This window comes from Macrobrachium nipponense, chromosome 12 (assembly GCF_015104395.2).
Source record: "Macrobrachium nipponense isolate FS-2020 chromosome 12, ASM1510439v2, whole genome shotgun sequence".
Taxonomy (NCBI): domain Eukaryota; kingdom Metazoa; phylum Arthropoda; class Malacostraca; order Decapoda; family Palaemonidae; genus Macrobrachium; species Macrobrachium nipponense.
In genome coordinates, this window is record NC_087205.1 from 8,602,072 (window position 1) to 8,655,041 (window position 52,970).

At 36.7% G+C, this 52,970-nt stretch overlaps 1 protein-coding gene across 1 annotated transcript; it reads right to left on the minus strand.

The window, feature by feature from the left end:
- Positions 1 to 22,551: 22,551 nt before the first annotated feature.
- On the minus strand, positions 22,552 to 26,769 carry LOC135224934 (sulfotransferase 1C4-like). The gene is made up of 4 exons (XM_064264257.1): positions 26,595 to 26,769; positions 26,229 to 26,408; positions 23,400 to 23,680; positions 22,552 to 22,864 (listed from the first exon to the last, which is right to left on the minus strand). Exons 1-4 carry the CDS (start codon positions 26,664 to 26,666, stop codon positions 22,660 to 22,662), a joined length of 738 nt encoding a protein of 245 aa, XP_064120327.1. The 5' UTR covers positions 26,667 to 26,769; the 3' UTR covers positions 22,552 to 22,659.
- Positions 26,770 to 52,970: the final 26,201 nt, after the last annotated feature.

Here is a 52,970-nt window from a genome sequence, read left to right on the forward strand (position 1 = left end):
AATACCTCATCCCTTAGACCTACCATAAGCTTTCTAATAAGCAAAATATTCGCTAATGGACTCCTCATGCCCTTGTATATACACAAAAAACTCAGCCCCTATAGCATCGAAAGCCCCTTCTGGAGACAAGTTAGCCCACTGTAAATCACTATAACTGGCATCCAGCGTATGTTGCAACTCTGAGGTGCAATGAAGCCTAATGTGTTGAACTGCATTCACTGGTTGAAGAGCTGGTGATCTTTACGCCACTCCAACGGGAGTACTGTGGGCACCCCTAAAGGATCGTCGTGCCCTCCTTGCTGTGAAAGATGGTCTTTATGGATCCTAATCACGGCGCCATGTAGGAAACAGAAGGAAACCCGTGTATCACTCCAGTGCTTTATTACACGTCCAGTCTATACAGAGGTGTGACTGCAAGTGAGAGTTGCAGACACGCGGCCTACATTGGCGCCAATCGCGCTGCCTTCTTGGCAACAGATATTACATATGTTCAACCAACCTACAGTAAGCATTTCTACTATAGGCGGCCTGTTCGATGTGACGTCATGACGTCAACCCTGTGGGCCTATGGTGGCCAGATGTCCTGCTTTAAGCAGGACAGTCCTGTTTTTGAGTATTCTGTCCTCTGTCCTGCTTTGCCTTAAGGAGGACAATAATAATGTCCTGCTTTTTGTGTCTATCAAAAAAAAAATTATATATTATATTACTACTAAATATAGATATATATACATATACTAAAACAGTAAGAACTGATGGTCAAAATAATTTTATTTCATTTTTTATTTTTTATTTTTTTTTTTATTAGAGCTGAACCCGGCTGATTAGGGCTATAGTTTTATATAGTGGCTGTTGTTGTCACAGTTAGGAACATTAGGCAGGGGGTGGGAGCCGCAGTGTAGGCTACTGGTATTAAACATGTCATTGTCAAGATATAAGTGACGCTTACCGTCCCGCGGCACACGTTGCACCAGAGATGTCATTCTGCTGAATGTTGAAGTGAGATTTGGTTAACTACTTCTTGCTTTATTGAATACCCTAAAGAAAGACTACAGAATGGACCACGGAATTTGGATTTATTTCTAAAAGCAGAAAAGGTGATTAGTATGCACTTTGCACAGTATGCCATTGTGATATGGATATCGGTGGCAGGGGAAAAATTGCAATGGAACGACATGCTGACACTCGTAGTTCTGGCACATCATCAGTGTTATCATATTTCTGCCCATCTCGATCATCTCAAGATGATAAAATAATGGCTGCAGAATTGTGTAGTAAAGTGTATCATGCTGTGAAGCATCATCATCAATCATACAGAAGTGTTGATTGTGGAGTAAAAGTTGACAAAGAAATTTATAGTGACTCATTGATAGTGAAGGGAGTAACATGTGGGAAAACTAAAACAAAAGCTTTGTGTGAAAACATTCTAGCACCGTATTCTGTAGAAACACATTTGGCGTACATCAAAGAACATGGATTGCCCTTTTCAATAGCAACTGATGCTTCAAACAAAGGTGCAGCAACAAAGTGTTTTCCAATACTTTTGAGATACTTTCATTTTGAGAAGGGAGTGCAACATGTGTTACTTGACTTTTACAGTGATAACAATGAATCATCCGAGGCCATAACAAATCCGCTATTATCTAAACTAGAGACTTCAGGTTTGGATCTGAATAAAGTGTCTGCATACACTGCTGATAATGCAAGTGTAAACTATGAAAAACACAACAGTGTTTATCAGAAAATTAAAATGGCTCAAAAGAACGTTATTGCTGCAAACTGTCTGGCTCATAATTTGCACAATACAACAAAATTTGCTAAAGCTAAAATGGATATTGATGTTGAAAATATTGTGCTAAAAGTTTACAGCTATGTTAGCATTTCAGCTAAAAGAACAGCACAGCTGAAGGAATTCTGTGAATTTGTGGAAGATGAGGTTGCCAATTGCAATCTATTGCGGCATGTTGTGACTAGATGGCTTTCTCTCTTGCCAGTTATTGATAGAATACTTAGGTGTTGGGAAGTCCTAAAAAGTTACTTCCAGAGCAAAGGCGAAGAGGAGTGCCCTAAAGTACTATGGAAGTGCTTTGGAGATGAAGGAAATACGTGTGAATCCTCTGAGATCTGTTTCTTCTTCCTTAGTCACACTCTTAAATTGATCTCAGACACAACTAAAAGACTAGAAGCCAAGACATTCAGCATGACTTCAGTATTCAAGTTAATGTCTGAACTGAGTAGCAAACTTGATAGAAGAGCAAATGATCGTTTTTTGGCTTTGCAGTAAGCAACAAGCTCAGGCAACTTACACCAGATTTGTCGACGAAATGTAAAACAGACTTCATTGCTTTCTATGAAAGAGCTATAAAGTACTTAAGTGAAAGGTATGACTTCTCTGAAGACAACTTTCATAACAAAGTGTCAAAATTAAGTCTAACAAGAGCAATACCTTTTGAAGAATTCTGTGACGCAGTCAAGGCTTGTAACATTCAAGAAATAGACACGGATGAATTATTTGAAGAGTATGGGATTGTGGAGGCAATTATCAATACTCCTGAGATGAAAGATAGCCACAGTGAGGAACGTTATCTCAAGCTGTTCATTAAATGTGAGGTCCCTTTAACAAATCTGAAGAAGGTGAGTGCTTATATTTTCTCTTTTCCATGCAGCAATGCTCACACAGAACGGGTTTTCTCAATGATGACTTCAGCTTTTGGACAAATGAGAGAAATCGTCTGCAAGAGGACTCGGTCAAAGCAGAGCTTTAAATTTGTAACAACTTTACAGAAGAATGCCCTGCTATGTATACAAAAACTTTTTGGTAAATAGAAACCTCTTAAATATGGCAAGGAAAGGGGCAAAGCACAAACGTTAGATTGACTATTCTGTAACTCCTTTATTTAGTTTCTAAAATAATCTTGATTTTTTCACCCAAGTTATTTTTATTTTTATTATTATTATTATGTACTAAATTGTCCCATCATTAATAAAATTGAGCATTAATTAATTTCAGTTCTTTATTCTTATACTATTTGACAAATAAACGCTCATTTATACACACACACACACACACACACACATACATATATTATATATATATATATATATATATATATATATATATATATATATTACATCATTTTATATTTCATGTTCAATTTAGGTTAAAAATTGGTGTTGGCAAAAAGGAAAAAAAAAAATTATTGTCCTTTTTGGGAATTTTAAAGTGGCCACCCTAAACCCTGGTGGTCCGACTCTCAGAGCCTGGGCGAGTGACTGGCGACTCACTCCCGACTCTCGAATCTCGATCTTCCTTCCCTTACATCACTTGGACACGACGTGTTTTCATGGTTCCATTGTCTAATCTATGAACTGGAACATAAAACTTATATGGCATCATGAGGTAGCGAGCCATGCATACATCTAGTGTCATTTTTTTGGACGAACCTACTGTGGTAAGCAGATAAACTCAGCAATAAGTTCACCGCAGCAGGTACTACTTATTTGACTTTTCTCTCTGGATGACTTTTGACTGCAACATAAATACAGTCTGCATTTTAGGTAGAAGTTGTGAGCAACAAGGTCAGGTGCAATATAAAGAAAGTCTAAAAATTTAGTAGGAATTCATGTCAACCAATGCTTAACAGAGTCGAATAGGTTATAGGCTATCAAAGATCTCCCAGTGTAGCCTATACCAATCAACAACCCGTGTAGCCTATGCCAACCAATACCCAGTGTAGCCTGTGTCCAACAAAACCCAATGTAGCCTGTGTCCAACAAAACCCAGAGTAGCCTGTTTCCACACCTCCCAGAGTAGCCTATGTCAAACAACTCCCAGTTCAGGACTTATAAAGCTTTGGAAAAAAAATTTAAATGTCATAATAGGCAAGACTAATAATGGTAGCAGTAGTCAGGTAAGGCAAGCAGCATATAAAAAGTTACCAACAAGCAAAGAAAGGGCAAACACATCAAACAAGTAAACCTAAGAAGGGTAAACCTACGTACTGCAAGTGCATAGAAACCCCTGAAGAAATTTAAAGCATGCTGTAGCCTATATTTGGTAAAAAGCATTATTGCAATAATTGGGACAAGGGCTCTGTGTCAGGTAAGAAGGTTGCAAACATGATACCCAACTTTTTGATAGAACCTTCAGCCAAGGTACTCAAGAGTTACATCAGTTATAGGTTCATCACAAATTAAGTATAGTGTTGGGGGAATAGGCAAGTTTTCATTGACAATAGTCAAAGGCATGGGACAAACCTTTTGGGCCTAGATGGGTTAAGGTGAATAAAAGTAGACTGGCATAGTATTCTAAGGGTTACAGGATCAAAACAGGAGCCTACATTAGAAATTTCACTAACCTAACCTAACCTATCCTCATTGCATTACTAGGTTTCAGTGCTCATGTAAAAATATTAAAAAACCATCTTTCTTCTTCCACAGGTAAAACTTCAGTACAGATTAATGAAATACCGTACTTGTGCCACAATTTTTTCATGTCACTGAAGTACGTCACTTAGGAGATCTCAAGATTCCTACAGAGGTTCATGATAAAAATATCATTAAACAGATATTCAGTAACTCCAGAGAGCTAATACTGCTGAATGTATTTCTAACACTGTAATATATATTACATTGCTGTTATAAAACTAGTTATTTCATTTTTGACAATAATTTTAGCTCTAGTTAATAACTGAATAAATTTGATTAGTCATCAGGGCTGGTAATATTGTGTTTTTGTTATACCTATAGCTGTTCCTCTAAAATTTTCTGATGTACATTAAGAGTAAATGTAAAACATTACTACCCAATGACAAAATAGTGATATTGACGGTGGATGAAACGTACTTAATACCATAATTTCATTATAAAGGCAAAAATATTGTTAGTACACCCTTTAGCTATAGTGAAGCTGCAACAGGTGCATTTTATATTATGTTGAACAGGTAAAGTCTGAATTCAAGTAAGTTGCACAAATTCCCAATTAAAGCATAAAAGCTGATGTTCTGCACTGCACACTGAAGAAAGTAATTATATGCATAGACAAAAATATTTTTTACAGTGTTTTGCATTGTAACATCATAATGCTATCATTGAGAAAGCAATGTCCTATTTTCCCAGCATTCCACAGCTGTCTATCCTCACCCATTTCAGAGTAACAAATGCCCTTTTTCGTGTATGTTTCAGTAAAATTGTTAAAATATATCAGGAATAATTGGCTTGGCCAGAAATTTATAAATAATACAATGAAGTTGCCTCAGTTCTCCTTGATGTCAAATATTTGGAAAACGAAATTCATTATGCACCATTCAGCCCTTTGAAAAATTCATGATGTAGATGTTTAGTACTCTATGTCCTTGTGGACAGTACGTGGCTCTGTAGTTACGTGTTGATTTTAGCCCCGTTTGGTGTTGATTCTCAAATTGGGTATCAATAACATTCCATGGTCCTTTTGTAGGTACTTTATCATATAAACCATGAGTATAACTGAAAACAAAAGAAAAACACTTTTAGGCTAATGCCTTCGAAGCTATTGCCACATGTCCTACAAAACTGGTAGGATGCCATTGGCTATATCAAAGGTACAAATTAAAACATAATATCAAAAAGGTACAAAAATACATATCATAAGCAAATTAACGTTATCTTACCACAATTTTTGGGACTTAATCCATTAGACATACAACAATGAAGAAATCCATGACAAGCAAGTCACGTTTCATGTGCTTGAATCTGACGCAGCAGTTGTTGTGATTGTTTACTTCTACCCAGTAGAGCGAGAAGTAACTCGTCCACCTTGGTAGAATGTATTTTAGTATAACACTCTATGAACATTCAACTATCATTAAAAGCATTATCTCCCTACACCTTTGAGAAACAAAATGTTCATTTAGTTTTACAAATATCCACTGAATATCGATCGTTCAAGCTTTACTAACTATTGGGAAAAAATCACTCCCTTTTTATTCAGGATGCAAATGTCAAAATTTTACATTTGGTCGACAATAATAGATAAGTAATGAAGGCTTTAGTACAGAAAAAGATAGAAAAATTAACAATATGGGTTTCTACTGGCGTTTCATTGAATAATTGTTGTTCAAGAAAATTGGTATTACTGTAGCCAAAGAGAAAGTTAGAAAATTCAAATACCAAGTAATGACTGTATGTAAGAGAGAATGTGTGTTTTTTTGTTTTTTTTTTATTATGTAAACCTATGCACTGCTGTTTGTTCTTTGATAGACTATTGTAGCTAAGCAAATTATAACTTTTGTTTGGAATAATTATTATGTGGTGTACACTAATTAGTGTAGACGAGAAAATAAGTAAATTAATAACTGGCTGACCAAAAATGATAGATTTTGGCGAGGGTTTGTGTAATTTCTTTCGTCTGGCAGCGTAACAGCTCGTACCATCTTTGCTTACGTCACAAAAACATCAGGTCTTGTATCTCGGTGATCTTGCCCTAACCCGCCCCAGGAACTCTCATCACCCGCTAATCTCTGTCCGTAATTTGGTTCACACTAACTCTTAGGTGAAAGGAACTATATACCATAGTTTATTGCTAGATTCAAGGTATTTGATTGATTTGGTACAGGTGTGTGTATTCCAGTTCTTGCATGGTACATTTGATATGAATATGATGCATGGGGCATTGTGAATAACACAAATATTGTGTTAATTGTACTAGAAAATACGCCAATACAACGAACAGAATTGACTAGTAGTACACGGTTCGTTGTAACGAGTCATAAACAAAATGGGTTGCCATAAATGTAGCATTTTCTTTGATTCGTTTTCACAGATTTTCAAAGAAAATGAATAGTTTTTATTCCATGGTAAGCTATAACAAAAAGTTTGTTTTTATATATAATAAACTAGATTTTAAGAACTCGTTAATAGCAACTTGATAACAGAACAAAATTAATCAGATTACGACTTATTATAAGGTAACAAACAATACCGCCCCCTTTCCCCCCCCATCCCAACGCAAACCAGCCCGAAAAGAGCCTTTATTAGGCTCATAGATCTAGATAAATTAATCCTTTATAATAATAATAACCGCCCCCCCAACAACCGCCATCGCAAACAGTACGGCAAAATTATGACTGAAAGAGGTTTTTTATTTTTGTGTTTAAATTTTGGTTGCTAAACATTTCAGTCACTTCAGCATGAGTAGGTAGGTCTATGAAAATAACTACAAAAGGGGTTTTTATTCAATTTTTACTGTTACTCATTTCCAGCATGTGTGATATAAAACTTGGAGGAAAAGTTTTGGGGGGACAATTTTGTCTCCCCTAATATAAAAAGGCAGGGGACGCCCATCCCTAGGCAGCGGAATTATCTCACTGTCTGACTGCACAAAGATATAGAAAGACTTATTTGCAATGTAATGCCGATTTTAATTACTAACCACATCATAAAATCGAATTAACGCTGATTTTCTAATGTTTGTCAGATTATCGTGGGGAAGAGAGTCGGTCTAGTTTTATCTCTCTCGCCGTTTTCTGTTAAAACTTATAATGTCTTTACACAATCTTTTATCAGGTCATTCTTCGGATGTCGCTTCGGAGTCTTCTCGCTCATCCTGAAATTTGGGGATTTCAACCTCTCTCTCTCTCTCTCTCTTCGGGGTTAAAGGAAGTAATTTTGGAGGGGCTGCCTTCGTAGCACCTTCCACGGGTCCTGTAGTTCCCAAGCTGCTGGTGTTCATGCTTCAAGGCAGTATCCGCAACTCTGTATTTTCAACCTTACTTGTTTTGAGAAGTAATGTGTCCTCTAGTTTTTGCGGAGGATACGGCAGTTGGAGATTCAGCTGCGCCATTGTTGACTGAATCGATACCGGTTGTGTCATCATCCACATCCCTTTCTTAGCAGTTAGTTAATCTTCTTCTTTCGTTCCCATTTTATATCCTAGGTGTGTGAGACGTAACGTGCTTACCGTGGTAATTGCTGGGCGGGGCTACGGCCGTTGGCAGTTCGTCTGCATCATAGTTAGCACTTTTGTTGTGCCCTCGGCCCCCTTTTCTTAGGGTACTGGTAATTTCCTTCTGCGGTTCCACAGTTTGTAACCCGTCATTAAAGCACTGTTTACCGCACAGTTGGTTCTCCACCTGCACAACGTCGGCGGTGGTGCTCCGCTGGTTACTCATAGTGACTTCTCTCTCTCCTTCTGCTTTTTTCCAGTTGCTTTTCTGTTCCACCTTAAGGGGTTTCAATGTCTACAGGGAGTACTTCCTTCCCTCCCTTCCCTCACTTGCTCCGGACTCCAATCCAGGTTTAGTATTGGTAACGGGCGTTAGCTGGATCGCGTTATGCGACCTCTTCGCTCTTAGGGGGTGTTGCTCGCCTAATGTAGTCGGTCTGGTCTCATGTCATAGTCACTGTTGAGAGTCTTGCAGTCAAGTGAGACTGGTTCAAGGTTAGGTCATCGTCTTGGTTGGTACACGTTTGGCGCAACAGTGAAGGAGTGACTCATAGGGTTGGGCGTTCATCGCCAAGGTATGTTCGGCTCAGGTGTAACGTTATCGTCACTGTGTAGTGAGGGTATGTGTAGTCAAGTGACTAAGGGCCTAAGCACACTGGCGACTTTGTAGAGCCACAAGTGGCTGCGTTTTGTGGCAGGGATATTTTCTCCCATAGGTTCCCATTGTTTTCAAGCTTTGCCGATCACACTTGTGTCTGTGGCAAGCTGTCGCTCGTCCCCGCCACAAACAGCGCATTTTGTGGCGGCGTTTTGTGGCTGGCTGAGAGCACACTAGCGACTTCTGGCGACCACATGTGGCTGCTAATCAGTGATGCAGGAAACTTCATAGAGGTGAGGTGTGTGTTGTCCCGCTGTTCAAACAAGGTAAGTTATTAAGCTCAATAAATTGTACTTGGCATTCTTTTTTCAGTGTGAAAAGTCAATATTTATTTATAAACAGAAACCGTACCTAATACATAACCTTCCCGTTTTCAACGATAAGTTAATAAATGTAAGTTATAAAAAAGTACAATACAAATGAAATTCAATGAAATATTAACGGACGCAGTTTTTCGCATGTTTTTTAAACTTTTTTTGGTTATAATTTAATCAAATAAATTTAATCACTGCCTAGTAAGATATCATTGGCGTTATTCTGTCATTGTAATCGTATTTAAAATTTGTTTCCCACATTTGGGATTATTTGAAATACCATTTGTTATTGTTTGCAGAGTGTGACTTGACAAACTTGTAGTCCGGGCTGTATCTGCCATGGCTTCATTCGGCTTTGACACAGACCGATTCATTATTGAAATACAAGATACCTAGGCCAGCAATTTGGGACGTGCGCCTCAAGGAATTCAGCAACAAAATTTTGAAAGCAAAGGCATGGGAGGAATTGTGCTCTATATTCGTACTCAACTTCAATGAGTTGGATTGCCAAGGAAAAAACAAAGCAAGTAAGTATTACATTTCATATATTTATATTCACAATATTTGATATTGTAAGTCTAGTATTTCATACATAGCTGTATAATAATGTATATCTAATACATAAGGGACACAAGAAATAATTTAGAAAAGTTTGTAACACATTACATCCTTTACTATGTCACACATTGACTTGCCCTACACTCTGTTCCCAATCATTCTATCCTGCCACGACACTGATCCTATGCTGGAAAAGTAGTTCGAGAACTTTTCTCTTTTTGTTTTAGCAGATCGAGGGCATCCTGCTTGTATTGCACCATCACCATCAGTCAGACCTATAACATTCAGTGTGTTTTCAAACTGTACACCATCCCTTTCTCTTACAATGTTGTGTAAAGTGCAACATGCCCTGATAATGTTTTCGGCATTCTCAACATGTAAATCCAGTGGTCTATGAAATATGCGCCATTTATTTGTGAGAATGCCAAAAGCACTTTCGATGTATCGCCTCGCTCTTGATAAGCGATAATTAAAAATTTTTTGTTGGAGATTTTTCCCCCCATAAGGGCGTAGCATGTGAGTAGAGAGCCAAAAGCTTCGTCGCCAACGAAAACGAAGGGAAGTGGGTCCCCATTCGTTGACACTGTTTTATCGCTAGGAATGTTCAGTGTATTTTGCTGCATTTTTAGGTAGAGGTTACTGTTTTTGTAGATGGAGGAGTCTGATGCTTTACCATAAGAACGACATCTATAAAAGTAAACCTGTAGTTTGCGTCACATACAGCTAACAACACCATTGAAAAATACTTCTTGTAACAAAAGTAGTTAGAACCACTGCCCGTTGGTTTAATGAGCCTCACATACTTGCCATCCATGGCGCCTATGCAGTTCGGAAACTGTGCTTCACAACGAAAACTTTCAATTTTCAGCCATTCTTCCTTTGTTAATTCTGGGAAACATAGGTCGTGTAGATACTCCCATATCGCCTTGCACACTTTTTGCACGATCCCTCTAGCGGTGGAACTCCCACACCGGAAAGTGTAATGTAGTTCGAAAGAGGAACACCCTGTTGTTAAGAACCTGAAAAGAACATTTAAAAATCAATATATTATTGCTAAATTAAATGCATTTACTTACGTATGTGGCTATACTTATAGGGAGAGGATGTTACATATTATAACATGAAACTCATTTTACTCAGATTTTGACGCGACTTTAATTTAACCAGACAAATAATAATACATGAGAAAACGTTGTGCTATCATTGAAATTTTATTCATGTAGTTATTTTAGATGAAGCTAGTGTGTAGACTAATAACTCTATAACTAATCTTTACATCTTCTTACAGCTACAGATCTGCAACGGAAATGGAAGAGTTTGAGGGACTCCTATAGAAGAGAATTGACATTGTCGAAGAAAGAAAAATCGGGATCTGGCGCAGGAAGTGGGAGGAAGGAATATTTGTACTTCAAACAGCTGTCTTTTCTTCAAGAAATTTGCGCAACAAAACCACATGCAGCTGAAAGCGTCGAGGATACTACAGTGCAGGGAGATGAACGAGAAAACCCAGGAGAGCCTGCACCTTCCACTTCTAATGTAAAAAGGAAGAAATCAACTGTACATTCGGATGAAAAGATTATTCTGGAAGCTTCTAAGAAAGCAACCGCCCCTCACGATCATGATACAGATTTCCTTCTTGGTCTGGTGGCTGACTTCAAGAGTATTCCTGAGAGTGTCAAGTTCGATGCTAAGCTTGAAATCATGAATGTGATCAAGAGGTATAAACAACATCCAAATCATCTGTATTTTACATCATATCAACAAACAGTCCCAAGTCCATATTCACATGCGAGTCATACATCACACAATTTCGCTCCTAGCATCATGCATGCACAATCAACAGTACCTCAAAGCCAACCCGTACTACCCTGTACACCATCACCTGCACAACTATCTGAAACACAAGCGTTATCCCCATGGTCGGATGATTCAGTCATGAGTAATTTGTGAACAAAACACTGAAGTGACAACACAAATGTTATCATTGGAAGCATTCATAATCTTAGCGATATAGGAAAGGAAATATAGCTTTGTATTGCAGTACAGTTTCATTGAAATACAGTTTAATAAACTCACTAAAAATAATTGTATTATTTACATACCTTAATGTTATCGCAAGTCTCTCCTCAGCTGGAATGCTCTTCCTTAGATGTGTACTGTCTTTGCGAATGTGGGGGCCAATTATGGCCAAGAGTTCGTTGAAACTTTCCTGGGTCATCCTAAAGTAGTAAAAAAATTTATCATCATCTGCTCTTAAGTCACTCATTATCATGTAAAACTGTCCGTGGGTCAATCTCGAAGCAGTAATTGGGTGCATCCATAGCGCTCTCCGACGACGGCGGCGGCGACATCACAGAAGTATAAGCAGTGACAGTGCCTCTTCCTCAGAGTCCACGCTGAAACTGAGATGTAGTGATATCGGTGTGGCGACCACATGTGGCCGGGTATTCAAAACATACCCACATGTGGTCGCAACTTGTGGCTCTAAAAAGTGGCTAGTGTGCTCTGGCCCGACACTTTGTGCGGCCACATGTGGTGCCACAGAGTGGCTAGTGTACTCGGGGCTTAACTCTCACAGGTTTTGCAGAACTGGTGACAGTTGGCTCTTGTGAGGGGATGGACAGCAGTCGGACAGGGGTTGCGTCATCATGTCTGGGGGGAGTGCGGGTTGCGCAGTTGAGTACGACTTGCTCAGGAGTTTATCATCTTGTTGGTATATCGTTGCGCAATCGGATCGGTAGGCTCAGATATGATGGGATCTTGTATGTCGCTTGGTATCGAGCAGCCAGGCGTAGTAGGTTCCGCGTTCTTGGGTGCTGCTCTTGTGGGGGGTTCGGCCTTTCTCCTTTTTCCTGCTCCGGTGTGGCTGGACAGGTCTGACAGAGATACCCAGGCGCAGTAGGTTCCGGGTTCTTGGGTGCTTCTCTTGTGGGGGTTCGGCCTTTCTCCTTTTTCCTGTTCTGTTGTGGTCGTACAGGAATGACAGAGGATAGATACCTTGAAGAGAGACTCGTTTACTAGTTGTGGGTTTTTGGTTCCCTGGCGAAGGAAGCGAGTATAACGGATTGTGGGCTTTGTCCTTTCTCTCTTTCCGCATTCCAGGCTCCAGAGGAATCTCACAGTTAATTCAAGGAATGTTTGATACGTTGTATTCAACCAAACCAGCAGTCTCTCAAACATTAAGTAGGCTGATGTGGTTTCGGAGAGTCGGACAGTTTTGGGGGAAGGACTTTGGCTAGCATCACTTTCTGTATGAGGTAGCGGGTAACTCCTCTGCCGGAGTCCGACTTCCGGTTTACGAGACAGTTGAGGCTTTTCTCAATTGGGTTCCTTCATTGATTCGTGTGGTAGGAGTTACGGATCACGAGGCTCGTATTTGGAAGACACCTTTCACAGCTAGTGGGAGGCCTTGTCCCACTCTGTGTGGATGTGGTGAGAATTGATGGGTGTTTCTCTGAGCCTGACTGTTTGATAACCTCTTCACTTTGGTTTCGAGGGGGTTTGCATACCAGACTAACATTTCTGATGGTTATACTATGTTCTTGTCAGGGTGAGGAGGAACTTCTTGTTAAATCATTGCCTCAGCGCTATCCGGACATTCATAAGAAGGGGTTCTTAGTCAATCCAAGGGCGCAAAGTATCGCGGAGGGCTACCCTTTGGCTTCCGGAGGAATGTTTCGGTCTCGACGATCGTGTAGGTGGTTATTTGAGAGTTGGTGTGGTTTTTCACAACACCGTACCTTAGGGAATTTCAGTTTCTTCAGAGAGGTTACTCGCGTTGTCCTGTCGTTGGTAACTCAGTTTTATAGTTGGCTTGGTAGAGTTAATGTGTTGAAAGTTTAGGGAGGCAGTGATAGTCTAAATAAACTTTAGTGTGTTAGAAGTTTAGGGAGGCAGTGATAGTCTAATGAACTCTAGTGTTTCTGTTGGTCAAGCCTAGACTGAGTGTATTGTTCCTTAGGCCCTTGAGGTTAGGCAGATCCCAATGGTCGATGTTGGAATAACTACAACTCTTCAGCACAAGTCACCTACATCAGTGAGCAGTAGAGAACTGAAGGTCCTGCACACTCAACGTCTCCTCCATACATGAGAGGCTAGATAGCCACATGGGAGGTTCACCATTTCCCCTCCATACATGAGAGGTATAGAATACCACATGGGAGATTCTTCTGACTCAGGCGGTATACCTTGGACTCGACACCGATGGTATGGTACTTCCTCTGCAAGCATCCTCACCTACTGGGCTGGACAGCCAGGTGAGGAGATTTGTTTTTTACCTTGTCACATGGGATGTACTTCTGACTCAGACAGTACCTTAGACTCAACACTGATGTTGAAGTACTTTCTTTGCAAACATCCTCACCTAGTGAGCTGGGCAACCAGGTGAGGAGATTTGTTTTTACAAATATAGCTTATCACATAGGAGGTACTTCTGACTCAGACGGTACCTTAGACTCAACACTGATGTTGAAGTACTTTCTTTGCAAACACCCTCACCTCCGAGTTAGATAACTAGGTGAGGATACATGTTTTTATACATGGTAGGTTGTTTATGAGTTACCTGCGTATGTTCCGTGGACAGGTCGAGCTGAATTAGATTGGTCCCACCTCCGAGTAAATGTTGTTAATCGGGCTAATTCAGGTGTTCAGGGAGTGTATTGCAATATGAAGTTTTCATAATAAAACTAATATTGTAATACTTAAATGAACACCTGAATGATTCCCACCCTCCTCCCCACTTCAATTTGATAGTGAATGATTCAATTGAGGAGGAAGGCCACTGGTGGCCGGTATTTACGGCAGCGTTGCCAACGGTAACACAGGTAACTCATTTGACTAGATTTTACCTGCAGCGTTTGTCACACTGACAGTTAAAATTACCCACTTAGTGGGTAAATATGTGGGGATATAGTTCGGGCTGGTCAGTGACCAGGGCTAGTTCAGGTGTTCAGGTAAGTTTTACAATATTAGTTTTATTATGAAAACTTCATTTTTTGAATTATTTATACACTAAATCTGTTTATTTTATTTCATGACAGTTACTATTTTGACAGAAACCTAAAGCTTTGTTAAATTGTTACTTCTTAGAGTATAAGTTTTATGACAATAATTTTTCATTATATACATTAATTATAAGTTTCATGACAATTTTTATTTCTTACTATTAAAGGTCATAATTTTATTTCACATTACATGTTGTAAACTTATTTTATACAGAATAAGACCTTGCTTAATACTTTGTTGTTTATAAAAATATTTTTCCTTTGCAGTATTGTTTAGACAAAGACAGTCAGGTTACCAGCTGCTTTATGAGCAAGAGCTACTGTCAGCAGAGGCTAACTTAATCTATAAACAAGAACAAATGTAGCCTATTATTACACAAGACCAGCTTAAACTACAACAAAAAGACAGTACGGTATTTGCAATGTGATTGCCTGTGAGTTTGTGAATAGCACACTTTAAGTGAATCTAAGCTGGGTTCTAATATACGTGCATACTGTATTACCAGCTCTTATTATTTTACTTATATAAATTATATCAAGATCATTTGTATTGAGTCTTATTTTACCTATATAAATTATATCTATATCATTTGCATTGAAATCAAGTATGCAATGTATTTATTTCCCGCATAGTTGACATAAATTTCAACACTTGTTAGTCATGTTTCATTGTCAAGTTCCTTCATGAAGTTTGTGCTTCGATGTCGTAGCCATAAATGTAGGAGAATATCTCATAGAAAAGACATCTTCCTAGTTCAGAATTATGTACTATAGAGTGATGTTCGTTACCACACCCTCTGTCATCTGCTTAACTCTTGTCCTTTCATTTTTGGATCCATGTGGTTTGCTGCTTTTATGAGAAGGCATTTAGAGGTTATGAGTTATTTTTTCAATTCTTTTGTACTCTTATCCTTTCACAGCTTTATCTTCTAATTTTGGATCTTGGCCTTATTTTGGTGCCTTATTGCCTGGCCCTTCAGTGTCTTCAATTGGAAAATGATTTGATCTTATTGGGAAAACACTACACTTACAATCACTCTTGCTGTAGGGAGCACATACTGTATAATCTTTCTTATTACATATTGCATATGTCTTTTCCCCCAGTCCCCAGACATGATTAAAATTGCCACTCTGAAAAATTTCCTTCTCTGTAGCAAGAAATCTGGAGAAACATTCTTGCCTCTGAGTAGGATGTTTTACTGAACATGATTGCCATTATGAAAAAAGTTTATGAAGATAAGAGGTATTTTTTTAATGTAACCTGCTTCTTCAGATAATCATTTAGAATTGGTCACTTTTGTTTTCATAATCTCTTGAAGAGGAATCCCAATGAGCAGAGTAGGAGAGTGAAATCTCAACACCACTGATCTTACAAGACTGCTCCCAAAGTTGTAATTATGCTTGATCATTATGCTTACCGGTATATCCTCAGTTAGCACCACTAGCTCTTTTCCTGGAGCTCCATCAAATTCATGGTTTGTATATAAAAAAAATTTAGGAATTCCATATTTCTTGTAAGAAACAATAATTTCATTTAAAGGACTTTTGTAAATTGTATTACTTTAATTATTGTGGAGGTAAAGTATAAACTTTACCTCCACATCATTATTTTTGTCATGTATAGACTTCAGTTTTGCTACCTGGAATCTGGAGAGGCCTATGTTTTTCAGTAACAGGAGGTGTGTGTTGATTATGATATACAGGTATGTTGTCTCCCAAACAGTAGAAATATATGAGGACTTGGGAATTCTTAAGACCCAATGTTTCAGCGAAAGTTGTCAAAATACTGTAATTATATAATGCTTAATGATTGCTATCTTGCGGGCTGCTCTATGAGCAAGAGCCCGTGCTGGCATAAAGCCAGCTTAATCAACAATAACAGATTGCTATCTCTGTCTATTAATTAGGGCCTTAATTTTGAGAAGTGTCTCATTGCATAAAAGTCTCAAAGTCTTGAGAGGATTAAAAAAAATCGTAAAGTATTGTTTATTGGATAAATGAGAAGGCCAAACTATGTCCATTAGAACCTTCTCATTACAGACTTCATATGTTGAGTTATTCTCTGTAGTAGTCAATGGCAGATCTAGAAATCATTTATGGGGGGCACTTCGGATTTTTTATATATAACACACTCACATATGGTGCATATATATCAATATTTATACATAATTTACATCATATGCACATAAATATTGTATGTACTGAGAAAGAGAGAGAGAGATATTATAATTATGAAGATTGCTACATTGTTTCTAACAGCTGTACTTATGAAGAAGTAGCAGGTGCAATTGCTTTGGCAAATACAAGCTTTAAATACATGTGCATAAAGAACAAACAAATTACATAATTTTATTTTCAGTGTTTCTATCAATTTAACTTGTACGAGGTGAGTACATATTATCAAATTTTAATTATCCAAAGGAGGGGGTGTCACATGACCAGGTGCCCCCCTTACAACCACCATTGGTAGTAGTCTTAGCAGCACACGATTTACCTCGGTAGTTAATGTTATACTTCAATCACTAAGTGGTGCTGAAAGAATGTGCTGCAGTGGTAACCTGTGGGAAAATAGAATGAAGCACTGGAAATTACCACAGGACGTGACGCAGGTCTAAAGAAACATCCTGAAATAATTGAAAATGATCAAGTATTATTACAGAGGTGATGCTTTGTAAAAATCACAATTTTGTTCCTTACCTTATCATTTTTTTTTATTTATTGGATACATCTGTACTTCCAAGCACTACCAATATTAACCAAGTACAGTTAGTGTCACTTTCACACAAGTGGCTTAGCGAAATAATGCATGTTTTTTGTTGAAATACCAAGCCAGTGATTGCAGATTTAATGTATAGGTATTATTCTTCACACCATTATTCATACTACATGAATGAAGTGCGGGTTTACTTAAAATGAAGGTGAAACTCTTTGATTTATGCAAATTGTAACATCAGTTGCAACCACCTAAGAGACAAATGTGACAGTTAGTTATAAATTATAACATTATAAAGTGTAAATTATGAAATTTACATTTATTTCCAAGTGAGTTCATAATGCTGTTTCTATATACATATTTGAATACATAAGTCGTCCTAGCGCTGAAATTCCACCATCCTTCCATAATACATCAAGGTAAGTCAGTGCATTTATCTGTGCTATTACCATCATAATTATGATAGACTGTTGACTGTACTGAATAGTACAGTAGTATAGGGTAAACATAAGTACTGTACGTACAGTGTAAATTTCGACTTGAAGTGTGGAATGATAGGAATGGCAGCCATACCTATCGAAATACACTAGCGTTCATCACCAAGTATTGCATGGCATTTTAACTAAGTTGTGGTTTACAATTTTCAGGGAAAAAAATATTTTCACCAAGTTTTGATGCACTTCAAAATGATTCCAGTAGAGATTGTAGGAAACTCAAGTGCTTACTATAGAGCTAGTCCTTCCCACTTATGAAACCTTTTAAAAATAAAGAGGCAGACTTATGTAAGTCTAAAAATGATTAGACAGTAAATTCTCTTAATAACCAGCATTGTTATTAGAAAATATTGACTCTGTGCCCTCCATGTGTCCAGTAACATTTAAAGTTTTTGAATGTAGAAGTGTACTTGAAATGTTCTCAACATAAATATCACCTTGAAACATGTTAAGAATATAAGCTGCTTGTTTTCACAATTGTTAGTGGAAATTACCGTACATATACATAATGTATATCAAAAATGATGTTTGTACAGCCATGTTAAAAAAAAAAAAAAAATAGCGTTGAAACCATTTGGGATACAAGGGAAAATTTTAAGCCTAGTCTAGGATATGTTTTCCTTGACAAAAATTCTTATAAAACTTAATATATCCACAATTCAGATGAAATTGTATATATTGCCATAAGATTTGTAACTTACGCTTAATTTTGACAGCTGTAATAAGATTTGAATGATAGCTGTTGTCCAGGATGTATTGGTTGTACACAATAGTCGGAGACAAGATACAAGCCATTATTGTATTTTTGTTTTTTCAGCCGTCACAACGGATGCTGCAAATTGAATTAAAATAACAATGAGAGCAAAGCAGAGGACAGCGCCTCAGTGGCGTGGTCGGAATGGTGTTGGCGTGCCACCTCGGTGGCCGAGAGTTCGATCCTCGGTCATTCCATTGAGGAGTGAGAGTTGTGTATTTCTGGTGACAGAAGTTCACTCTCGACGTGGTTCGGAAGTCACGTAAAGCCGTTGGTCCCATTGCTGAATAACCACTGGTTCCATGCAACGTAAAAACACCATACAGACAGACAGACAGACAAAGCAAAGGACAATGTATGATACCAGGCAGTGTGTAGGTGACAGAGGGTAACTAATGCTGACTGTGCCATAGGATGGTCTGGCCTATTTGAGACTGTGGCCACATAATCTGCAGCATGTATAGAGGACTCAGGAGACTGCTCTTCCCCTCATATATACATTTTAGAGTGATATACAGTAAAAGCTTCCATCTTGCCTTACTGGGAATTGACAAAAAGCAATTATTCTTGGTCATCTCAGCAAGGGAAATTTTTTGCCTGGCCTAGGTTTTGTGGACAGTAGATGTCTGTTTATAGACACCTGGGCCAAATCTTTATACATACATGGGTAATTTCCAACATCAAGAAGACAAACACTTTTGACCCTTTGAACTAGCAACTTAATTCCAAAAACAGCATCAGTGCCTGCATTACTTTAATCAATAAAGAAAATATATAACATGTATATACTATGTATGGATAAATTTTTTTCCAGGATTTCAGGCAGCCCCTTGCCCCTACGTGCAGCACCATGTGTCTGTTATCTAAAAAGAAAAAATCAGGTACAATATAATAATGTTCATTATTGCAAAGTCGTTAAGTACAGTACTAGTTAGTAAGCTTGCTTGAATTATGCTGTTCAGGTGTTTCTAAAAGTTCAAGAAATCAAATAAGGTAAAAAAAATCATGCTTCTGTGCTTATTACATATCATTAACAGTCTAACCTATCATTTTAAAACTGATAATTACTGAATAATGGGTACATATTTGTAAAATACAGTGGTGATCTCAAAGAAAATAAATACTTAAATGCAGAAGTAATTTTTTATCACTGGCTGCTTAAACACTTGTAATTATTGGCAGCCTAGTGTGCTCACACTAGGCCTTTTCTTCTCCAGCAACGAGCCGTTGCTGCCGAGAATGGAAAACCGGGAGCTTTTAGCTTTCCGACAGAACGGGAACAATTTAACCTGGAGTGTAAATTACTGCAACATTTTTTTACTTGCAAATTTAGTTTTTATGACATAAATTGTAAATTTACAAAAAATACAATTTCCCACCTATTTCACATTTAAATGATTTCCATCAGTCATGTTGGGAAAGCTCAAAAACTATGATGATGTAATATGTGCTTTATTGTCCCAAATTTTTTTTACCAAGTAACATTAGGGTAAGTTATCCCAACTCATCAGATGCGTCAGTGTTCTGGTTTTCTGACAAGTGCAAAATCGGACTTAGAAAAAGCTTATATGACCTGCAGCCTATATTTGAACTTTAAGGATAGTATTCCATACTTGATTTTTAAAAATACCCTGAGTACTGTACTAGATATTTACTTACATGACAATGAGATGCTTAAAATACCATATATTTCTATAGAAAAGACCATTATATTTGGTTCATAAGGGTCTCTTTTAATTTAACTGTATCCAGTCTGACTTGGTAGGCTTATGAAATACTGTATATGTAAATATCTCTTGCTAATGAGTGCAATGTGCAGTAAGTTCTAAAAGTCACTGCTAGTTTTAGAAGTATGTAGATGTAACAAAAATCCCATACAGCATTAATCTGGGTATTCATGTTTTGTCAACTGATGTCCAGAAAAATATAAATTAATTGATTTCTACCACACCCGTATGCTTCAGTTGTAAAATTGCTGCAGGAACTTAAATTACTTGGTCTTGAAGACACTCAACAAACCATCTTGTATATAAAATCCCATCAGTTTACGTTCTCAGATCAATCTGCTGATATTATATAAGTAGAAAGTTATCTTCACCTCTTTCATACACTATTAAATAAAATTACTGACGTTAATAGTAGTAAAACAGGAGTCTCTTTATAATGAAAGTTTGCTTCGTCACCGACGTCGGGCGGACGACACAAAACGGCAGAAATCGAAAGACTTCTGTTGAAATGCAATAGATGTAAACACACATGCAAGTGAAGCTTCTATATTATTATGTGATGAAAAATCATTTATAGTAAAATATAAAAAGTAATTTACTTTCTGGTAGTGTTATTAAAACGAATTTGTGCTGGATTCGTCATTCAAAAATCCCATGTATGCTGTAAAGTGTAACAGGATGTTTTGCCTTGGCCACCGATCGCGTGTGTTACACACACACACACACACACACACACACACACACATACACACACACACACACACAGATTCATGTTAAGGCAAAATGAGAAGTCAGTGATTAATAAAACAGGAGATAAATGACAACTTTTTGAACGTTCTGTGAATTATAAGAAAATTCCTATTTCAGCTTAAAATCGAATAATAGTTGTTTTCTACGTTCTGTTTACGTCGTCCTGACCGTGACATTTCAGAATTTCGTTGTTAAGCAATTCCAACACTACCTTTGATGTCTAAAACTGAAAAAAATATAGCGTACATACTGCATATAGCTACTGTTACAACCCTGATATAGAGACACATTACTATTTTTCTACTCTGTAATGCTGGCGGGACCCGGTCGAAAAGAGGTCAGCATGTAAACAAGATCCGAAAAAGGGCAGCCAGGATCAGGAGAGTAACGCTATGCCGAAGTTATAAGTTATACCACCTGTAACGGAGTGAAGGAGCAATAAAGCTGTGAGTACTTTACACGAAGTGTGTATTTAATCCACCTTAAGCCCGCAAAAGTATTAAGTTATGACAATTGTCTTCCTAGACTTGTAAAGCAGCTTCAGGTTAGTTTTCACAACAGCGCCGCCAACCACGAAACCCCACTTGAAGAAGACTCATGAAGTTATAATCCAAGAGGAGGAATCCAATGATGAAGAATCACTTGATTTGAAATGTATAGTAAACAAGAGTTTTGTTCAACCTTATTTTGTTAGTTGTCAATTAAATCATAAGCCATTTTTATTTGAAATTGACACCGGTTCAGCTACTTCCACATTAATTATGATGATTTCAAGAAGTTAAATTGGACATTACTGAACTGTAGAACTAAATTGCAGGGTTACAACCAAGTGCCAATTAAAGTATTTGGAAAGGTCAAAGTTTCAAATTTTCAATACAAACAGCAAAATCATTCAGACGTTAAATTCATAATTGTGTTGGGTCAGACTCCCCCAAATAACTTGATTGGTAGGAATTTAATAGATAAGTGCAATATAATTAATGTCCATTAGTTAAATATAAAAGATTTTGTGGAAAACTATAATGTAGATAGTTTGAAACCTATTGAGAACTGTCAAGCCCGATTGTATCCTAAAGTTCGTCATGTTCCTGTTTTTCAGAAGGTCCGCACGGTGCCACTGACGTTACGCAGTGAGGTTGAGAGTGCGCTGCAAGAGCTTGGAAAAAATAAGATTGTAGAAAGAGTAGAATTCTCAGATTATGCCTCACCAATTATTACTGTCAGGAAGCAGAATGTATCCCTTCGGGTTTGTGGGGATTTTCGTAAAACAAATGAAATTCTTCATGAATCTAAATTCCCATTACCTATTATGTCAGAATTAATTAATTAACAGCCGAGCGCGAAAATCACTCGTCCAGCAAGGAACTATTCATTGACATAAAATACTCTCATTTCACAGGGCAACATTTTCTTTAAGAATTGTCAGGCTAAAGAAACTCATTTGAAATCAATTTTTTAAGCCAATTAAGCAGCAAGATTATCTCAAGGAATTCGTTTTCTGCTTCTTCGGTTATTCCTAATCAGTCCAGAGGTCACCACTTATCTTTCATTAAAAGAAATAAACGTAATAGGAGAAAATATCTTTTGCTGGCGAAGGGAAGTGTCAGGTTGTATCGCTGCCCAAAAGGGTGAAAAAATACACGAAACAAATTTGTTCAGACATCTTTTACTAAACAAGTTCAGCTTTCAAATTTCAGTTCTTCAACAGGGTCAAAGCACCTACACAATGACTCAGATTATCAGAATTCCCAGTCCTTTCAAAATTTGACCTTAAAAGGCGTACTTGAAGGCAGGGTCCAGTTTCGAAGCATTTTCCTTGACCCAAGCATCCACCCGAGCGTCAAGTTCTGGCGAGAGTTGTCCCTTGGATGACCCGACTTTTCCCGTGTGGAAGAAGGACCCTTTGAAGTCGACGCTGTTGGGAGCCATCGTAGGGTTTTCCTTCATATTGTTGAAGTTGGTGTGCTCTGCTACCCTGAGGAACACATGGTCGTTATAACAATTGATTTGTGTGCGCAAAGTTACTGAATATTTTTATGATCTATCTACATCAGAAGAAGGATCCATTCTTGTATGGGCTTGATCACTGATCTAGTCCACACAAGGATGGACGAAAGCCCTAATTTTTTTATATATTTCTACAAATATATTTCGTCTTGATAAACAAGAATATTACTGTGGATCCTTCTACTGATTACTTAGAAGCACGATACGATGTTTTTATATTGCATATACTATCTACGTACATCATATACTAAGTTCAGTAGCAATCAATGTCCTTATTTGACTGTGAGGCCCACAAAAAAAAAACTTAACTGGGTGTTAATAAAAAGAACGATTACATTTCTGTTTTTCTCACTTCTGTCAACTTACATATTTTCACTCCACTGGTCAACTTACTTCACTCTCTCTACTAAACTAGCTTCCGAAATCAAAGTAATCAGCACATTTCAATTAACTACAGTAAACGAGCTCCGAGTATACGTCTAGAAAACAATGCAGCTATTTACTTCTTAAGCTGATCCTCGGTAAGATTCGTCCCCAAGAATTCGTTCAGCTTCCTAAGCTCAGCCATGATGTCCGCTTTCATATCCTCGTAGAACATGATGTGCAAGTTGGGATGGTTCCTCCTTTTCCAAGCCTCGTTGGCGTGATGCCAGTAACTCCCGTAGATCGCTTTCCCACTTAGGAATGTCTCTGCTATAAGTGGAAGACTGGCATTTCCAAACTTGTTAAAGTGAATGTATCGGGAAAACATATTGTCCTTCGGGTGGCGCATCACAGAAACGACCTGTTTTGGAAAAACTTGTGTGAGCTTATTGTTTAGAACATCAGAGAATGAAGAAGAAAGTATAAGCTGAGAGATCGTGGCGTAACTAAGGGGTTGGGGGAACTGTGACATCGTTTGACCAGGTCTGGTCTGGGATTATTCTAGATTATGTAGCATATTTCCTGATCGGAACGCTGAACAGAAATTTATTGACTCTGCTGTTGAACAGCAAGTGAATTTTGACAGCGGCAACCCTTCAGTTTCTGAAGTTCATTCAACCTTGATATTTGTTTTCCAAAAATTGTTATAATGTTAAGATTGTTCTTAACCATCAGAATAAATGCTTCCAGTTGTGAGAGAAGCTTCTCCAAGTTGAAACTAATCAAAAACTATCTAAGATCAAAGGTAGTTCACGAACAAACATGGAAATACTTGGAACAACTCAGCATTATACCTGATGATCAGTCAGCGTACAGAAAAAAACACTCAATAGTGTCCACATTGTAAGCAATTACAAATTATATAAAAATTAGGACAAGTGGAAAATGTGGTATCCTGGTTATGCTCGACCTAAGTGCAGCAGTTGACACAGTTGACCACACTCTGCTGCTTGAAGACCTGACAGCAGTAGCCATTGAAGATGATTAGCTCAGATGGTACAAAAGTTACTCAGAAAACAGGAAGGTTACAGTGATTATATCAAATGTGAAATCAGAAAAGAAAGGCTAATTAGAGGGGTGCCCCAAGGCAGAGTCCTGGGTCCACTGCTATTTGCCATTTACACAACTGAATTATCTAAACAAGCAAAAGGTTTGTTACAAACTGCATGCAGATGATTCTCAGTTCTATTTTCCTCTTGAAACAGTAGAAGATGTCATTAGCAAAATTGATGCAATGATGAAAGATATAAAAAGTGGATGTCGGCGAAGAAACTAAAACTCATTGGAGACAGAACTGAGAATAGATTATTTGGATCTGATAGTGCACTACGAAAATATGAACTCTTCAAAAGAATAACTATTGGCTCGTCATCTATAAAGGCTGGAGCGGCAGTGAGGAACTTGGAAGTATCTACTGGTAATACAACACTTGGTGCACTAACTCTAACAGCTCTATTGATAACAAAATATCGATGAAAAATCATAGGCTATATTGCACATTCTAAAAACCTGTAGCTATGAGATTAGAAACATTGCATTTATCAGAAAATATTTGAACGAAGATACTCTGAAACAGTAATTTGTAACCAAATACTTTCAAGCCTTGACTACTGCAACGTTATATACTACGGGCTTCCTAACTACCTACTAAGAAAATGGCAAGGAGTACAAAATAGAGCCATCAGATAATAAAATGATTACGTTACCGTGGCAGAATAACCCCGGCACTAATCGAGCTACATTGGCTTCCAGTAGTAAGCAAGAATAGAGTACAAAATACTTCTTACAGTTTTTAATGCAACATATTTAAGAAACTGCTGAAGCTTCTTTAGACCTGAAATGAAAATGTGCCCAGGCATGGAAGTGAAGCATATAGGCTATTTGAACCTAGAACAAATTGTAAGTCAGGTGAGAGAGCATTTGAACATTGCGCACCAAGACTATACAACAAAATACCGCCTGAAGTGAATGAGTCGAGTTGAATATAGAATTTAGGCCAAAGGCCAAGCATTGGGACCTATGAGGTCATTCAGCACTGAAATGGAAATTGACAGTAAAAGGTTTGATAGGTTTAACAGGAGGAAATCCTCGCAGTTGCACTATGAAAAAGTGTTAGGAGAGGTGGAAAGTAAGATGAAGAAAGAGAATATGAAAGGAGGCACAGTAAAAAAAACGAAAGTAGTTGCAGTTAGGGGCCGAAGGCATGCTGCAAAGAACCTTCAGTAATGTCTACAGTGCACTGAATGAGGTCCACTGACGGCACTAGCCCCTCACGGGGGCCTGAAGTGAAGATCATACAAGAAGAAAGCAAATTTAAAAAAGAACTAAAGACTCCTATTCTGCAGCAGCTACGTTGCTGATGAGAAAAAACTAGAAGATAATTATAACATGTAAGAAGCAACTTTAGAAAACGCACAAGGGCTAGCCAGAGAGGAAGTCATCCCTGTGGAGGGCTGTACATAAAACCTAACAAATGAAATGATTCAGTTCAGATGTCAAACCTCGCAATATTGTCAATAGACCATGAAATTACTAAACAGTCGGACTTTGAAGATGTTATTAGCGAATTCGCTTCTATCAAAGCTCGTAATGTTCAGTTTTAAATTTGCATTCATTTGTTTTAAGAAATGAAATAAATGTTTGGGATGCTAAGGCTTAAAATGCGAGTGTTAATGTTCACCACTTTATAGTACTTTTTAGCACGGTAATGGGAGGCACTTTCAGAGTCCGCCCTGGTAAGTTGGTAACGCTAGTGACAGAACTTGAGGCGTTTTGTTATGCCACAATAACTGAAAAGACGAGACATAGCAAGATATTTTCATATTAACGTGAGCTGACTAGATTTTTGATAATCTAATTAGCCTACATATTTTTTTCATGTGAAAACAATGGAATTATTGTTTACTAACTTTACATTTATCAAGGACATCTGGATTCTGGAGATCAAATGATAGATGACTGCAAATTGAGCGACGTCCTTTTTCTAGGGCTGCCAACTGCAGCACCAGACCATCTTCTTCCTTTGCGTCTGGACACAAGTTCTTCAACTTTAACCTGTAGTCGTCCTCTTTCAGACGATGCATAAAATCCTGGAATATGATCAGCATCTCAGAGCATTCTTAGAGTTCAAACTACATACAACGCTACAGACAATTAATCCATGCATGTTAAAGGATCATTCATCATTGTATAGTCTATGCAGCAGTAGAAAGATGGGACAATGAAATAAGCATAGTATAATCAGAGAGAAAGAGAGAGAGGACTTTTAAACTTACATTATCAACAAAGTAAACTCTGTTATTAAGACTCTCGGTCAGCGCCCTCTCGATTTCCCCAATGTGCGTCATGGCCCAGATGATCCCGGCTGTCCAAACCGTCCCACTTTTAGGAAAAGTGAACAAGCAGACATCATCTCTCCTGTATTCGAAGTTGTAGATGGCGTTGGCAAATTTTTTTCTAAACTGTAAAAGAATATAGGTTTCTTAACTGCTTTTCTTAAGGGCTGCTATGATTACAGCTTACGCATGGTGAATACATTGAATTAGGCGTGTGCTATGTTAATTACAACTTACGAATGGTGAATATATTGAATTAGGCCTATGCTATGATAATTACAGCTTATGAATGGTGAATAAATTAGTCCTATACGTCAAATTTTGCGTTTACATTCACCTAGTATGTATTACATCCCTTTACATAGGCCTATTGTTTGTATTTTCAAACATTAATCTTTGGTACTTCCAGCTAATTAAACAGATTAGGCTTAATCATAAATTCTAGATGTTATTAAATATATCTTATATTCAGCTTATAATTTTCACTTTCTTGACATACGCAGTAGCCAAGTTGCAGAAGATTTTTTTCCTTATTCTACTTCCGGAAATATATATAAATTCCCCAAAATCTTTCTTCAGCTAGTAAGGACAGTTTGAATGTAATTCAAATAATGAGCAGCAATACCAAACTATTTCTAGTTTTATGTAACTAAATCCGTCTAATACGAGAAACATATCCTAGAAACAATAACAATTTTATTTTCAACAAATTCAATCACCTTTGAGCGATCTTGGGGTGAATGACCTTCGCAACATCCAAAACCCATATATCGAAATTCTCCTCGACCATTATAGGGCGTTTAGATAAAAACCTGACAGATAAATCTGACACGTAATGTTGTAGCTCTTTAGGTTTCGTAAAAACTCAGGGGTGGAATTGAAATACCCAAGAACTATTACATTTATCTTTAAAGGTCAAAAGGGATGGTTTCAACACTTCGAAATATTTAGGAAAGAATAATTGTTTAATCCTCATGACTACCAGCCCAGCAAAGGTTTACGGAGGTTACGTACTCATCCGTTGCTTGTCTATTAGGCCTAATTTATAGCATATCTTAGTTTTACCAGACCTAATTTATAGCATATCTTAGTTTTACCAGACCTAACATATCTTAGTTTTACCAGACCACTGAGCTGATTAACAGCTCTCCTATAGGGCTGGCCCGAAGGATTAGATATTTTTACGTGGCTAGGAACCGATTTGTCATCTAGCAACGGGACCTACAGCTTATTGTGGGATCCGAACCACACTATATCAAGAAATGAATTTCTATCACCAAAAATAAACTCCTCTGATTCCGCATTGGCCGAGCCGGGATTCGAACTTCGGACCACTGGATTGGCAGCCGAGCGCGAAAACCACTCGTCCAGGGAGGAACTAGGCCTAGTTAATACCCATGGGTAAAACTGAAATAACCTTGAACCATATATTTCAGCTTAAACATCAAAAGGACTCGTTTTTACATTACAAACTGTAGGAAGACTTTTTTTTTTTTTTTTTTTTTTTTTTTTTTTTTCTGCCCAACAAAGGCTGACGAAGGTTAGGTGCTCAGTCAACCGTCGTCGGATTTCAGATGATTTTTAGGTAGATCTTGGTCCCGAACTTGACTTCGCGTCCAGTTTTTATCTTTTTGCCACTTTTATTTTATTTGGTGCAATATTATCACGCTTTCTCGTATCATGTCGCCAGGATGGTATATGGATTTTAAAATGAAAACATCTTTATCAGTGGCAGGGGCAAGATTGTCTTCGTCACTGCATTCATCTAGCAATGAGCTATGCGTTAACCTCTGCAAGCCTTTTTGATATCTAGGACGAAAGATTTCCATTGATATGATTTTGAAATATGTAAATGGAATGGAAGTCTCGCATAAATCTTACGGAGATGGTTGTATAGTCATTGAATTATGGCACTGAAGAAAGTTTTCGTTTGTAAGTCCTCTGCTCAGCACTGATGGAGAGAATTATTTAAGCATAGCATATAACCATACACACATATATTAAAAGAAACCCATTTTGTGTCAAAAGAAACAATAAATTGTATTTTCTCACCCAGTCGGCAGCATCGTGTCACTTGGTTTAACGATCACCATCTTTCCGAAGTTCAGAAAATTGTCCCGGTCTTCGTAGCTGACCGGAATTTCCCTCTGCGTGGTCATGGCTGTTGTTCTTTATGGCCCGTTCTTTGCTAGAGGAACGACCTACACCGTCTGATTACAGTCACTGAGTGTGGTCCTCTTGCCCATATAGGTTGATAATGATATTATATCTCTCTCTCTCTCTCTTTCTTAGATAAGATTGTAATTGTATGTAGTACTTTTGCAGCAGAATTACTCAGTACAGGTACTTTGCATAAGTGAAATAAAATAAAATTACACTTCTCCTACGCTTACCAGTCTAAATAATAGAATAGGCTGATTACCTGTACTCTGTTTTTTTTCCATCTGTCCATCTGCCTGTGATGTTTGAGCATGGTAACACTGCGTCCCAGGCTTTAAATAATATCCTATTTCGAATATTAACAGTGTAATTCGCATACAGTAAATTATTAAAACACTTTTCAGTTGCAAATGTACACCCAGATATCCTTTTATTTACCTAAAACTTACACATAGCATATCTATTTAAAGCCCAGGACGCAGTGTTACCATGCGCGACCACCACACGCGGATGGACAGATGGAAAAAAACAGAGTATAATTATTCTGCTGTAAACGTCTATAGACACAAATTAGATTAAATCAACCGATCATCGGTGGACTATGATAACCAAGAGGATGAACAGATAGTTGTCCTATGACGTCACAGCAGACGAGCACCTGATAAACCGACGCCATCTTTTAGTTCAAGCATTGTAAACAAAGGAAATAACAAATTGCGTTGTCATTCTAAGGAATTATGAACCATATCGCGAAAATGGCAAGCAAGGACAATTCACGAACAGAATATTTATTACACTGAAAATAAACTGAAACTTTTAAATACCTTTGTTACACTTTGAGATGCGATTTAATAAATATCCCTCCATAGATTTAGCTATTTTGGATTAAGTAATATTGTACTTCATCTGAATGTCGATACTGAAGTTCTTGTCATTGTGTGCATCTGGGACCTAGTTGTCAATTGTTTTAAAGTTTATTTCCTTTTGTAAATTGTCCGTTGGCCCGAGTCCGCCTTTCAGTTCATGTCTTTTCCTAAATTTACATAGTGTAATTTCATGTCAGATCATCATTTCGACAACACTAGCCCTTTTTTTGCACTTGATATCTAATATTGATTCGAACAAATATGCAATTCACTATCCATTACTTCAAGTTTGAAAGATTTGACCAAAATAACTTCCAAGTGGTTCTAAATCATCTAGTATCATTCGACAGGGAACGCAGTGGCTGTTAATGAATTACTTTCTGAAATACTTATGCCGAGGAATTCTTAATCGTTCACCATTACCAATACGTAAATGACGCTGAAGAAAGTTTTGCGTAATAAGTAAAATAACACTAACAATTAATAACACTCATCTCTAATGAAGAGATCTGAGAAGATCTGAAAGCTGAAAATGAGCCCTGTTTATCCTGGAAATCCAATGCTCCCCTTCGCTAAACTTTTCAGTTTCCTCCTCTTGATTTCTCACAACAGCGGGGACTGAGTAATGCGATTTGCCGTCCCTGTTTGACCTATTGTGGCATCCAGACACACTGCAAGTGTTTTCCATATTTGAAGGATTAATGGGTATACAATATCACTGTAAATTTCAGAAAAATCGTTCTTGACATGATTGCGTGCGTCACTTTTGGTCAACACAGCTGACCTACAACATTGCCAACTTCCGAGTTTCCATCTGTCTCATTCTGGATCGAAAACTATTTAGATTTTGGCATTTTAATCTAAGTGCAGTGGGAAGAGATCGTAAATGCATCACAGCCAGGTCTGAGAGGCAATGCTGTGCTCGAGTGGGTCCAAGGACTTGCTTGACTAAGGGGCCCCATACACTGAACGCTTGTATGAACGACTGTCGTCTGTATAGTTCGCAAAAACATTGTGTATGTGCTTGTCTGAATGCAAAAGTTGGCGGAGTTTCGTTGTCTGAACGATCTCAGCGGGAATCTGTCATGAGTAGGCTGTTGGCATGCGAATTATGCCTGTCATACACGGGTCGTTCAATGTGTTTGTCTGCCGATATACCACTATCGCACACGTCTCTTCCTGAGACAAAATCTTTGCCTACACTGAAATCTGGGAGATCGTTCGTACTGCTTGAATAGTGTGTGCGTTTGTCGATAACAATCATTCATACAATCGTTCAGTGTATGGAGCCCTTAAGTCTAAAGGACAGACCAAGTTTCGACCCTCTTTCAAGGAACTTTTTTATTTCTGTATTATTACTTACAAACGATAACTTTCTTCAGTTTAGATTAAATTACTATACAATCATCTTTCTAAGATTTGTGCAAGACGTATTTTCAGCTTACAAATTTCAAAATGATTTTAATGAAAATCTTTCGTCCAAAATATCAGAAGAGTAGCTATTGCAAAGGTTAACGCATAGGTAGCACTTTTCATAAGTGGCCATCCCTTGATTGTACTATTTGTCCATTGATACCAACCGGTCCTTTGAAGATATTACTTCACAGAGCTATTCCCATAAAGGGTTTAGCCTTAATCATTCATTCAAATCTCACCAGTTCAGATCTCATATACAGTTTTTCGCTTATCTCTTTACAGTGGTATTGTATCCTGACCGATTTTGTTCTCCTGAAGGTGATCACTGACTCGCGTGCCTACACACTTAGAGACTTTTTATGCATGTATATGTGGTGTAGTATGATTATATATATACATATATACGATTATATATATATATATACATATATACATATATATATATATATATATATATATATATATATATATATATATATATATATATATATGTGTGTGTGTGTATACACACTATATATATATATATATATATATATATATATATATATATATATATATATATATATATATATATATATATATATGTTGCCTTCAGCCCTTCATGAGATCCAACGTTATTTATAAATTGCACATGCCCTGGATGTCCGGGCTCTTACGTTGGATCGACTCGGAGGTTGCTGAGGGTCAGATATTGTAGCCATTTGGGCTTTAGCTTCCGTACTGGTCAAAAGATAAAACAACCAGAATTTTCCAATATCAGAAACCACTCAATAATATGCAAGACTGAAATTCAAAAAGAACATTTTACAATAATTGATCATGTTAAACATCCAGACCAACTAACAACGCTGGAGTCGTTATATATTAAAAGACTGGTGCTCTCATTAAACGGTAATTTGTCCTCGTCACCTCTGTACCTGGCATAGTGGTCGTCGCTTCTCTCTGCCAGCTGTAACTCATTCCATCTTCACCTCTGATCATGGACGGTTGGTGTTTTTAGTAGTCTCTCTTTTTATTTACTGCTCTTTTTAATCTCTTTTAGACATTTTTTAAATATTGTGAATTCCTTTTAACTTTATGTAATTGTTTATAATATGTCTTTGTATTTTATTCACAGACTGATGATGCACACAGTTGTGCGAAACGTATCATATTTAATAAACTTGGCCCTTTAAATCTGGTATCATGGACTCCTTCTGGACATTTTATATATATATGTGTCCATAATTTTTCACGTCTCTCTCTCTCTTCAGTTCCCTCGCACGGCGCGACCTTAAAGTGTTGTTGTGTAAATTCGGTTGTCTTCATGGCCATGTATGGTCCAACAATCGGGAGGCCCTATGACCCGTGATACCAAGGTTGCTGGCGGCCGCATATTAGAGATCTGTGTTGTGACTCCGCTTATGGGAGACATTAGGACCAATCAGCGTTCGGAATTCGCTTGAGGCAATGACGTCATTATCCTAGCATTCATTCTTACTGTGTGTACGATAATTATCCGCTAGTGACGTATATTTTCTCTATTGATAAATTATAATCTAATATGTATACTATCCGTTTTTTCGTTCAGATTACTCGTCAGTGTTACTTTTTTTGTCTGAATAGCTCTTAATTTCTAAGAAAATTCAAGTTTAATTAATGATGAAAATGTGGGGAAGTAGAACACTTTCATATATTCGTATGATTCATTAAACTGTCCTTCTTGAACAATATTCTCATTTGTAAATAGACCATTCATTCCTACGGTCTAGAGCCGCTTATTTAAGAGCAGTCTATCAATCCTCTCTTAACAATGGATGTCAAGGAAAAGCTAACAAATTTCGAGAAATTTAAGAATATACATTCAAACCGGTGACAGAAGTGACATAACTGAATTAAGCACAAATGTAACAACAAAAGAATAGGTCAAGTAGTGGCTGGAAGAGTGCTCGAAGAGTATGCAAATTTCTTTCAATGTCTTTTCCCCTTAACCATATCAAGTTACAAGATGGGTCTACCCAAAGATATAGAGAAGAGATACTGTGCAGATAAGTCCAATTGTTATGCAATGATTCTGAGAAGTAGGTAGTAGCAGCCTCGACTGCAGAGACCAGCAGCAACAAAGCCACTTCCGGCACCCCAGTGCTGGGGCAACAACTGTGTTCCATACAGAAACAGGATCACACGAGAACAGGGGATCATATTTCATAAGATAGTTACATTTTTCATTCATGAAAAGCTTTATAACTGTCAAAACAACCTCAAGGAAACGTGAGTTAGATATTAGTCAACCTGCAGTCAACTACACACCTGCTTTTTGAGCTAATAAAATAAAATAATGAACGTTGTAATAAGCTCTTTATTAAAGTCTATTTGACATTACATTCAAGTAGCCTAAGAAAATAGCATGTAGGGTTACTTTCACTCCTTATAGCCTAACCACAGTTAAGAGCGACAAATTACCCTACTACCTACCAGTACTACAATGTACATAGTATCATGAGGCCCTAGCCAAGGGCCTGCTGCTGTTGTACATGTTAATGAAGTATTTTAATGAGATTTACAATGTGCTGCAGACTGCAGCACATAGTAATTATTAGTAAATAGTGGCGGCTCATCAGCAGGCCCTGTCGAACTGCAGCTCCGCCCATAGATTTCATATTATTCAAGATTTTAAGCCAGAACCAAGGTAAGTAATATTTCTTATAACAAGATTCATTCATCCTTGTCTATATGCAAGTTGCCCCTTTGAACTGAAAGCCTTCATTCTCTAGAAAGCTATCTCTGCTTCCATTGGCTGTCCGGAATTTACCCCCCACAGGGCGTGGCCGGTGCTTACCAGGAGAAGTCTTAAAGGGCAGGGACCCAGCAGCTCGTCCTCAGAAGAACCTTAGACCTAGGATGAGGTCAAGAAGCTCCTGCTACCTCGCCCTGCAGACAACTCTTCACCCCTTTCTGTTCCCCCTGCCTCCTCTGGGGAAATCCCAAGTAATTTTATATGTCCATAGTGCACAGAAATATCAGCAGATAAGAAGACTATACCTGCCCAGGATTTCCAGGTACTGTGAGAGTAAATTCCAGTTCAGCCAGGGAATTAATTTTGCCTGTTGTCTGTATTTCATTTCCATTCTACCAAGGCGACTTCACCTCCTTTGTTTAGCTTCTCATTCCCCCCATCTTGGTTCAATGCTGTGATTACTCCCCTTGTAATAATAGTAAACATCCCCTAGTAAATTCAAGCAACGAAATAGTTCTCTCTGTGTAAATTCCCAGTCATTTTCATACCCCCTGAGTAGCGTGTAAACTTTTGATTGAAAGAAAGTAGTGAGTAACATTAACCCATGTGTGCCCCCCGCCTTATGCCAGGATACCATCTCTTTGCAGAAACACCGTGCCTGATTGTGGTAGAACTTGGGAACCCTTTGGAGTAAGCCTTACATTTTCAATAACCTGTTTGTGCAAAATTCTGAACGCTGTGTCTGGTTGCCCCAAGCCACGTGTTTCCGGTGGATCGACAATCAACCACTTTATTAGTTCCTGGACCTATGTAAATTAATGTAAATATAGTGCATTTAAAACAAAAGTCCAGCTTTTATGTAAATTCCTCCTTCCTCAGTTATATCGGCCTTCTGCCATAGTTTTTTCCTCTTTTCTTTGTTGTCCTCCATTCAAGGACCATTTTTTTCAGTGATAAACTACATTTTTCAGGAGTGAATGAGCAGTTCAGAACAATATATATGCACAAAATTATGAATATATACATGAATATGAGATATCAAGTATAGATAATCCTTAAAAAATTATTACCATACTCTTGTTCTTATAAAAAAAATTAAACAATATGTGGAACTGCAGTGCTCAGCAGTTCTAATTTTGCTAGCAAGGTGATAATGTGTCAGACTAGCTGTTCGAGGGAGAAGGTGTGTTTTGAAATTCGTCAAAGCTTAATCAATATGTGTAATAAATACATTAATTATAACAGATAATTCCATATCTGTAAATAGAACCCACGACCTAAGGGGTCATTGGTGAATTAGGAGCGTCCTACGTGACAATCTAAATATAGATCACGCTGTGCAATGCTTGCAGTAGCCTGGTTTGCATTTGGGTATATCATCAGTTTATATATCTTGTCAACTAATCACAACACCTTCCATGGGAAGCGGTTGACCTGTTAACCCGCACCGGAAACTCATGACTTCTGAGCCGGCGGACTACGTATTCATTTTATGTGTAAATCGCTGAGATAGCTAGTGTTTCGCTATCGACACGATGCCTTGTATTATTAGTTCTCTTCTAGTTACGAAACGGAGCGGTCATCTGACCAAACCATCTCTCTAGTGATGGAGTTGAGAAATAAAGCTGTTTAAGATTTCAACTTCCTCCGTTTGAATCAACTCCCTTATTCTAAAGAAGAACCAACTAGATATCACGTCTACGAGATGAGAAGCAGAACCACAATGCTTACGAATAACAGTCGTAAGAAAAGACACACAATCTTTCGCTAAAGCGGAAGATAAGATATGTACTATTAGTGATAGTGATCAAATTAGTGATGATACTAATGATATGCAATGTATTGCAGAATAATCAACTCAGTGGCGAGTTGCAGTACTAAGTGGGGAAAAAATGATAACCACATTAATATCAATGAGTAAAATTCAAAATAGTAGCGTGCTCCCTTCCTCAGCGGGAGAGAGAGAGGAGAGACAAAGGAGAGAGAGAGAGAGAGAGACCTTACAGACCTTACCTTACAGACCTTACAGTTCGTTCGGGTTGCCCCAGGTCCCTCAGTGTGAGGCGCCTCTAATGTCTACCAGAGAGTTGCTAGTACATCTTCCGGTATATTTTGCATCTTCCAATCTTGGATGGTCTGGGATGCAGTTTAGATATTTGTCGAGCTTATTCTTAAACACATCTACGCTCACTCCTGATATATTCCTCAGATGAGCTGGCAACGCATTGGAATAGACGCTGCATTATCGATGCTGGTTGCGTAGTGGATTAATGTCCTGTGTGTGCTTTCCTTATTTTTCCTGGTATAGTTTTGGGCACTATTAATCTACCTCTGCTTGCTCTTTCTGATATTTTTAGTTCCATGATATTTTCTGTTATTCCTTCTATCTGTTTCCATGCCTGAATTATCATGTAGCGTTCTCTTCTCCTTTCTAGACTATATAATTTTAAGGATTGTAGTCTTTCCCAGTAGTCTAGGTCCTTAACTTCTTCTATTCTAGCTGTAAAGGACCTTTGTACACTCTCATTTGTGCAATATCCTTTTGATAGTGTGGGTACCATATCATATTGCAATATTCAAGTGGACTACGAACATATGTTTTATAAAGCATAATCATGTGTTCAGCTTTTCTTGTTTTTTTGAAGTGCCGTAACAACATTCCCATTTTTGCTTTTACATTTTGCCAACAGAATTGCTATTTGATCATTGCATAACATGTTCCTATTCATCATCACACCAAGGTCTTTAACTGCTTCCTTATTTGTGATTGTCTCATTATTAGGTCCCCTATATGCATATAGCTTTCCTTCTCTGTCTCCATATTTATTGATTCAAATTTATCAGAGTTAAATACCATCCTATTACCTCTGCCCAATCATATACTTTGTTAAGGTCTCTTTGTAGAGCGTTCCTATCTTCATCACAAGTAATTTCTCTACTTATTCTTGTGTCATCAGCGAAACTACTCACTACCGAATCCTTAACATTACTGTCTATGTCTTCAATCATAATAACAAACAATATTGCAGCTAGCACCGTACCTTGTGGCACACCGGATATTACCTTGGTTTCATCCGATTTCTCATCGTTTGCAATAACTATCTGTTTTCTGTTGTGTAAAAATTCTTTTAACCATCTTCCTACTTTATCTACGATATTGTGTTTTCTAATTTTCTTTGCTATATATTATGGTCTACTTTGTCAAAAGCTTTTGCAAAGTCTAGATAAAACCACATCTGTTTCATTTCCGCTTTTCATATTTTTGAATATGTTCTCACGGTGGACTAACAGTTGGGTTTGTGTACTTTTTCCGGGTACGAAACCGTGTTGTCCTTTATTAAACAAATTATTTTTTATTAAATGTTTCATAATATCTTTTTTCATTACCCTTTCATACACTTTCATAAATATGTGATGTTAGACTCACAGGCCTATAATTACTTGCCTCTAGTCCTTGATCCACTTTTGAAAGTAGGGGTGATATATGCTAATTTGTGCTCATCATAAATCTTGCCTGTATCTACACTTTGTCTTAATAATATTGCAAGTGGCTTTGCGATAGAATGAACTACTTTCTTTAACAAAATAGGAGGGACTCCACCGGGCCCCGCAAGCAGCTCCATTTTTAATTTCATTAATTGCCTGCACAATATCAGCTTCATTAATTTCTATGTCAGCTAAATATTCACTATTTTCTTCCCTTACTTCTATATCATTATCTTCATTATCTATTCTAGGGGTGAATTCTCTCTTATATCGTTCTGCCAGTAGTTGTGCCAATTTCCTTTTTTTCATTCGTTAATCTCCCTTCAATTCTCAGAGGGCCTATTTCTATTCTTCCTTTTATTCATCTTCTTCGCATATGAGTATAATAGTTTGGGGTTTTGCTTGATATTTAATAGGGTTTTTTCTTCCAAGTCCCGTTTTTCATTTTCTTTTGATTGTATAATCTTTTGTTCTGCATTTTCTATCTTACTTTTTAGTTCTATAACTTTCACTTTCCATGCATTTTTTTCTTTTGCAAGACCTTTTTTCCACTTTCTGATTTTCTGGAACAAGATCCTTCTGTCTCTTGGTATGCATGAATGATGTTACTTTTCTTCTTCGGTATATATTTTTCCACTATTTTCTCCAATATTTTATATAATATCTCCGTATTTACCCTTATGTCATCACTTACGAAAATGTTATCCCAATCTTTGTTTAATTCTTCATTAATTTCTGACCATTTTTATATTTTTACTGTAGAAGTGTTGTATTTTCCCTATCCTTCCCACTTTTTCATTTCTTGCTTATCTCTATTTTCACTTGCTTTGGAATGAACTGTTAATTCTATGACATTATGGTCTGAAATACTCGCATTATAAACTATTATTTCTTTAACATAATTCATCTCGTTCACAAATACTAGGTCTAAAGTATTTTCCTTTCTTGTTGGGCAGGTGATTTATTTGTTGAAGGTTTTGTATTCTAGTAGCATACTAATAGCTTTTCAAATTGCCTCTTATCTTCTGCACTACTATTACTCTCTTTTTTATATGTATAAGTACAACCACAATCTCCTATTCGTTCTTTCCTGTCTACGAAAGGAAAGTTGAAGTCACCAGATAGGAGAATAGTCCAGTCCTTGTGATTTCTACATATATCATCCAATTTTTCAATTATTAAGTCAAACTCTTTAGTATTAGGAGGTCTATATATTACTATGTTCATCAATTTTTCAGATTCAAATTCTACCGCTATTAGTTCACATTCTGAGTTACTATATTTCTCATATATTTTTCCTTGTTTTTTGTCTTTCCCATATATTGCGGTTCCCCCTTGATTCCTATTTTTTCTATCTGATCTATAAGTTTGGAACCCTTTTATTTGATCATCCTTCCCAGCTCTCTTGGGAATACCAGGTTTCACTTATATTCATTATATCTATTTTCTTTTCATTTTGGGTTAGTTCTTCTAAGTACTCTATTTTTCTTTTTGAGTTACTCGTAACTAAACCCTGCGTATTCATCACTATGATGGTTTGCGTGTTTTCTCCTTCATTTAATACTGGTAGTAATAAGGATTTTCCCATGTCTCTTTCCTGTTCTGGTATGTTGTTCTTTTTTTCATTTCCAGAAATTCTGACATTAAAAAATCCAACTTTTCCATAATATTTTGATCTTCCTTCATCATAATTATTCATTTTGTGTCTGAATCTGCAATTTTCTCCGTTTCTGCAATATCCTCTTGCATAATAAATACAGTTATTATCTCTTGAGTAGAATTTCGGAGCTGATGCTTTGAAATTTTTTGCTGACACCTTTGCATATCTCATTGGTGGTTTGCTTTTCTCTTTTACCTGATATTCTTGATTTCTCTCTTTATTTGTTTCTTTCTTATTTTGGATTTTATTACTTGGTTGGTTATTTATTTGATTATGATTCATGGCTACAGGGTGCATATATTTGCATTTTTTGTCGAACTTACATCCTTTTCCTTCTTTTAGGTTTTTACATATTTTTGGATGCAGATCTCTGCAATCATCCCCATATCCATCTAAGTATGCACATTTACCATATATTTCATAGTTTTGACATATCTTAGGATGTTTGTAGTAAGAGAGAGAGAGAGAGAGAGAGAGTGTGTTTGTGTGTGTTTATGCAGTTAATATCAAGGAATTTAGAAAAAATTATATTAATAAACAGCACCCCTATGAATGACAGCCATGTTATTTCTCTACAGTATTCATGTGCCTTTCTATTAGCTTCTGTATTTTGTTTTATTTTTCAATAAATCTGTCACCAAAGCCCCTCTATTCATAATGGAAGCCTTTTTAGAATTATTTGATTTTTATTTTTCTTTCTCAGAAAAAAATATTTTTTATGCATAATATTTTCTAAGTATTACGATTGTTTACGAATTGCAATTATATAGAAAAAGGTAAAGTATGAAAAATCCAGTTTTAAAAAATTTCAAGTACATCTTTTTGATAATAAATGTAATTATTTCATGAGCTAAAAACTCAAAATACTGTGTATAAAAGTATGTGTTCCAAACAAAGAAATAATAAAAAATAAAATAATTCTGAAAAGGCTCCTACTATTAATAGAGGGGCTCCATTAAAAGATTTATCGAAATAAAATACAAATTAATACGGATCCTAATACGTAGAAAGACACATGAATATCGTTAGAGAAATAACATGGCAAAGTATTCATTTATTATAATTACGATGTGCTGGAGTCTGCAGACAATGTCACAATCATACTGACCTGTAATTCAACATATTTATTTAGATTGTAGAGTCTAAGCTAGGGCTAGCCTGTTAGAATAACAGGTTTTCATAGCTAGACAAGACTTGAGCTGTATTTCATAGTCTGTGGAGGGGGACAGAAAAATCAGACCCCCTATGGAGCCTCTTTTACAAGACAATCGTAAATTTTACCAACACACAATATCAAAGCAGATAAGAAATAAAATCAGTAACAAATTCTTGGGCATATTTGTTAAAAAATACTTGGACGTAAATTTACCGAGAACGATAATTCCGAGTAAACCCCCTTTTTGTTTGTTTTTTTTACGTTTACATGTATTTTTCTAATATTTCTTTGTACTTTTCTTTATAAAATGACATTTATAACCGACATACTTATCATAAAAGACAAGAACATAAAACAACAGCAACTCCTTAGTATATTTACGACCAAATTTACAAAAAGACGTCATGTGAGACAGAGCCATAATACATTCGCCCCTTGAAGTTGCAAGTCCTGAGATGCCCGATTCTTGATTTAGCCATTGTAAAAGTTGCCATTAGTGAATTTATGGGCTATAGAAGTATAGACACCTCTCTCCCACATGATTCTTTCCAAATTGATGGCGCTTAATATTGTTTATCTACAGGATCAATCTGTCCACCACCCCAAACCACTTATTACTACTCCCAAGAATCAATCATCCATTAAGGGTTAATGAAGAACAGCATTGAAGGCTCCAGAAATATTGATAACTACTTACTGGAGAGTAGCATTGAAGTCTCCGTGAATATAGATAACTACTTAATGGAGAGTGGCATTGAAGTCTCCATGAATATAGATAACTACTATTCTGAACTGCTCGTCCACTCCTAGAAAATGTAGTTTAACACTGAAAAAATTGACCTTGAATGGAGGAACGAGAGATCAGAACAAAGAAAAAAAGAAAAAAAAAAAAAACTAGGGCAGAAGGCCGATATAACTGAGAAGGAGGAATTTACATAAAAGGCTGGACTTTATTTTTTAGTTTTAAATGCACTGTATTTACATTATTTACAGAGGTCCAGGAGACTAATAACGGGGTTCGATTGGTCCGATCCACACCGGAAACATGTGGCTTGGGGGCAACCAGACACGACGTTCAGAAATTTGCGCAAACGGGTTATTGAAAAATGCAAGGCTTGCTCCAAGGGTTTCCAATTTCTACCACAATCAGGCACGATGTTTGTCTGCAAAGAGATGGGACACTGGCATAAGTCGGGGGGCACACGAGGGCGAACGTTGCACTCTACTTTCTTTCAATCAAAAGTTTACAGGCCACTCAGGGGGGAAGGAAAATGACTGGGAATTTACACAAAGAGAACTATTTCATTACTTGAATTTACTAGGGGATGTTTACTAGTATCAAAGGGGAGTAACACAGCAATTGAACCAAGATGGGGGGAATGAGAAGCTAAACAAAGGAGGTGGGAAGTCGCCTTGGTAGAATGGAAATGAAATACAGACAAAGTCAAAACATTTCCCTGGCTAAACTGGAATTTACTCTCACAGTACCTGGAAATCCTGGACTTGGACATAGTTTTCTCCTTGCTGTTTCTGTGCACTATGGACGTATAAAAAATACTTGGGACTTTCCCAGAGGAGAGCCGGGGAGTGGGGGGAGCAGAAAGGGGTGAAGCGGTGTCTGCAGGGTGAGATTGCAGGTACGTCTGACCTCTCTTAGATCTACGGTTCTTCTGAGGACGAGCCACTGGCTTCTGCCCCTTTTAAAATTTTCTCCCAGTATGATCCGTCCTTGTCCCTGTGGGGGGTAATTCCGATAACCAATGGGAGAAGAGATAGCTTTTCTAGAGAATGGATGCTTTCAGTTCAAAGGGGCAACTTGCATATAGACAAGGGTGACTAAAACTGGTAATATACCTTATTTGCCTTGGTTCTGGCTTAAAATCTTGAACACCTTCCCATTCTAGAGGACATTTCAACCCTAGATGGGTTGGAATGGTCAAGACAAGCCTGAAACAAGGACAAATTGCAAATATAAATTACTGAGCCTTCCATTCTCCCTTGAGTGGACTTATAATATAAGCAATATTCAAACTCTGCAATGATATTATTCATGAAGTTTTACTCGACAGGCAGAGGATTAATGATTAAAAAAAATAATGTGTGACGTGACTAAAGACTAACTTGCTTATATTTCAAAATAATACTCTTAAATTATAACGTCACACTGAGAATAACAATGAATAGCAATTATTGATTATATAAACTTAAACTACAGGGTAAATTACATCATATATAATACTGCTATCTTAATTGTTCAAGACAACACATACCATCAGTTTTCCCTGATGGGGCTATATGACACGTTCAGGTGTGGTAATGGCCCTACGATTTCGTTAAGTAACTTTGCCTCGTAAAAAGAAAACTCCTAACAGTATTAATTACATCCTAGCAAACATTAGTGCAAACTAATAAGGGGAAAATTAATGAAGTAATTCTTCGTAGAGATTAAATAAGATGACACACAAAAAAATGTAAAATCCCCCATAGGACAAAATCCCCCTTGCCAGAATTCCCCGTTTTGTACCGTTTGCTTGTGTTTCTAATAAGGCAAACTTTTTTTTTTACAACCAGCTACATTAACTAAATCTTCTTACTGTCATAGCAGTACAGTCGTTTACTCATTTTTCTAAAAAGGCGATATACTTTTTTAGTTACTTAGTTAGTTTAACTAAATTTTCTTACAAAGAGTTAATTTTGGAATCACTTTAGTACTTCCACCCATAGAAGATGGAGTTTGTGAAGAGCAACAAAGGACAGGTGAAATTGCTTCGTGAAGGATATATTTACATTAAACACTTTGCACTATTACCGGATGAGACCCAAACAACTTACTTATAACAGATTTATATAAGAAGTAAAAATCTTGACAAATCGCTCGCCTGCGAGTGCAATGATTGATTTTGAAAGGGCAATGCTCAATACTTTGATAGCGTACTTTCCTGAAGTCGATGTTAAAGGCTGCTTTTTTTCATTTGTCCAAAATATTTACAGAAAAATACAAGAGTTTGGTTTACAAAAAACATTATCAAGACAATAATGAATTTTCTCTTAAAATGAGAATGATAGCGGCCCTTGCCTAATTATTACCCCCCCTTGAATCTGTTTATGAAGCGTTTTGAAGAGCTCTTTTGATATTATGCCAGAGAAGAGTTTCCCGATTTTGGATGAATTTGAGGATCACTATATTGGCAGGCCATGTCGACGAGGACACCGAGAACACACATTTAGCATACCTCTATGGCATATGTATGCAAGAACAAAAAATGAATTTAATTGTACCAGTTTCGTATCATTTGCTGGGTGTTCCCATCCAGTCACCTGGAAGTTTATGAGTCTCTTAGAGCGAGAAAACAACTTTCAAGATGTTCAGATGAATCAAATTATTTCTGGTGTCGCTAGAACCACCTAAAAAGAAATATAAGGATGCCACACCACGAATCGAATCAGTTGCTAACATACCAAGAAAAAACTTATTTAGATTATCTTGGAGGCATTGCATTTAACTTAGGGTTTTAAATAACATGTTCAGTCTTTGAATAAACAATTTGGCATTTTTTCTGGAAATTTACATTTTCCTCAATATTTTTATAGATAAGGAATTCACCTCCTGGGTTAGTTAAAAAAAATTCTTTTTCAGTAATATTCAATAAACTAGAACTATATATACAATAATAAATGTAAAGCTAACAAACGACTGTACGAGTATTTTAATATATTTCTGTTTGGAACCATATAAGCAATGAAAAATAAAACTAGTTACTACTATTATTGGTTGCTTACATTTCATGACTTTAAATTTGTCCCGGGGGATTCTGTCCACGCGGGATTTTGTCCAGGGGGATTTTGTCCTTGTGGGATTTATGTCCTCCGGGGGATTTTTGTCCTAGAATCCTTCATAGTAGTCGAGCCTCTGTTGCAGCTGAAGAATTTGTCCTGACCAAGTTCACCTGCTGCTCTCTCTGGCCGCAATTCTCTCGTTCAGTTCCTTTTCCTTGGCCTGTTCAGCTCCATCATCATCAGTCAGGAGAGAAATTTCACCAGCGAATAGGCAGCCACAGCAAACAAGATGACTGATCTTCCGTATTTCGAACAACATCTGGACAACAACGTCCCAACAACAGCCAGCTGCTGCCAAGGCCAGTAAGGCCCACATTCTCTTCAATTGAAATCCATATCTGAAGTATCCAATTCATATACTCTCTCTTTCTCTCTCGATTTTTCGTTGATTTTCTATATTCCACGAGAGATACTTTGATTTATCAAAATATAGCAGGAATGATTCTGAAAGATTTTTAATTATGTCTTGTCTCTTGGTGTTATAAATTACTGAAATCACTCTCTCTCTCTCTCTCTCTCTCTCTTTCTCAAGTTTGTAAGAAACACTAAGGATTTTTTGCGGTCTCGTATCCTCCTCCTCTCTCTATCTCTCTCTCTCTCTCTCTCTCGTCTTCTCTTTCTCACGCCCCCCCGGGTCGTACCTCATCGGGATGGCAATAAATTTCGGGGGATTTTTCCTTATTTACTCTTTTGTCTAATGAAATTCTCTCATCTCTCTCTCTCTCTCATATCGTATTTATTTCTTCTACGAAGAAATAAATTACGATATGAACACAGAAAAGCAAATCCCGAAGAGGCTCTACCCACCCATCTACACAATGACGGGAAAGAGGAAAAAATAGACAAGAAAGACAAAATCTGCAACCTTTTGAAAAGAGGGAATTGCAGATTTGGAGAAAGATGTTACTACAAACATCCTAAGATATGTCAAAAAACTATGATATGGTAAATGTGCATACTTAGATGGATATGGGGATGATTGCAGAGATCTGCATCCAAAAATATGTAAAAACCTAAAAGAAGGAAAAGGATGTAAGTTCGACAAAAAATGCAAATTATGCACCCTGTAGCCATGAATCATAATCAAATAAATAACCAACCAAGTAATAAAATCCAAAATAAGAAGAAACAAATAAAGAGAGTCAAGAATATCAGGTAAAAGAGAGCAAACATCAAGCAAACCAAACCAATGAGATATGCAGAGGTGTCAGCAAAAAATTTCAAAGCATAGCTCCGAAAAAATTCTCTCAAGAGATAATAACTGTATTTATTATGCAAGAGGATATTGCAGAAACGGAGCAAAATTGCAGATTCAGACACAAAATGAATAATTATGATGAAGGAAGATCAAATATTATGGAAAAGTTGGATTTTTTAATGTCAGAATTTCTGGAAATGAAAAAAAGAACAACATACCAGAACAGGAAAGAGGACATGGGAAAATCCTTATTACTACCAGTATTAATGAAGGAGAAAACACGCAAACCATCATAGTGATGAAATACGCAGGGTTTAGTTACGAGTAACTCAAAAGAAAAATAGAGTACTTAGAAGAACTAACCCAATGAAAAGAAAATAGATATAATGATATAAGTGAAACCTGGTATTCCCAAGAGACTGGGAAGGATGATCAAATAAAAGGGTTCCAAACTTATAGATCAGATAGAAAAAAATAGGAATCAAGTGGGGAACCGCAATATATGGGAAAGACAAAAAACAAGGAAAAATATATGAGAAATATAGTAACTCAGAATGTGAACTAATAGCGGTAGAATTTGAATCTGAAAAATTGATGAACATAGTAATATATAGACCTCCTAATACTAAAGAGTTTGACTTAATAATTGAAAAATTGATGATATAGGTAGAAATCACAAGACTGGACTATTCTCCTATCTGGTGACTTCAACTTTCCTTTCGTAGACAGGAAAGAAGAATAGGAGATTGTGGTTGTACTTATACATATAAAAAAGAGAGAATAATAGTAGTGCAGAAGATAAGAGGCAATTTGAAAAGCTATTAGATATGCTACTAGAATACAACATTCAACAAATAAATCACCTGCCAACAAGAAAGGAAAATACTTTAGACCTAGTATTTGTGAACGAGATGAATTATGTTAAAGAAATAATAGTTTATAATGCGTAGTATTTCAGACCATAATGTCATAGAATTAACAGTTCATTCCAAAGCAAGTGAAATAGAGATAAGCAAGAAATGAAAAAGTGGGAAGGATATGGGAAAAATACAACTTCTACAGTAAAAATATAAAATGGTCAGAAATTAATGAAGAATTAAACAAAGATTGGGATAACATTTTCGTAAGTGATGACATAAGGGTAAATACGGAGATATATATAAAAACTATTGGAGAAAATAGTGGAAAAATATATACCGAAGAAGAAAAGTAAACATCATTCATGCATACCAAGAGACAGAAGGATCTTGTTCCAGAAAATCAGAAAGTGGAAAAAAGGTCTTGCAAAAGAAAAAAATGCATGGAAAGTTATGAACTAAAAAGTAAGATAGAAAATGCAGAACAAAAGATTATACAATCAAAAAGAAAATGAAAAACGGGACTTGGAAGAAAAAACCCTATTAAATATCAGCAAAACTCCAAACTATTATACTCATATGCGAAGAAGATGAATAAAAGAAGAATAGAAATAGGCCCTCTGAGAATTGAAGGGAGATTAACGATGAAAAAGAATTTGCAACATACTGGCAGAACGATATAAGAGAGTTCACCCTAGAATAGATAATGAAGCTAATGATATAGAAAGTAAGGGAAAGAAAATAGTGAATATTTAGCTGGACATAGAAATTAATGAAGCTGATATTGTGCAGGCAATTAATGAAATTAAAAATGGAGCTGCTGCAGGGCCGGATGGAGTCCCTCCTATTTTGTTAAAGAAAGTAGTTCATTCTATCGCAAAGCCACTTGCAATATTATTAAGACAAAGTGTAGATACAGGCAAGATTTGATGATGAGCACAAATTAGCATATATCACCCCTACTTTCAAAAGTGGATCAAGACTAGAGGCAAGTAATTATAGGCCTGAGTCTAACATCACATATTATGAAAGTGTATGAAAGGGTAATGAAGAAAAATTTATGAAACATTTAATAAAAAATATTTGTTTAATAAAGGACAACACGGTTTTCGTACCCGGAAAAAGTACACAAACCCAACTGTTAGTCCACCGTGAGAACATATTCAAAAATATGAAAAGCAGAAATGAAACAGATGTGGTTTATCTAGACTTTGCAAAAGCTTTTGACAAGTAGACCATAATATATTTAGCAAGAAAATTAGAAAACACAATATCGTAGATAAAGTAGGAAGATGGTTAAAAGAATTTTTACAGACAACAGAAAACAGATAGTTTATTGCAAACGATGAGAAATCGGATGAAACCAAGGTAATATCCGGTTGTGCCACAAGGTACGGTGCTAGCTGCAATATTGTTTGTTATTATGATTGAAGACATAGACAGTAATGTTAAGGATTCGGTAGTGAGTAGTTTCGCTGATGACAAGAATAGTAGAGAAATTACTTGTGATGAAGATAGGAACGCTCTACAAAGAGACCTTAACAAAGTATATGATTGGGCAGAGGTAAATAGGATGGGTATTTACTCTGATAAATTTGAATCAACTAAATTATGGAGACAGAGAAGGAAAGCTATATGCCATATAGTGGGGGACCTAATAAATGAGACAATCACAAATAAGGAAGCAGTAAAGACCTTGGTGTGATGATGAATAGAAACATGTTATGCAATGATCAAATAGCAAATTCTGTTGGCAAAATGTAAAGCAAAATGGGAAATGTTGTTACGGCACTTCAAAACAAGAAAAGCTGAACACATATTATGCTTTATAAAACATATGTTCGTAGTCCACTTGAATATTGCAATATGATATGGTACCCAACACTATCAGAGGATATTGCACAAATAGAGAGTGTACAAAAGGTCCTTTCCAGCTAGGAAATAGAAGAAGTTAAGGACCTAGACTACTGGGAAAGACTACAATTCTTAAAATTATATAGTCTAGAAAGGAGAAGAGAACGCTACATGATAATTCAGGCATGGAAACAGATAGAAGGAATAACAGAAAATATCATGGAACTAAAAATATCAGAAAGAGCAAGCAGAGGTAGATTAATAGTGCCCAAAAAACTATACCAGGAAAAATAAGGAAAGCACACAGGACATTAATCCACTACGCACCAGCATCGATAATGCCCAGCGTCTATTCAATGCGTTGCCAGCTCATCTGAGGAATATATCAGGAGTGAGCGTAGATGTGTTTAAGAATAAGCTCGACAAATATCTAAACTGCATCCCAGACCATCCAAGATTGGAAGATGCAAAATATACCGGAAGATGTACTAGCAACTCTCTGGTAGACATTAGAGGCGCCTCACACTGAGGGACCTGGGGCAACCCGAACGAACTGTAAGGTAAGGTAAGGTAAGGTCTCTCTCTCTCTCTCATCTTGCTTGGTGAGACGTTCCCGCTCGCAGTCAGATTAATCAACAGATATCACAAGTTTAATTTATGTCTAGAATTTGAGAAATATCTAGAAGTGTTCGTGAACTATCGGTGATAAGATTAGTGTGAAAATAGTAGGATAAAGCGTCTACTAAGTTTAGTTTTATCAGTGAAATACTGTAAATCAGAACAAGATGGCAGTAAGTTCCAACTGTGGGGAAAATGGCGAATTTAGCTTGTTTGGCAGATTTGCAAATACGATGAGGTAGCAGGAAGGGAACTGGCATTTCTCATCTATGAGATCGCAACAGTCCTAACCAAAAGATACAAAGCATTCATAGATATATTAGAAGGATATAATCCTTCAAACTGGAACAAATCAACAGAAAACATCTTGAAAATAATTGAAGAAGTTCCAAATAAAATCCAAGTGGTCAAGAGACTCATAAAGAAAATATACATAAACCAACATATTCTGACAAAGAAAATAAGGTGAACATGGTGAATATCCTAATTGATGGCATTAGGAAAAAGAATGCCAAAACGCATGCAAACTGTGTAAGGTGTGGTATAGCTAGTTAATCCACAAAACCTAATCAGAAAATGTGCTGCATGCAACATTCCGACCCATCCACAATGTGCTGAGTAATGCAAGATATGAGAAAAGATACCCGAATATTTTGCTCAAATGTCTCATGTATAGACCAAATGTTATTTAAATCATGATTGAATGTACAAATAGTTGAGGATGAAGAAGAAGAGGAAGAGGAAGAAGAAGATGAGGAAAACAGAAGAGAAGTAAACAAAACTGAAATGACAGAAAAAAATAAGGAAAACAAAGAACAAGATAAATGTATGGATGCAGAGATACTCATTGATACTACATATGAGGCAATAAAGCAGCATACTTACGAAGAAATAAATTACGATATGACAACACAAAGAAAAATCCCGAAGAGGCTCTACCCAGATCTACACAATGACGGGAAAGAGGAAAAAATAGACAAAAAGACAAAGTCTGCAACCTTTTGAAAAGAGGGAATTGCAGATTTGGAGAAAATGTTTTACTACACAAACCATCCTAACGTATGTCAAAACTATGAAATATATGGTAAATGTGCATACCTAGATGGCTATGAGGATGATTGCAGAGATCTGTATCCAAAAATATGCAAAAACCTAAAAGAAGGAAAAGGATGTAAGTTCGACAAAAAATGTAAATATATGCACCCTGTAGCCATGAATCATAATCAAATAAATAATCAGTCAAGTAATAAAATCCTAAATAAGAAAGAAAAAACAGATAAAGAGAGGAATAAAGAATATCAGGTAAAAGAAAAAAGCAAGCACCTCAACGAGATATGCAGAGATGTCAGCAAAATTTTTAAAGCCTCGGCTCCAAGATACTACTCAAGAGATAATAACTGTATTTATTATGATAGAGGATATTGCAAATACGGAGAAAATTGCAGATTCAGACACAAAATGAATAATTATGATGAAGGAAGAACAAATATTATGGAAAAGTTGGATTTTTTAATGTCAGAATTTCTGGAATGAAAAAAAGAACAACATACCAGAACAGGAAAGAGACTATGGGAAAATCCTTACTATTACCATATTAAACGAAGGAAGGAAACACGAACAAACCATCATAGTGATGAATGTGCAGGGTTTAGTTACGAGTAACTCAAAAAGAAAAATAGAGTACTTAGAACCAACCCAAACCCCTTGAAAAGAAAATAGATATAATGAATATAAGTGAAACCTGGTATTCCCAAGAGACTGGGAATGATGATCAAATAAAAGGGTTCCAAACTTATAGATCAGATAGAAAAAATAGGAATCAAGGGGGAACCGCAATATATGGGAAAGACAAATAACAAGGAAAAATATAGGAGAAATATAGTAACTCAGAATGTGAACTAATAGCATAGAATTTGAATCTGAAAAATTAATGAACATAGTAATATATAGACCTCCTAATACTAAAGAATTTGACTTAATAATAGAAAAATTGGATGATTATTTATGTAGAAATCACAAGAACTGGACTATTCTCCTAACTGGAGACTTCAACTTTCCTTTCGTAGACAGGAAAGAACGAATAGGAGATTGTGGTTGTACTTATACATATAAAAAAGAGAGTAATAGTAGTGCAGAAGATAAGAGGCAATTCGAAAGCTATTAGATATGCTACTAGAATACACATTCAACAAATAAATCACCTGCCAACAAGAAGGAAATACTTTAGACCTAGTATTTGGGAACAAGATGAATTATGTTAAAGAAATAATAGTTTATGAATGCGAGTATTTCAGACCATAATGTCATAGAATTAACAGTCCATTCCACCAAAGAAGGTGGAACAGAGATAAGCAAGAAATGAAAAAGTGGGAAGGATATGGAATACAACTTCTACAGTAAAAATATAAAATAGTCAGAAATAAATGAAGAATTAAACAAAGATTGGGATAACATTTTCGTAAGTGATGACATAAGGGTAAATACGGAGATATTATATAGATTAGAGAAATAGTGGATAAATATATACCGAAGAAGAAAAGTAATCATCAGTCATGCATACCAAGAGACAGAAGGATCTTGTTCCAGAAAATCAGAAAGTGGAAAAAAGGTCTTGCAAATGAAAAAAATGCATGGAAAGTTATAGAACTAAAAAGTAAGATAGAAAATGCAGAGCAAAAGATTATTCAATCAAAAGAAAATGAAAAACGGGACTTGGAAAAAAAACCTTAATAAATATCAAGCAAACCCCAAACTATTATACTCATACGCGAAAAAGATGAATAAAAGAAGAATAGAAATAGGCCCTCTAAGAATTGAAGGGAGATTAACGAATGAAAAAAAGGAACGATATAAGAGAGAATTCACCCCTAGAATAGATAATGAAGATAATGATATAGAAGTAAGGGGACGAAAATAGTGATAGTTTAGCTGACATAGATATTAATGAAGCTGATATTGTGCATGGCTATTAATGAAATTAAAATGGAGCTGCAGCAGGGCTCCTGATGGAGTTCCTGCTATTTTGTTAAAGAAAGTAGTTCATTCTATCGCAAAGCCACTTGCAATATTATTAAGACAAAGTGTAGATACAGGCAAGATTTATGATGAGCACAAATTAGCATATATTACCCCTACATTCAAAAGTGGATCAAGACTAGAGGCAAGTAACTATAGGCCTGTGAGTCTAACATCACATATTATGAAAGTGTATGAAAGGGTAATGAAGAAAAATATTATGAAACATTTAATAAAAAATAATCTGTTTAATATTGGACAGCATGGTTTCGTACCTGGAAAAAGTACACAAACCAACTGTTAGTCCACCGTGAAAACATATACAAAAATATGAAAAGCGGAAATGAAACAGATGTGGTTTATCTAGACTTTGCAAAAAGCTTTTGACAAGGTAGACCATAATATGTTAGCGAAGAAAATTAGAAACATAATATAAGGTGGATAAAGTAGGAAGATCGTTAAAAGAATTTTTACACAACAGAAAACAGATAGTTATTGCAAACGATGAGAAATCGGATGAAGCTAAGGTAATTTCCGGAGTGCCACAAGGTACGGTGTTAGCTGCATTACTGTTTGTTATTATGATTGCAGACATAGACAGTAATGTTAAGGACTCAGTAGTGAGTAGTTTCGCCGATGACACAAGAATAAGTAGAGAAATTACTTGTGATGAAGATAGAACGTGCTACAAGAGACCTTAACAAAGTATATGATTGGGCAGAGGTAAATAGGATGATATTTAACTCTGATAAATTTGAATCAATAAACTATGAGACAGAGAAGGAAAGCTAATATGCATATAGGGGACCTAATAATGAGACAATCACAATCAGCAAGCAGTTAAAGACCTTGGTGTGATGATGAATAGGAACATGTTATGCAACGATCAAATAGCAATTCTATTGGCAAAATGTAAAGCAAAATGGGAATGTTTGTTACGGCACTTCAAAACAAGAAAAGCTGATCACATGATTATGCTTTATAAAACATATGTTCGTAGTCCACTTTGAATATTGCAATATGATATGGTACCCACACTATCCAAAAGGATATTGCACAGATAGAGAGTGTACAGAGGTCCTTTACAGGTAGAATAGAAGAAGTTAAGGACCTTGACTACTGGGAAAGACTACAATCATTAAATTATATAGTCTAGGAAAGGAGAAGAAATGCTACATGATAATTCAGGCATGGAAACAGATAGAAGGAATAGCTGAAAACATCATGGAGCTAAAAATATCAGAAAGGAGCAAGCAGAGGTAGATTAATGGTGCCCAAAACTATACCAGGAAAAATAGTGGAAAGCACACAGGACATTCATCCACTACAGCACCAGCATCAATAATGCAGATCTATTCAATGCGTTGCCAGCTCATCTGAGGAATATACAGGAGTGAGCGTAGATGTATTTAAGAATAAGCTCGACAAATATCTAAGCTGCATCCCAGACCATCCAAGATTGGAAAATGCAAAATAT

Coding starts and splice junctions, on each gene's coding strand:
- LOC135224934 (XM_064264257.1), bottom strand. CDS start 26,666: ATGACGCACATTGGGGAAATCGAGAGGGCGCTGACCGAGAGTCTTAAT. Junction 26,409..26,594: donor GAGTTTACTTTGTTGATAAT/GTAAGTTTAAAA, acceptor ATCATATTCCAG/GATTTTATGCATCGTCTGAA. Junction 23,681..26,228: donor ATGTCCTTGATAAATGTAAA/GTTAGTAAACAA, acceptor TTTCCAAAACAG/GTCGTTTCTGTGATGCGCCA.